The sequence below is a fragment of the Amphiura filiformis genome, chromosome 14 (assembly GCF_039555335.1).
Source record: "Amphiura filiformis chromosome 14, Afil_fr2py, whole genome shotgun sequence".
Classification (NCBI taxonomy): domain Eukaryota; kingdom Metazoa; phylum Echinodermata; class Ophiuroidea; order Amphilepidida; family Amphiuridae; genus Amphiura; species Amphiura filiformis.
In genome coordinates, this window is record NC_092641.1 from 6,450,948 (window position 1) to 6,523,036 (window position 72,089).

Below are 72,089 nucleotides of genomic sequence, written 5' to 3' on the forward strand. Positions count from 1 at the left end.
AAATTTCACGATATTTTTGCTAAACAAATTAATCTGCAAGAAATATTTTGTACATAAATATTTTGTAGCCAGAGGTTTCCAGTGGTATGGAAATCTCAACGTTTTTTTGACAAAAGTGGGAGGATGATGCTGTGGATCACGTTTTTTTCACTTGTAACTTTCATTACAGATACAGATATTTTAACTTAATCAAACAGTGTATTTTGTTGTGCATTCTGAAGTGAAATTGGGTAGGCCTAAATGGTGTTTTGGACCTTCACTCATTTACGACTCATAACAAATTCTAAAAATCGCGATTCCAGTCATATTGCTGCTTCAAAACATTCTAAAATAATGTGATTTAAATGTTGACAAAATAAATTTCAAATGTTTGCCTAAAATAATATTTTACAATAATATTATGAAAATATTTTTCAAAATGTAGTATTTTTCATTGCAAACATTTCATAACGTTTTGTGTGTTTTTATGACCTGTTTTTTTAACATTTTTGACCAAACCAGAAAAAAAAAGTGTAACAAATAAAGACCTGAGCGCAAGAAGACCTAAAGTTGCGTATAGTTTAGTATAGTTTGATAATGTTTTATACATGTTCAGGGGCCAAAACAAATCTTTCACAACCTTTCATGACGTTTTCACCCTGGAACATGTATTTAAACATTATAAAACCCTATAGACCCAGACAAACAAGTACCTAGACCTATGACTTTGGTTTGCGTAGTGAAGTCAACGCTGCTTAGCAACGATTTTGACAAGGACGCAACCCGGACGCAAACAAGCAGACATGTTCGCGTCTATGGAACATGTTGCATTTGACGCGGCGATAACGGCGCAGTAATCACGCAAACGAGCGCGTCAAACATGTATGCGATATTTCTCTGCGCCTAGTAACCCCGTCAATCCGTCAATATCACCTTGGATACGGGGCTTCACCTCCCGCTGTGGTAAAGGATGGGCAGTAATAGGTCTAGGTGGTATGTCTATGCCTATAGAGGCCGTCAGCGTGACGTCATATGCCGCCATCTTGTGGGTACACGCTGCGATGTTCGTTCGATCTCCATGCGTGAACAGCAAAATCACCGTGGTGATGCGTGATAACAGCTGCGTGGCAAGCGGCGCCCTGCGCGTAGTGTCCGACGCAGAATCAAGCGTATCATTTGTACCCACAAGATGGCGAAAGGCTGACGGCCTCTATACGTAGTTTAGTGTATACATGTTGAGGGGCCAAGTGGACTTACGGTCTTCTTGCGCTCAGGTCTTCATAATAGCATGATAATAGTTTGTAATTGCCGGTAAGTCTTGGTTAATTCTTGTCACACAGAAATACAACTAAGACACACTGTACACATTATATATCTACCCCCCCCCCCTCGGTTCAACTGCACTTGTTTACCAGTCACCTTTAGGCTATATTCAAAACATAAATATCATATTAAACTATCTTGGCTTTCCCGCCTTTTGTCCTTTACGTAGCATGCTAGCAGACGATGATTTGATTACATATTACGGACCGTATAGAAACCTAATCGCCTTTGTATGGACTTTTTATTAGGAAGAAAATATCCCGAGGAAACCCAATGTCAAATGGGGTTATGTGTGAACATCACTGATTGGATTCGAATTGGGTTGGTGTACAAATAGCATTGGAGAAGCAATCAAACAAATAAAACATTTGTCGGGACAACTGAATTTCCAATTTCGCAGTGTTTTATACCCACTGGGAATACTTAGTTTATTAGTGTCATCCCAGCAAACACAAAAACGTTTTAAAAACGTTTTAAATAAGTTATATTTTGGCTTTTGGTTTAGGTAAAACGTTTTAATAACATTAAAATGTCGGGTTATATAAAGGTCATGATAACGTTTTAAAACGTTTTGTATGAAAACACACTACAACAATATTTTTAAATGTTTTCAAAAATGTTATTGTAAACTATTTTTGCAAACATTTTGCCAAATATTGTGTCAATACTTAAATAACATTATGTTAAAATGTTTGAACCCAGCAAATACAGAAATGTTTTTAAATGTTTTTTCAAAACCTTTTAATAACATTGAAACGTCGGGTTATATAACGGTCATGAAAAGGTTTTTAAAACGTTATTGACAATATTTTGGGAAAACATTTTTCGCAAAATATTTTTTCAACCCCAAAATAACATTCTGTTTGGAATGTTTTGTATCAAGTTTTCAAGAATGTTTTTGGAATGTTATTAAAACGTTTTTATACCCTTTATATAACCCGACATTTAAACGTTTTCTGTAAAACATTTTTGTTTGCTGAGCAGTCGATTATCAAAAATGTTTTTAAGGTTATGAAAACGTTTTATACTCTTAATATACCCTTTATATAACCCGACATTTAAACGTTTTCTGACAACCTTTTATAACCTTTTGCGAATGATGTCGAAAATGTTTTGTGTTTGCTGGGATTATTATGCTCATTGGAATACCAAAAATTTATTTTCTGCCAAAACTTATTGTCAGGTTTATTTATTTATTTTTTCATTATTTTACTATTCTTATCCGGGATTCCAGTCCAGTAAATTGGCTATATTATTCACTTGCTATAGTGGCAAGTACATAGGCTTATATCCTCTTTATAATTTTCTTCCCTCCTACTGTTATAATTGGTCATTTTGAGAGAGAAAAAAGTGTTAAATTATGCATTCATTTCTTTTAACACTTTTGCAATCAACTTAATATATCTACTAACTATGATTGTAATTACATTAATAGTCCTTTTTTGGTTTTTACCCATTGGAAAAAATGGAACAAAAATCACTTGCTGAAAATTAAATCCTGCACGTACCGCACGATAACTTTCTTAATTAAGGGCACAATTACCATAACATTGCGAGGGTTACGTGCTGGAATGCTTATTATTTCTGGTTCATTAGGGAAATATAACTTAAATTTAAAAAAAAAAATTAATTTAAACTTTAAAAAAAGTTTTTATTGCTTCTTCAAAACATTAATGTGATTTTAAATGTTGTTTCATTTTTCATTCCAAAGTTTCAAAACGTTTTTATGCGTTTTGCATGACCTGTTTTAACCCGAAATTAAACATTTTGATCAAACCAAAAAAATAAAACAATTGTGATTGCCGGAAAGTCCTGGTTAATACTTGTCTTACAAAACTACTATTAGGACACACCGTACACATCATATATCTACCCCCTCATTTCAACTTAACTTGATTACAAGCCACCTTTAGGCTATGTTAAAAAATATTAAACTATCTTGGCTTGCCCGCTTTTCTTTCCTTTACATAGCATTCTAGCCGACAATGGTTTGATTACATGTTATGGAGTGCAGAAACATAATAGCCTTTGTATGGACTTTTTATTAGCATGAAAATATCCAGAGGATACGCAATGTCAAATGAGGTTATGTGTGAACATCACTGATTGGATTCGAATTGGGTTGGTGTACAAATAGCATTGGAGAAGCAATCAAACATTATAAGACATTTGTCGGGACAACTGCATTTCCTATTTCGCAGTGTTTTATACCCATTCTGGGATAATAATTTTAGTTTATTAGTGTCATCAGTATGCTCATTGGAATACCAAAACTTATTTTCTGCCACAATGTATTGTAAGATTGACCTTTAATTTCCATTTTTCCATTATTTTATTACTCTTGTCCGGGAAGACTGACAGATTTTTTTTCATACATTGTTAGTGGCAAGTGCATAGCCTTATTCTCTATATTATTTGCTTTCTTCCTATCGTTTTAATTAAATGGCCATTTTTAGAGAGAGAAAAGGGTTGAATTATGCGTTCATTTCTTTAAACACTTTTGCAATCAACTATTTTAATATATTTATTAACTCTACGATTCGAGGATGCAGGAAGATGAACCATACAGAAGATATGCACTCTACGCCCCATCACATGGTAAAAGAAGACCTGGAAGGCAAAGCACATCCTACTTGTCTTATGTACAAAAACTGTTGGGGGATTTCGACGACTTTTTACTGCCAGATGCCATTACCACATTGGCTTCAAATCGTAGTACATGGAGAAACTTTGTAGTCGCCTGCTTCGCAGCAGAATGAAATGAAATGAATGACTATCTATGATTGTAATTACATGATGAAAAGTCTTTCTGTTTTGCTCTTTTCCCCTTTTGAAAATAGGAACAAAAATTAAATCCCGCACGATAACTTTTTTAATTAATTGCGCAATTGCCATAACATTAGGAAGGTTACGTGCTGGAATGCTGAATTGTTTCTGGTTCATCAAATTAGGGAAATATATAAACTTAAAGTTCATGGCCAATTGAATAATTGTCTGAAGCTCACTCATGATTATTCGGCAAATATGCACAACTATAATCGCACGTAACAAACGATTCAATTAAGGAACTAATTGTCATTTAAACAATAATAATTACGAATCCTAAAAAATTCAAGCGAATCAGGGAACTACTTGAATAACCTGCACGTACCAAACGAAAATGTGCCAAACTACTTATCAAAAGCCTTGTAAAAGCCTGGCATGGCACGCACTTTAATAGTACTCAGTGGAAAACGTTAAAGTGCGTAAATACTTAATTTAAGTATAATAGCGCATAATATTATAATGGCTCACATCTTTCTTTCTTTCTGTACTGCACACCGTCCCTTATGGAACTAAGCGACCTCAATTCTGATTTTGGAATCTACAGTTTATTGATCGCGAAAGCCCGAGTGGGAAGCTAACAAACAGGGGGAGTACAGTGACTGAAAAGATCAAATGTGAAAATATATAAATTGCACACAAATTACCGTACTGACGCGAGTATACAAATTAGAGTTTTATACTTAAATGCAAAAACCAGAGTATGCAAAATGGGCAAGTGGGTTACGGAGAAGTATATACCCCACGCTATATTATTTCCTTTTCTATTCTATTTATATAAATTCTATGCGTTTCGCCCTATGGAGTTCACCTAGTATACAAACACAGGTCAGAGTCTATTTCAACGCAAATAGACGCAAACGCAACCAAACACCAGTAAACCTGTGTTAACCATTGTATTTGGTTTACAACATGTGCTTTCAGTGAATTGTGTGAAGACCTTAAAGGTGAATGTTGGTATATATAATTTATTATAGTAGATGTATGAAGGAATATGGCTACCTTTATAATTGTTTTTACAAATTTAATTGTATTTAATTGTATTTAACTTTATTTTATTATTTTATTTTATTTTATTTTATTTTATTTTATTTTATTTTGTTTTATTTTATTTTATTTTATTTTATTCTATTTTATTTTATTTTATTTTATTTTATTTTATTCTATTTTATTCTATTTTATTCTATTTTATTCTATTTTTAGTTCAGTTTAGCCTAGTTTTGTCTAGTTTAGTTTAGTTTTTTATTTTAATTTATTGTGGGTGATTCTATAAAATGTTGTTAGATTAATTTTAAAAAAATCACATGGGTATACCAGAAAAACCCGCATAAAACGCACCAAATAATAATTATTTATCTGCCACCTGCCCAGGTGGCACCGTTTAAGTTGATATTTGAGTAAAGTATAATACACCATGGCTCCCACAGAGAAGGTACCATGTAGGTACCGCATGGGTACATACGCCAAGGACCACTGGTTTGCTACATGTAGGCTATATGTCACATCTGCGAAATCTATGACATGCATCTAAAGGTCGTGTAGAATGATGTTCCCCACATAACATTCGCTTCACAAATTAAAGTATTGTATTCAAAACCCGGATTCAAAAGATAAAGTAACTGCCCACACCAGCAACCTCGTGTAGTAAAAATTTCACATCCAAATTGAAAATTCATATAATCTGACTGTGTATAGCAAAATCAATCTTTACGCCCGATTTTACGAGAAACAAACCATTTTTTATTATATGGCCCGTCAGGTGACAGGCAAAGCTACCATTTAATACTACGGCAATTGATAAAGGCACGCACTTGTGACAGTTCGACCATCACATACAGAACAGTCATTACCCCATGTTCAATTTCCAGCAGTGAGTCTCAATCAAAAAATGGAATTTCTCAACATGGTCGTCTCTAAAATGGATTCGAAATCAATTTTTCTACTCATTTCTGTTATCCTCATGACCCGATGGCTTTTTCGTCGACCTTGGAAGCTTCCTCCTGGACCTTATGGATGGCCAATCTTAGGGTACATCCCACGGATCATGTATGCCTGGTACAAAGGTGACAAAATCCATGAAGTTTTGCAGAGACTGGGACAAAAACATGGCAAAATAATGAGCGTCAATATATTTGGAACACCGTGTATTGTTTTAAATGATGCAACTTTGATTCGTGAGGCGTTTCAGATACCCGCTTTATGCGATAAAGGATTTAACAATTCACTACAAGTGAAACTAACTGGAAGATGCCGTAAGTATTAATTAATTTTACCCTCTCCACGCGGGTGTTGACTGCGGACGACAAATTCTAAATTTTCTTTAAAAATTAAAAAAATTCAGAATTGTGCACATTTTCATGACCATATTTGGAATCAGCATGAAATGTGCATCGAAACAAATACAAACAAGCCCAACGTTTGTTCAGTGGATAGTTAAAGTTGCTATTTTGAGAAAATATTTTAGAACTTTTATGTTGAAGCATGTGAGCTGCACGCAAAACATTAATCAATTCATTAAATTAATTAAAACGATTGTACTCGATCTATTAATATTCTTTCTTTTTCAACTGATCATTGATGGTTGTGCGTGATGCATAAATGATACCTCACAGCGTAAGAAAGAGGGACCAAAAAAATCATGATTTTGCATAAACTTAAAGAGAACGAACATAATGAGATGAACCTTTATAACCTAGATAGCTTTTGAGCTATAATTACAAAAGCCACCAGCAAATTACTCTGAATTTTAACTAAAATATATATAATTCTATCACAATCCTTGCTCTTTTGTCCAGTTTCTGCTTATATTTCTGCCGTATGTGTGCCAAAAGTCACCGTACCCCTCCGCCTTTCGAATTAAAAAATTGCTTTTGCTAATACAAAATAAGAAAGAGAAAACTGAAGTCTAAATGATATAAAGATCTCATTTCTTCAATCTTTTCTCTAGTTTTATACACGTTGGCCACATTATGTTTCCAGCAAACATAAACGTTTTTAAAACGTTTTAAACAGGTTATGTTTCGGGTTTTTGGTTTTGGTCAAAAGGTTTTAATAACATTAAATATATGGTTGTACAAAGGTCATGAAAACGTTTTAAAACGTTTTGTATGAAAACACACTACAAAAATATTTTCAAATGTTTTCAAAATGTTATTGAAAAACATTTTCTGCAAACATTTTTTACCAAATATTTTGTCAACACTTATATAATGACATGTTCGAATGTTTGCAGTAAGTTATCAAAAAATGTTTTTTAAATGTTATGAAAACGTTTTCAGTGTTGTAGTCGAGTCATCATTGTCCGAGTCCGAGTCCGAGTTAACGGTTTTATACCCTTTATACAAACGTTTTCTAGCAACCTTTTCTAACCTTTTGCGAATGAAGTGTTTGCTGGGTTAGCAATGGCCTACGTGCAGATTAATGATTACATTGCATATATGTTGTAAATGATAATCAATAGTTCAAATTCTATAATTGTAAATACTGTGTAGGCTATATAGTACAATCAACATCTGTAACATTAACTGTGCGGTATGGTTTGTTAAATAGGTAGTTTTGCTGAAGTTCAAATAATATATGAGCGACCTTGATATCATTATCACTTAGTTCAAATATAGACATTGATATTATCACTTTATATAGACCTACATCTACATGTTAATAGCCTCAAGAGAAGTTGAAAAATACTTTCATGTTTCAATCAACGTTGCAAGTTTGTGGGGTCACGTTATAAAGTGTGGAACGTTATTTCAGCACGCAACAGGGCTATGATTTCAATACTATTTGGGTATATCACAGTGAGGGTATAATAAGTCTGCACAAAAAGTAACTCAGCTGTTATAAATACGCCTATAGATTCAGAAATAATAATTGTTTTCACAACATTTCAAAATAAAAAGAAGGATGATTTATTTACGCGCATTTTGATACCCCATTTGTCCAATTTTGTTCAATATTGACAATACAGCAGTGTTTCGAAAGAAAAATACCCCAATTTAAAAGTTGCAGTTATTTGTATTGATTTGAAGAAAGCGCGAATATAATGGCGGGCTTTACGTGTTTACAGTGCTGGCATTATATAACCATTGATCGCTGTAAACTGCAACTTTTAAATTCGGGTATTTTTCTGTAAATCACTACTGTGTTATTAATATTGAACGACATTTGACGAATGGGGTATCAAAATGCGTGTAAATAAATCAGGCTTCTCTCTATGTTGAAATATTGTGAAAACAGTTATTAGTTCTGAATCTATTAGCGTATTTATAACAGCTGAGTTAGTTTTTGTGCAGACTTTAGTTCAGAAGATAATAACGATTCAATATAAATGATCTTTCGAACCTTCTGATCTCAAATGTCCAAATCTATTAGACCACAATTCTCACGCATACAATTTTTTTCATACCATCAGAAACCTCTGGCAATATAATATGGTGGTGCAATGATTATGTGTATCCCGGGGTGGTGAGTTCTCAAAATGGTCTACCAAAGATCGCTTACAACCCCCCCTTTGGACGTGCCAAAACCTTTGCCCCCCCCTTGACGTGTGAAAAAATACCCCCTTACACATGCAAAACTGCCCAAGAATGTTTGCCCCCTTCACCAACCCGGGATGCAGATTATTGTACCACCCTTTACGGTTCCATTCACGTGTCAAAAACATCGTCTAATTTGTGATAACGATCAGAAAAGAGGAGATTAGGGCCTACTGGACACTGGCCTATGGAGCATATTTAAATACACATAATCGTCCATAACTCGCAAACGCAAAATCGTAATCAACTAAAATCTTGGGAATAAGCTTTTTGTGGATGTCTACTGAAATGAAACACATGCCGTGGAAAGAATCTGCTATACTCAGGAAATACTCCTTTTAAATTTCTTTCGTACAAACACTGGTACTCTATAATCATGATAATTGGATATACAAGTCATGTAGAACTAAATTTATGTCGCTGGAATTAAGGTCGTCTTTGCTCGTAGTGTTCGATACGAGCCGTTATACGCTAAAAGTGGGTGATTAGATTCTTACAAATTATGTTTTCTTCATACATTGACACCAACAATTAAAACAATATGTTTCCAAATGTCATTTAATTTGTCATGCACTAAAGTATTTGTCATACTACATATTTGTCATTTTACACATTTGTCATTACTTCGTCATTATAAAATTTTCAATTGATCGTCGGCTTTTCACCCCACCTACATACACTTTAAGTATAAATCATCAGATTTATAAAGTTTACTTCAAGTACTGTTAAATATCAAAAAATTTTAATGATTTGCCATAAAATGTATTAAATTGCGAATTTCAAAAAATCAAAATTATTTGATATCAGAATGACATTCTTCGTATTCAGAATGCAATTCGATATGTCTGATGTGCTCTAATGTCCCACAATAAATACTGTCCAAACGTTCATACCCCAGCCCTTAATGCCAACGATCCTTTTTGAAGAGCCCACAAAATACCACTGTATAGATTTCAACAGCAATTAGAATGGACAGAAATTGTCCACCTTTTATACAGTCTGAGGTTGGAGTTCAAAAACTTGTCATGCCCGGAGCAACTACACAATGGTTAGTATTTGTCCAGGGTAACCGAACACAAATAGACTACAAAATTATAGGGCCTTCCTTAGATTTGGTTTGGGAAATGTATGTCGTGCAAACAGTTTAGTATATCGTAGCTCCCTGAATACACGGGCTGTATAACACGCCTTGAATAATATTGTTTGCTCTGCGATGTCAAAACGTTATTAAAATACGCTTAATTTGATAGATAGTCCTTAAAAACACATGGTTTGTTTTAATTGAAAAATATGCATTGATAGCATCAGCGTCAACAGAATAAATGTTTTCATTTTTATACTCAATTAAAGTCTGATCTAACACTGTCTAATCGATGTAGATATCTAGATTTTACAGAATTGTAGTAAATGTTTTCAGACTTTTTTTGAGTCAACTTAATTATTTGTTTTTGCCGGTTGGTTAGTTACTGATGTTGACAGCGTAATCATGGTAATTTGTTACTAACTTTTTATATTCGGCTTCTGAATAATTGCGTGCTATGTGCTGGTAACTTCAATGTTTGCATACGACGTTTTGAATGAGTAATTATTGCATGGTTTAAATCACAAATTGAATGACTTTACAAGTTGTGTGAACTTTAGACATCAGTGAAATGATACGTATGATTATCTTTATCAAAATAATTTGTCTAGCTACTCAACCAAATACTTGACAAACTAATGATATTGTGCTGATAATAGTCATGACTATTTCATAAAATAGAAAAATAAAGTAAAGATGTGATTAACAGATATTTTGTACAAAATATTTTTTGTCTAACAATTATTATGTAGCACTATGGACCACAAGAGCCTCATCCCAATGGCATAGTCCAATAACCTCAATTACATGATTATAGTGCAAAATTGGACCTAAAGTTGCAGAGTATGAATTGTTCTATACACAAATCTTCAAATTCAATGAATGTACAAATATATCGGGGTTTAAGAACTGTTCCCCTGATAGATGAGCAAATTGTGGATCCTAGGCCAATTTGATTATAAATATCCATTTCATAAAATATTGCAAATAAGTCGCTTTGTATTATTTTTTTATAAGGGTATAGACGCGGTATTGTTGCTTGAAGCAGCCAAAAAAAAATCGATTTTCATTATCTAAATCAATATATTATTGACAAATAACACTTTGATGTTTTACAAGAATTCATTCTACAAATCATACACTTTGAAAACTTGCTTAATTTATTGTTGTTAATGAGAGCTGTACGTTTTACAAAAGTGTTGTTGTTTCAGCCCTCTTTACAACATAACTAAGTACCACAGGACCTACAAAAGTATATCTGTGATATTTGAATTCTTCTACACACTCTCTATGAAATGATCAATTTATGCAAGTATGGTTAACCTACTATCACTAGCAGTCGACGTTGAAATGATAATTTAAGGTTAGCAGCTATTTTAAACTGTTGCGATTTGGTAGTTCACAGCATCTTGCGAATGGTAGTGACTAGATTTTCAACTATAGGAGCCAATGTCTAGCAAAATATTTGTCTTTGTACAGGGTTGGGGGTATATCACACCGTATGTATTTCAACTGGAATAGCACAATGTTGAACTTACTAAGCAATAATGGGTACAACCACCCGAAGTGAATACTCATTCTCATTAAACACCTGGCCATTTGGCTTTTCAACGCCCTACAAGTAATGTTCACACATTCCTCGACCCATCAATGCAACCTGTCAATCAAATCTAAGACGTGACAATTCGATGTAACCAAGACGCGAAATGCATTGTTACGCAGATCAAAAAACTTGAAACGGCCCATTGTATACACGTTCGGGAGAAAAGTAATTGCATTGGTAATTACTACCTATTCCAGAAAAATACAGCACTATAAAATTATGTTTTTGGAATTAAGAAAATATAAATGTATAAGTATCCTGTTTTGCCAAATGAAACATAAAATCCCAATCCTTTAGTTAGTTCTAACTGGCAATAAAAATCATATTTTGATACTTTTGCGCAATTTGAAGGAATGTGTCAAAAACATGGAATTTTGCATGTTTTCGTACAATTGTAGTCACAAAATTGTATTATCAAGACCGTGACATAAATCTGTCATCAAGCATTCAAAATTTTGATTACACTCTAAAGAAATAGCTCAAAATCCTAATAGTTTATACAGTCTTTGGGCTTGATTGTCACAGCATACGAAAAACATCCTAAAACGTATGTTTTGGGCCATAATTTCAACCAATTGACCAAATATTAATATTTGACTTTCGTTACCACTTATAACTTAGGATTTGGCTATAGTCATTTGGCAAAATGCGATAATATTTTTAATCAAAAAAAATAGTGCTGTATTTTTCTGGAATAGGAAGTAGTTCATGCAAAATTGCTGGGATCTGCGTCTCATTTCATAATAATTATATTAATAATTGCATTCCCATTATTCATACATCATAATCCTTTTAAGCGGCAATTATTGAAAAAATGGCTTAACCGATTTATTACGATCTTCGCTATAATTTTTTTTTTCTTTTAAGAGGTGTCAGAAAAGGTTCACTGAAGTGCGTGACTGCTTTTAGTGAGCTCCATAACGAACTTCATAAAGCGACCAGCTGTGTACGAATGGCGTAATATAAAGAATAATTTTACTCGAGTTTGCCACGGAGAGTTTTAGCTTTATGTTAACATGTTCTTTATTTCCATGCACGCAAGAGAGTTTATAGATTTATCAACAAGTTTATTAACATTCCTACCATTCATTTTTTCATCTACCTGGCCAAATAAAATGCGCATTTTGTGTTTGAACCTGCCCTAAGACATCATGAGGTGAACGTTTATGACTACCAATTGTGGCGTGCAAACAAAATATTATGTTAAGAGAGAAAACCCTACGATTAATAATAATCTTTTTAGCTACGAACTCTTTCATCCAGGTCTCTTGCTGCTAATCACTATAGCATTTTGCAACAAAGACTTACCAACCATGTTTGGCCTGGGTGCTAAACATTTAATACAAGTTTTATTATTTAACCCCCTGAGCACTACCTGCCGATCTAACGTTGCCACTGATTGGTCAATTACATGATATCTTCACTTTAATCACCAGTCAGAATGGAGCTTTGCAAATAATTCACCCAAATTATTTTGCATAGTGAAATTATTCTAACAATGTTGCTGATTGGTCCAATTGATAATGAAAACGTCTTTTTGGTCAATCGGCAGGTAGTTCTCATTGGGTTAACAAACACGAGATTTATCTTAAGATGCTATGAATTACATTTTATGACGATCAAATTTCAATCCATACACTGAAAAGATCAATTCGTTATAAAATGTGGTCTTATTTGACAAATTAAAATTAGTCATTGCAAATGAAATGTTTATCGTTCAAGATAAAAATGCTGAAAATGTGCCTGTGTTGTTGAGGAAACAATTTATAGCATTTCGAATTAATTTTGATCATTACAAATATTTTCATGACTTATAAATAAACACGAATAAAATAATATTTTGTAAAATGGCAAATTAATGAATGACAAATATGTAATATGACAAATATTTTCAGTGCATGACAATTTAAATGACTAGTTTTTAATTCATAAGGCCATCTTAATTAAATCCTGTGTCTTTATACATTCCTAAAATGAACCAAAGGTTAAATTTGTAGTACAAGCTGTATCAAAATGATTGGTACCCATCACTACATGTATTTTCATTTATAATTATATTGATGAGTCTGACACACCAAAATTCAACATAAGATCCGAATGATTTGTATTTAATTGTATAACAATACTGAACTATACATTTTGGACATTTCATGAGTTTACCCAATGTTGCATTTGGAAGAGACATGCTTTTCAACATTAACATCAAAATTGATGGGTACCAATAATTTCGAAGCATTTAGTGTTTTTAAAATGGAGGTTATTGACCTCTTCCAAAGTGAGCTCTTGTCGCTGGACAAATGTAAGTGTCATTTGAGTGTCACTTTGCACCCTGTGTAAACAGAACATTTACCACAATTTGTGTCATTGTGCAAAAGATTTGATTACTAGTATTTTCAATCATACTTCACTGCTTGTCAGGCTGACGATAAGGGCAAACATCTGAAGAAATATGACAAAATAAAATCACATGTTTATGACATTTTCCTGAGTGCGCTATAGAATATTTTTTAAACGATAAGCCTAATTATAGACGTATATTGTAGGCATATATCGTTATTAACTTAAATATCTCAATAAATTATTATTATAATGATTTGTCATAAAGAAATGTTCAAATTCTTCGAAAGACAGGATTAAGAAATGATTTTGATAGCATATGGTGTACTTAAACAGAAACAATTTGTGATTCTCATCAAGTGAGATTAATAAATAATTTTCACTGCTCGAATTGAATCGTTAATAATTTGACTTTTTCATTTTATATTTACGTCGTTTTCAGGAGAAGAAAGCTATGTCACCATTGCATCCGATAATATTCCATATTAAAGAGGTTTTAAAATATGCTTTAAACTGATAGAGAAGAAATGTGTGTATAACTTACTATAGCAAAAAGGGTGAAGGATCCATATTCATAGTAATGAGCATGTATTGAAAGATAGCAGTTTGAAACCATTATGAATCTAATATTTCATTCTTTTCCCAAAATATTTATAAGAAATTAATTTCAGGTAAACCTAGTGATATTACACATAGTAAAACGTGGTTCAAATTTACACGACGAGCGGTAACTGACATAAAGTTTGATCTCCATTCCCTCGACAGTGCAATTATGATGGCAATATGATATTGCTCTGAGGCGTAAGGTGCTCAATTGATTAGGAATCTGTCTCTCAACGTGAACAATTGTCAATCCTAACTAGGTTAAATTTCAATTTTAGGAATGATAGCAAAATGGGGAACTGTTAGAGAAAATATGACATATATTTTATTTTGTTATGTTTCCGGTTGCAGTTTACTTGCATTGATACAATGATTACAAAGACTGCAATGTGTACATGTGTTATGAGCTTAATTCACATAGCAACATAACATTGTTACAAATCTTTATCAACAATACCAACAACAGCCACATAACATTTGAATGAGTAACCCAGGCAAAAGAAGAAATAAAACCAACAAACAAACGAATGTGTAAGCATACAAGTTCACCCAGAAACTGGAAAACGCACGCTGTTGTGCCCCGGTGGGTTAATGTGTACGCATGATGGTTCCAATTAGGGGTACTTTTCAAGAAATATCCGCGGAATTTTCGAGGACAAAATTGTTCGCAATTGTCCAAATTAGGGGTGTTTTGGAGCAAAATTGTCCTTGAAATGAAAAATAGGGTGTATTTCTAGGACTTTCGTCCGCGTTTTACCGCTACAGTTCTCGTTATTGTCCTCATTTCCCTGTGGAATAGGGGGAAATTCAAAAGCGTCCTTGAAATGGTAAAAATAGGGGTATTTATTTTGGAAAAATTTCCTCGATTCCTCGTGATAAGGGGGTGAAATGAAAATGCGTGCAAATTTTCCTTGATTTCGCGCAAAATAGGGGGTAAAATTGCTGCAAATGTCCTCGATCCCCCGTTAAATAGGGGTCATTTTCAAATCCTGGAACGGTCATACGTCCTACCTTTAAATACAAATTGAACCCACCGGATGTTGTGCTCTCACCACGGGTAAATAGCAAAATATGGCCCAGCAAATTAAAGTATTATATTATAGCATCTTAACCAGTGGTTCATATCATGGCTTCGTCTTTTGTTATGAATTTAACATAAGGGTAGAGGCGCCTATATATTGGAGAAAAACTGATTCTTCTAGCACCTTTTCCCAGTACAGGGTGTCCCAGAAAAAATTACCGGGCAAATGAATTTGGACGTGAGTCAAGAAATAGACATCAGAATCCAAAAATCTAAAAACCAGTGTGTAGCCCATCTTACTCTGCATCCTATACGTCAATTTTACTGGAATCGGTTGACTGATTGCGAAGAAATGAGCGATTACATAACGCATGTGTCAATTCACTTCATTCCAAGTTTGAAAGAAACATCATTCAACACAAATGCTCACTAGTGGTTAACGCTCAATGGGCAATTTTGTACCGTGATATCCTTTTTGTTCTTTTTAAATAATCTCTTTCTTGCAAAACATTTAATTAGGGTTTGTTCAAATTTGAAAACCTGCACGATACTGAAAATGAAAGCTTGCATGTAATATACTCGATGCTCGATTCTTTTTTGTATGTGTTGATATAATTGTTGCATAAAGAATTATTACATAAAGAATTCCATGTGGCTTAAAATATATCACACAGATTATTGTATTGCAAAGTTTTTCTGACAAAATATTCTTCTTCTTCAGTGAAAGCATGAATAACATAACACCGTCGGATTATAAAACAGATAATGTGGATTAAATTTAAATGAGATACACAAACTTTAGGAAGCGGTGAGCAAGTATGAGAAAATCGTCTGTTGATCAAACTTGGAATGAACTGCATTGATGCGCGCATTATGTAATTATTAAGTTCTTCGCAACCACTCAAGCGAATCAAATAAAATTTTCGTATGTGATGCACAGGAAAATAGGCTATATGCTACAGTTTACATTTCTTGATTCTGATGCCTAGTTCTCGACTTACGTTCAATTTTATTTACTCGGTAATTTTTTCTGGGACACCCTGTATATACGGTACTTTTTCGCTTAATACGTATTTGATCATTTCATAACTGAAATTTCATAACAAAGTTTTTAGGATCTTGAGCTTTCGATCCTGCCTGGCATCTTCATCAAACATGTCAAAGGCAAGGTGGCTTTGATAAAGATCCAAGTTTATTTCACTATCATCATGTCAAATAGTTTCAAAAGCTCAGACCCCGAAAATCAGTTTAGAAGTGTCAAAACAAAAGTTCAGGATGTCAAAAATGTTGAAAGAAAAACTCTTTCTAGAATTTCTAAAATTAGGGTCGGTATTTATATTTGTACCCTTTTTTCAAGATTTTCCAGATTAGGGTCGGTCGGTGGAGGACAAGCAAACAATTTTTTTGTCTAACGTATAGACATTCACAATATGATACAAAAACTATATTCAGAAAATAATGCAATAAAATTTTGATACGAAAAATATAAGAATTATCCTATCATAATAAAAACTTCATTTATAATTTATGTCGCCCGCATAAAAGTCAACATATTTTATTATTTGGAAGTTTAATATAGTACATTATTGAATGAATTTAAAAAAGTCAATACTCATGAAACAGTTACGTCAGTTTTCCCCAGACATAACAATAATTTAATATTTTGTTCTAGACACGCATTCTGATTAAAGTACATCTTTGGGTTGAAGTACGGTTATGTTTACGTGCAATTAGTGGTCAACTAATCAAGCAGTCTTAACATTTCAAAACCGAGAAAAATAAAACCAACATAACTAAACAGGTGAAACGTAAAATTCTTTTCAGATTGTTTCATTGGGCATGGTTAGAAATGCTTTGCATGGATAAGAAGTCATTTTCCCACACAGTGTTGATTGTGAGGAAAAAATAATGTACAGGGTGGCCAAAAAGGCTTCCCATTTTACATTATAACTTCTACTGTTTTAGCCTTTCCTGTAGATGTGGTACATACTTCAAATCATTAGCAAATAAGCGTTTGGCAGATTTAAACATACCCAATTTGTTACATTTTAATCATCTGTGTAGTTTATTATCTGTTAATGTTATTAAGGAGTTCATTCAAAAATCATTAATTTTTTTTTTTTTAAAAAAAATATGAAAAATAATTCCATTTGGGAATTTAAGCGAATAAAACGTAGTCTTTCAATGAGCGATTATCAAAATTATTGACAAAAGGCAGTTAAAAAGGCAGTTAGAAAACGGGTTCATACTTATAGGGTGAGAGGGAGTTGATGGCGAATTCTCGTCACTCATTTTTTATTGACTTCACACACCCCGGCCCCAGGTTGCGTCAATTTTATTTTCGATACAAATCTATAATTTATATATCCTATCTCAACTTCGCATTAAAATGGGTCATTTAGCTTGAAAATAATTCAGAAATAAGTGATACTTATAATGAATTTTTCTATTGCCATTATTTACTGCTAAAAATATTAAATTTTATAGACCATATCTGGAAATATATAAAACAAGCGGGTGTTATAATGGCGTAACTTTTATTAATAATAGCCTATATTAATATGTTGGCTTAATTCGTCATTATTGTCTAATTCATTAATTTACTATATTTTTACTGAAATAAACCGATATGTATTTGCGAAAGTTTCTTCACATTTCAAAAAGATTGTCCTAGTATTGTTAAAGAACACCAACATTGGCTTTTCTAATTTGTTTAAAGGGTAAAAGCTTAATGTATTATTACAAAGAATTGCGTGCTCAAATCAATTGCGAGCAGGTTCAAATTTAGAAATAATCACCGACGAAACAAACAGACAAACAAACAAAATGCGTCAAACCTGATTGAACTATCACTGTGTACACGGTGAGTGAAAATAAAAACGCGTTTCTCGTCTGGGTTTTCGAAAAACAGGAGGGGGGCTTTTTTTATCGAAAAATAGGAAATACCTAGGGGGCCTACTGACTGAATAAAGGAGGCTTTTTTATTTTATTGTTCTGGTAGTTATGTCCCCTCTAATGATCACAAAACCTTCCAAAATGCTTTCTTTTTTTATTGGAAGGGCTACATAAACATGATAAAAGCAAAGCATATTAACTTCCTATCTCAGTCAAAAAATAAAAATAAAATTGGAGCAACCTCAAAAAAGGAAGAGGGAGGGGACAGGGGAAGAAACATGTTGTATTTTTACTCGGCTTAAGGGGGTACTACACCCCTGTGGTAAATTTGTGACTATTTTTGCATTTTTCTCAAAAAAAAATAACACACTGGTAACAAAAGTTATGTATATTATTGGTGCAAAGAACCCAATTAATATACTGAAATTTCAGTGACCCATGACAAGCGGTTCAGTATATATGATTGGAAATGAGGTACAATCTAGCGGTACCTCTTTTCTTATCATAAATACCGAACCGTTTGTCATGGGTCACTGAAATTCCAGCGTAGTAATTGGATTCCTTGCCCCTATAATATATGTAACTTTTGTTACCACTGTAGCTAGTATTAGTTTTTGAGAAAAATGTAAAAATAGACAAAATATTATCAAGGGGTGTAGTACACCCTTCAATAAAATCCGACTAGAATGTTTAAAGGGTGAACAATCCATAAAATAAATAAATTTCATTTTTTTTAAATAAATGTTAATTTTTTTACCAAATCAATACTATGATACCAGATTGCTGTTAACGACCAAACTCATAACAATTATAGGCATATAATGCGTTTCCGGACATGAATTTTTATCATCAGGTAGTTTACGATTAAGAGTAAAACTACATGTAATATTCGTAACGCGGTTATGGTTTATTATCCAAATAATAGCATTATCTGTGTGCGGTTTGTGTTTTAAAATCAAGCATGTGATGAAAAGAGCACAATATTTGCAATATTATTATTTCCCTGGTTACGCATCATAAATCCTATTATGTAGAAAATATATAACAATATCAATAAAACTATCAATCATTGAAACGGAAGAATAAACTGTGGCGTTAAAAACGTAGGTGGACAACTTCCTTTCGTGAAATATTACATTATTGAAATCACAAGTCTGGTAACGGTGAAATAATTTAAACATTACTAATTGGTTTTTTGGGGGAGGGTTGTTTGTTTTTAGGGGTTTTTTTGTGTTATTTTTTGTTTTGTTTTGTTTTTGTTTTGTTTTTGTTTGTTTTTGTTGTTGTTTTGTTTTGTTTTGGCCATTCACAATTGATTTGGAGTGTCCTGTTTCCCGCCCAAAAATTGAGAATTGCAAAATATTTATTTGATTTTTATTTGACATTTTCTCTGTTAAATGACATTAATTTAATTTGCTGCTTACTTTGATGCCCACTTTTTTAACCCAAAAAGTACCATTTGCGAGCGTAGCGAGTGAAAAATTGGGTTTTTATGCCTTTTTGGTAAAAAAAGGTTCAAATTTTGGGAAAAAAATCATTTTTTTTAAAATCAGCACAAAAAAAAAAAAAAAAACCTTGTTGCGGGCCTGATGATGCTGAGCAAAGAAAGAACACCCCTGCAATATTATCAATGTATAAAATAAAATAAAATCCGCAGTGCCAAAATGTATTGTTGATATTGGGCTGTGATCTCTCGTTTCAATGAATACTCTGTAATTGATCTGAATTACTAATTAAAAATCAAAGGTTACCTCAACCTTTTTTACAATTTCCAAAGGGAAATTCGGGATTATTTGTGATGGGCCTTTATTTGATTCCTATTTTGCTTTACCATTAACACGTGGTAGTTTTCAGGATATCTTCTACAGCATGGTGTTCACGTTGAACAAAAATAATTGAGTCGTTGAAAACATAACATAAAAAAGTAATGATATACTATAATCATACAGTGCAGATATCCATTAATATTACATATTCCTCGCCTTTTTAGTCTTTTAATTAACTGTGAAATTTGTATTGTTTCATTTTTTATACACAGTGATGGAACATTCCACCTTCAAACAATACCGGACATTCTGTGCCTCAACTCTTCGGTTCTTTGGCGTTGGCAAAAGCAAATTTGAGGAGCACGTTGGAAATGAGATCCAACATCTAGTTAAACAATTAAATAAGCACAACCGACATCCAATAGATCCTACGGAGCTGCTTTTCTTTACTAACGCTAACGTCACGTGTCCTGTACTCTTTGGAACGAGATTTGATTATGATGACGAGAAAGCGCGAGAACTTCTCTCTATAAATTGGGCTGCAATGCAGTTGTTAGGACAAGGAGCTTACGAGATCTTTCTACCATTCACCGTACCTACAAATGCTAACAAGACATTAAGGTCAGCTTCTAAGATTCTGTTTGATTTCATTGATAAGCAACACGATGAGCATCAGAAAGCGTTTGATGCGGATGATCTGTCCGATTATACTCATGTGTATCTGAATGAGATAAACCAAAAGTCGTCCGATTCACTTAACTCACATCTGCACAAAGACAACATACAAGGCATGTTGTACTTCCTATTTATGGCCGGTGCTGATCCAACAACAGCATGGGTCCACTGGGCTCTTGTGTATCTTGCCGCCTACCCAGAAGTCCAGAGACGTGTTCATAAAGAACTTGATACAGTTGTTGGACGAGACCGCATACCGAAAATGTCGGATCAACCTTCTCTTCCGTACTTAAAGGCGGTGATACATGAAATCCAGCGAATCGTGACGATGGTGCCTATCGGACACCTGCATTCGGCTAGTGCGGATGTACAGTTCCATGGGTATACCATTCCAAAGGGCAGCTGTGTTATAGCCAATTTGTGGTACGTGCATCATGATCCGGAAGTGTGGGCTGATCCGGAGCAGTTTAAACCAGAGAGATTTCTGAATAGCAAAGGGGAGTTTGTTGCTAGAGATGGATGGATTCCATTTGGAACAGGTAAGGATTTGACCTTTGACCTATCCCATAATTCATAGCGAGTATTTAAATTACTGGAAAGAAAAAGAGCAAGGTACACCAACTTGACGTGGGGAAACAAGTAAAATATAGACTAGACGGTACGCAGAGAGTGGACAAAAACAGCAAATGTAGGCATTACAAGTAGGTAAAGTTCGATAGCCACAAAATACCAGTTCCAAGGCCAACAGAAGTGCTAAACCTGTTAAAACAACATGAATCAATTGGCATACAAAAGTACACTAGAACAAGTGATGAAAATATGCGATAAATCAAACAGCCAATGTAGGCACAAAACAGGCAAAGTTTCATGGCCAAAAAAACCAATTCCAGAACCCACATGAGTGTCAGTAAAACAGTACAAAAGTACACTGGAAGTGGTGAAAATCACTGTTCACGTAGCAGACAAACAAAACCAAACAGACAAAAACTGCTCTTCTTCAGGGACAGACAACAAAATATAAAAGCAAACAACGAAAACTACATGCTGTAGTTTTAAAACAAATTCAAGTCAAAAACTGAAGGCAAGTTTAAATTGAACTCAGCAGCAAACACGACAACAGACTCAAAGCAAAATAAGCCCTGTAGTAACTCAATGAAAGCAAGTTCACTACCATTTAAATTACGTCACCTTTCGCGTCAATTTAAAATTAAGACCATAGAAAAAGCTTTATACGTCTTTGCTGAAAGAGGAAGTTGATTTAACAAACTTAGCTTCTTAATTAATTTAATTCTTTAATTACTTATTTAAACTTGTCAATTCATGTATCACACCGTGACGGAGAAAGCATAAGAATTAACACTTTCTGGAAACAAACAAATCTGCTTCTTGAACACATTTGCCGTATACAAATATATTAAATGTAACTTGGATCATTGTAGGCCTACTCTGAGGGGGTTTTGGCAAAAGTAAATTATTGTATTCGAAGTAACACAGACACTGCCTGTCATCAATAAACACGCACGGGATCCTACACGCAATAGTCCAATATAAAAGTCAGGAATAATAAAGCAACTAGTCCACGGAACAGACTGTCCATAATTAACAGCCTGCTTTATTCATGAAAAGAGCTACCCCATAAAACTTTTTGGTATAGCCTATGTGACCTTCGACACAAGAGTTCTTTTGTTGTTCTCCGCATCAGTGGTTGTAATTGATCCCATAATGCATTGGAGTATTAGGAAATGGTTAAACAGCATTGGACCTCGACCATTGTCCGAAATAGGTAACGGAATTAAGTATTATTGATCTCTTCCTAACTGCATAATCATGATAGTGTAGAATTAGTGAGCCCGTCAATTGATTAATAATACCTACACAAAAAATAGAGGTTACTCCAAACAGTTGTGGAACGTATAATAACATGATCATTATAAATACTATCTACTGATGAAAAGTACAACCAACAAAATCTTGCTGTTGTTTCACTGTCACACAGGTAGGCCTATGTTAATTTGTTTAACTTTTACTAATATTTATAAACAGTAATTTTATCTTTTAGATGATATATCTTGGTAAGATTTACACGAATTTTGGCATTATGACAAAATGTATGAAGATTAAGAATTTAAAGACAAAGATCTTATGGCATATGTTCTAATATGATCTTGCGCTAAACTTAAATGTATGATATCAGTATAAAGATAGTATCATTTTTCTTTTATATGTAAATTTATCATTTATAGATGATATAAGACAATAGTATTGTTTTAGTTTAGTCACTTTCAAACTATCTAAGTGTAATGTGTTTTATGTATACGGCGTAACTGTATCGCATATAGGCAATATAAGGTGCTATTATGTTAACGATATTGCCATAACTAGCACCCAAAAGTCCTTTCTAGTCAGAGCTCATTGTAGTACTTTTGTCCAGATTCTTTAAGAAAGTCATCCTTTGGGCTCAATAGGTGTTATTTAAGCAATATGAAAATACCCAATGCGTTATAGTGTGGGAGACCTTCACTTTCCATTGAGACTCATTTGGCCATGCTTACTGAATACGATTTGCAAATGAAAGGCTATGTATTGTTTCCTATTCCAGCGTCAGGGACACCTCATTCATTTCCCTGGAACTTTGGATGTATTGAAATAGGTAGTACCATTCTACTTTGAAAATCATTATTAGAGCGCTGAGTGCTAGTATTCGTGCCCGTCCAATGAACATTGGCCTAATCTTAACCCAGGAAAAAATGCATGAGGTGTCACTGGAGTTGGAATAGATTATAGTTATATTTCAAGATGGTTTAGAATTTACAAGTCTTTAAGGGATCTAAAATGAGCGTTTATTGCGTTTCGACAGTATTTTTTGGGGACATGAGAGCACCTCAGACCTATCGAATTGCATTCTGAATACGAAGCATGTCTTTCTGATATCAAATAATTTTCATTTTTGACAATCACAATATAATACAAATTTTATGACAAATTATAAAAATTTGATATTTTTCAAATTGTTGATATATGACAGTCCTCGAAGTAAATTATATAAATCTAATGATATATTCTTAAAGTATATGTAGCAGGAGGAAAAGCCGACAGTCAATTGAAAATTTTGACCTTTCATATTGAAGATATGGATTTTTTTCCCAAAAAGACCTAATTTTTTTTGGTGTTTTGGGGGAAAATTCCATATCTTCAATACGAAAGGTCAAAATTTTCAATTGATCGTCGGCTTTTCATCCCACCTACATACACTTTAAGTATGATCATCAGATTTATAAAGTTTACTTCAAGTACTGTTAAATATCAAAAATATAAATTTTTAATGATTTGCCATAAAATGTGTATTTCAAAAATCAAAATTATTTGATATCAGAATGACATTCTTCGTATTCAGAATGCAATTCGATATGTCTGATGTGCTCTAATGTCCCAAAATAAATACTGTCCAAACGTTCATACCCCAGCCCTTAAGGTTATTAATTATTTTAAACTGTTGTGATTTGGTAGTTCACCGCATCTTACTAATGGTAGTGAGCTTTGGCAAAAACTGCATTGCTCAATTCATAGCGAGCGTGTAGAAGAATTAAAATATCACAGATACACTTTTATAGGTGCTGCGGTTCTTGAGTTTCGTTGTAAAGAGGGCTGAAACAACAACACTTTTGTGAAACGTACATAACTTATTAACAACAATAAATTAAGCAAGTTTGCAAAGTATACGATTTGTAGAATAAACTTTTGCAAAACACCTTGATGTGTTAATTTTCAATAATATATTAGGTATTGTTGGTCGAAGCAACCTAAAAATCGATTTTCATTATCTATATCAATATATTATTGAAAATGAAACTCGTGCTAAAATACTCAAAATTCTACTGTATACATAAATAAAATATATACAGTGGATAGAGAATTTTTATTTGTGACAAAATTACCCACACTTAGAAAATCGTATTCAATTTCCATTCAACTGAAATGTCATATTCTGTCTCAATCAAAGCAGTGATATTTTATATGTTAGAAATCTAGGAGGCAATATTGTAGCGTTGCTCCAAATCGTTATTTCTAGCTTTTATATTAGCTCTTATTACAACCGTAACATCACCTTTAACCCCTTCTTTTTATTGTTATCCCATCCCCTGCAGGTCGACGTATATGCCTGGGTGAGAGTCTAGCCAAAATAGGAAACTATCTCTTCCTGACTCATCTACTACATTACTTCACATTCACGAAGCCCCGGGACCAATCCACCTTCGATTTCAAAGGGTCACCAGGTCTCATACGTAGCCCAACTGGGCAGAAGATTGTTTTCATTGAACGAGGCTAAAAAGATACGCAGCCCCGCATCGCATAGAAGATTGTATGGGCCATTGAACGCCGCTAATCTACGTAGCCCCGCGCACTGTATAGCTTTTGCACGCAAGAGAGAATTGTATTCTTCGAGCCTTTTGTTTTGTTTTATCGAACGAGGCTGGGGCTAAATTTGAGTTTATTGAACGAGACTGAGTAAGACGATACTTGTATACAAAAACACGTGTTGAAGGCTTTGTAAAATAATGGGTTTGAAGGGAAGCTCTTGTATATTCATTTTCACGGTTTGTATCTTTACACATGTTATGTTATAGGTTTTACGTTTGAGGTGTTTTAACCAGAACTGTACATGTAATTGAATAGTTAATAAATTTGTAATACCGAGGCACAGAATACCTCTTTTTATGTAGAAACATTGGGTACGAATGTTTTTGTAACTATCAATGTAGATGCATGGTTTACATTGTATGATTAATGTTATTACGTTGCTCAAATTGAAACTACTTAGGACATTTTCGAAGGTCAACAGCCGACAAAAAGTTATTCACTTTTATTTATTTAAAAGAATTTGAATCCCTCATATTTTCCCGTACTTGGTTTCTTTATGAAGGTGCAATTGGATGGAAATGTAAAATTAATCTAAAATAAGTAACCGAAGCGAATGATAACCTTTCGCAACATCCTCCCAGAGCTGTTGTTATTGACACTACGCTACTGACGCTACTACTAATCTGTTACATATGTTAAAGTCTGGTTTCACATACTATTATTATCTTCTTAAAAGCGTTCACTCGTTCACCAATATTCTGAAGATTTCACTATGTACCTAAGCTGAAGATACACGTAGAATTTCAAACACTAAGTTTACACCAACAAAAAAAATAAGTACAGGAGTGGTACCTGACGAACCGTGTACAATTTTGTTTGGAAAGTGAACAAAATTAATCATCATTAATCACGAGAACTCCTAATTACAACATGGTAAACTTGGTATGTCATTGTGCATAGACATAGGAATAATACGATGATCTGAAAATGCCTTTTTAGATTTGAATAACTCTTAATGTGTTCAATAAACAGTGAATACTCAATCTCGCGTCTTCATGTCAATATTAAGGCATAATATTAATAATCAACTTTGAAATAAGACCGTGTACATTTATCAACGTAACACCAAATTAGTGAAATCTTAAGATATTGTATTCCATGTGAACGTGGTTTCTGTCTAATTTTAGTCCTTTCAGATGGTCATTACCAGATGATTATATAGACCAAGCATTTAAATAATCTGTTGATTGCACATTCTCTCAATGCTTTTGGATAATGTTCAAGGTCAATCGGAGGTTCGAACTTTTTTTTCATAGTTCAGTCATTTCGATTTGAAGTCAACCCAAACACGTCGGATAGCCTTAAAGATGTTATCCAATATGTTACGGTTATTCAAAGGAAATAATCTTGCACGTCCACCCGATGATAGATGCATTGAGATGTAACCTGACATGAGATACTTAACGAACCGGATCTGGGGTATGATAGCAGAGAGATCCATTTACAAATTCACATTCCAATTCTGTCTCATCACTAGAAAGAGAGTAGTTTGTTACGATGGTGTAAGTCGTTTATTTGTTCGCTTATTTATTATGTAACTGTAACTTCTTTACATAAATCCATTTTTAAAGTTCCCGAAAGCCGAGTTGCTTATGATTACGCCCTGTTGAGGCACAGAAGTTCAGTTGCTTAAGCTTATGTCTTGACGAGGCACAAAAGCCAAATTGCTTTAACTTACGTACATGTAAGTCTTGTTGGAACACAAAAGCTATTTGCTTTACCTGAAGTCCTGTTTGATAATAAAGGCCAAACTCTTTATGGTGACATTCTCTTGCTGGGGCACAAAATCCAAATTGCTTTTGCTCAAGTCACGCAGTTGTGCACAATTGCATATGCTTATTTCCTGTCCTGGTGGGGCACAAAGCCAAATTGCTTGAATATAAAAGCTTAAGCTTATCTTTAATTTCGCCTCTTACTAGCGGTCCCAAAAAGGCAACATATTCGGCAGTATGTTGGATTTTATAAACGAACGCTATTTAATTGGCTGTTGGTATGTTTGGACTTTATGCCATTGTATTCTAGCGTCCGGTATGTATGGATTGAACGGGTCTATGTATTTCTGTGTTAAAGTTATGTCACGTATGTTATGCTCTCTTGTACGAAGAACTTTTAAATGTACATGCATTTGCTTTGAACCATTTAAAGTACATGTACATGTACCTGTATATGTATAATAAGGGCAACGTTTATTATGTTTATACGTTATCATGTTCATGTATATAGCCCGGCTGCAAACTATTGTTTTCCTGGGTTAATGTTGCTAGTTAAAGTGTTTTTCTTTGCTGATTATTAGTACAAAATGAGATTGCGGGGGTGTTAACAATCACCCCTAGGCAATTCAAGATTACCAAGGTCAAAGTTTATACAGGGTAAAAATTCAAAACTGTGAAAATGTTTTTAAACCCATATCAAAATGTTCCTCTGATCCCAAGGATTCAGAAAAAGGTATCGTTTGCACCACCTCCTATTTATCGTTACGGAGTTATAACCCTATAGATCAAATGTTAAATTTGTAGAGCCACTAGAAGAGATGAAATGCTCGAATTTCGATTTTTTAAATGGTTTCAAATTATTGGCATTGGCATCTCAATCTATACAGTGCACAACTTATATAAGTTCCCCCTAATGCTTTTTAAAATAAATCGAAAATTATTTAACGAAATGTAAAATTGTAAAAAGTTATGAGTAACCTTATTTGTTTTACAAATCTGAGCCAATTTGTAGTGTCACACATCATTGCGTTTGGCCACAATGGTTCATTATGTAAAAAAGAGGGAGTTTTAAAAGTTGCACCTGAGTCCATAGGAGTCAATTGTCAAACAATACAGTATGTTAGGCCTGTCCATGTGTTTGTAATGGAAATAAAACTTAAAGTCTAGATGTTTAGTAGGGGATGTGTCCTCCTGCACTGTTGACAAGTGCATTGCAACGTCGCCGCATGCTGTTTAATAAATTCCGGACCCGTTGCTGGTCCATGTTGTTCCATACATGTTGGATTGCTCGGGTTAGCTCTTGCAGTGTTGTGTTTTCATTGATAAGGTGGTCAACCTCATTTTTAACATGGTCCCAACTGAAATTTTGTTCTCAATTTTCGAATTGCATTAGGCTCAACTCCCATACGACGAGCAGTTTCTTTCACCGGTACATTTTCATCCAGCAAACCTATTGCTCTACCGCGAAGAAATTCGGGCAAACGCGGCATTATTAAAATGTGACTTTTCACATGTGATGAACTACTGGCGATGTGGTCTATTCTCACTTCAGTACATATCCCTTCCATCTCAGACATTTATCATTAAAAAGAAAAGAATAAAACACCTGCTTTGCTTTTCAAGAAGAAGAAGAAGAATACCAAAGATTAAGTTTTCTTTTACAAACACATGAATATCCCTGGCCTACTGTATTGTTTGAGAATTGAGTCCTATGGACTCAGATGCAACTTTTAACACTGTTTAAAACGGTCTCCTTTTTGGGGCGCCCTCTACGGAGGCGTCCCACAATATTGGCATGTACTTGTGAGTAGCTTCTAATTTCAGTCTTACTAGATTTACTCCGCAATTGTTGTGCTATTTTGCTAAAATTATGCCCTTGCTCAGAAATAAATCCACAATATGCTTGGATTTTATTTTATTATTGTTTTCTGTTATGCACAGGATAAAATGGTGTGCGTATATTCTTTGTTTAAAAGACAAAATTAATGGATTTGTAAAAACACCAAATAAATCGAGACCTTTGACCTTTGTAACCACTTTGACCTTTGTAACCAGTTTACCGCCTCTTAGAACCCGATAGACGGTGAATAACACTTTGGATTACAATAGCCTAATCTGAATGGCATAGTCCAATAAGCTCAAATAAACAATCATAGTGCAAAATTTGACCTAACTTGCAGAGTATGAGTTTTTGTACCCAAAGTTTCAAAGTCAGGCATCTTATCAAGATCAAGATAGTGATAGTGACATAACAATTAACACGCTTATCTTACCAAGGTCTTATCTATCTGCATGGGGTAATTGGAAATTATGGTGTAGCCTATTTGTTTTAAGGATGAAACAACTGGCTCCTTTTGCATGGAAATTAGAACAAATTACTATACAAGCTGTATCAAAAAGTTTGGTACCCAGCAGTTTTGATAGTAATTGAAAAGCCTGGTTCTTCCAAATGCAATATCGGGTCCCCTTAAAATGATAAAATGATCAGACCATAAATCTTTTGTGACTGTTTATGACATTAATCAACAAATTATGCGGATCCTAGATGTGTCGAGGATGTTATGTTTATGAACGAAACGTTACGTTTGTATTTTCAACATTGTTAATCATTGCTACGTGTATGTTAACAAATGAAAGTTCTGTAATTATTTTAATTCTTCAATGCTAAGTTAGTAAGTATTCTTTTGGATATCATCAAATTGTAAATCTCTAGTCAGATTTTCAGTGTGTTAACAACTACTAGCGGGATACCCGCGCTTCGCGCGGGTCCCCGCTAGATGAGTAAATGGAAGCGTTCACTATAACAGGAAGAATTACTGGACAGGTAGAATCATCGAAAAGATACATTTTGATTTTTCGTTTCCATGTTATTTATTTATTTAAACCCGTTCCCATTTTTTTCTAAATCTGTTATTTGTTACATTTCCCTTTTAGCTTCATTTTTTATTTGCTGCTTGTGATTTCCCGTTTCCATGTTTTTTATTTAATTCTGTTATCATTATTATAGCTTCTTTTTTCTTACATTTCCTGATTAGTTTCTTTCCTTCTTTGTTTCGTTCCCGTTTCATTTAGTTAATTTAACCCGTTGGCCTAATTACTCGTACCTCTTTTGTCATTTTAATTTCATTTTTCTTTATAGTATAGGTCTACCGCTTCATTTTGTTTATACAACACATATTTTTCCGTATACGTCCTCTCAGAGCGTGTATGCGGACGTGTTCATCTTTATCATAATCCCGTGACCCGTCCATGTACCTTTTTGTCGTTTAATTTTTATTTATTTTTCCTTCTTTCTGTATTATCATGTCCACTGGTCTCTGGCTCGCAAGTCGCGTGGCTCTGCGACGTTTACGCGCGCATTGGCGTAGTGCGAATTTAGCTCGCGCGCCGACGCGCTGCCTGCCAGCTGCAGTGACGCGCAGGCTGATAACCGATTTTCATAACAAAAACCCTGTTTTTACCCATATTTTCACTGTTTTTGCAGCCAATTCTTGACCGATTTCAACCAAATAAAGTCGAGGCAATTTCCGTATATTCCTCGATCTCCCGTATGAATTTGGCGACATATGGATCGAAACTGACGGAGCCTTTTACATAAACCACATACATACACACATACATACATACATACAACATTTCCCTATTTATAGTAAGATGTATCAAAGATGTTACGTTCATGTACAAAACATTAACGTTCTTATCTTGTAAACATTGTATACCCATATAGCTACTTTTGAAGAATGAATGTTCTGTAATTGTCTTTTATCCTTCATCTCTATTAGATTTTCAGTGTATTAGCAAGTAGATGATGTATATGTATCACAGACGTTATGATGTATATGTATCACAGACGTTATACATTCATAAAAACTTTTCTTTTGGTCAACATAGGGTAGATCCTCTTCTATACTATCCATCATATACCCCCTGCATAACGAAATTCAACAATATTCAATATCCAAAGCAATATCATCACTACAATATGCCCCAAAATTGAACTCCCCCACACCACATAATCGCAAATTGACACGACAGCTTCATTCCAATTCAATTTATTTCATCCAAAACGGTCCTGTGATACACCTTCCCCAATCAAACACATTTGTCTTGCATTTGATCATCTTCTACTCTTCCCTAGACAAAATCATTATGATACCAAATCCCCGGGACCAAATCTAAACACCATGCCATGGAATTCACCATATCACGTCCAAGCTCACATAATTTGGGCGCCCCATTCCTTTTTTAAAGGAATTTTTATTTTACATAATGAACCATTGTGACTGAACGCAATTACGTGTGACGCTCAAATTTGGTCCACATGTGTAAAACAAATAAGGCTACCCATTTCATTTAACAGGTTTGCATTTCGTCAAATAGTTTTCGATTTATTAAAAAAAATATGTAGGGGGGAACTTATAAGTTGTGCACCCTATAATAAAGAATAATTATAACCAATTGTGATAACTCGTAACTACATATTGTCATTCAGGGAATTACCAGTAGGGCAACACCAGTAGGACTCGTGGCAATGACCTAATTCTTACCTAAACAGCAAGTCATTCTAGGTTTTTCAAACTACTCTTTATTATAGAGTTGTTGTACAGACAGAACCATTTGACATGTTTGAAACCATTTTCGTCAAAATTGGAGCATTTTACTATTTTAAGCCCTCTGGAGTTCTTTATTTTCTGAATCTTTATGACTATTTTGAGGAATAGTTTGACATGGGTTTGGACAAAATCAAGCAAGTTTTTTTTTTTTTTAATTTTGGCCCCTGTATAAACTTTGGCCTTGGTCTGCGACCGGAATAATCTTCAATTGATTCAATTATGCAAGAAGTGCGTAATACATAACCAAAAAGTGGTTTCAAAATAGTGCACGAAGCTGCAAAGACGGCACATATACATATGCGTCAAATAGCATTTTCACTGTCACTGCTACAAAAAAAAGCTATACTCTCGGGAACGGACGCCTTGGTCACGCGTTCTGAGCACATGCGTTCAAATTCATATTTTGTAGCTTTTTTGTAGCACTTCTTAGTTTATTCAACGTTTCATCCAAATCATTAAAAAAAACCAGCAAATGTAGTATTGCATTGCGGCCCTCATTTGGTAAAACGATCTAACTTGAAATTTGGACATTTTGAGATAAATCCATATCTTGGATAATGTGATGACGCTCTTTCCATTGGTGACATCCTCAAATCACCACCATGCTTCATTTTGAAGATAGCAGAACCTATCTTGACACTTTTTTGTCACTTTCCGTGTATTTAATATGGTAAAATGACCTATCTCAAAGTTAGATCATTTTACCGCATTAGCTAAGACCCTCTAGAGAGCGCCAGAACACATAATGATAATACGGCAAAACAACCTATCTCAAGATAGATCATTTTACCAAATAAATGAGTCTCGCTATGTTTATTTTTGTTGCAAGGTAAAACAATGTAAAAGAATCTAACTCCCTAAAAATGGTTGTTATTTCAAAATTACTCAACCAAATTAGCCAAACTTTTCCAAAAAATAAGATTTTTATATTTTCTAAGATGTTAGATGCGTTTATTAATTTATTTTAGACAAAAAGAAAAACGTCAAGTGTTCAAACTTAAAAGCTCTTTTTCTCAAAACAGCGATTTTCAAGTTAGATCATTTTACCAAATCAGGGCCGATTGAAGTTTTTTTTCAAAACTGGTTTCAGAAAAGCATGAATTTTACCATCGTTAACACTTTTGAACGACTAACGCGTTCTTCGAAGTATTCAAGAAGTGTTGCCCATCAAAAGGCGTTACAGAACAGGTTTTGCTCACTGTATAATGTAAAATATGAATGCAGAACACATTTTGGACACTAGTGTTCATTTGTTCAATTGATGAACAACAAGTAACAAGTAACAAAAGTAACTAAATGGTGTTTCAAACATGAAGAACAATGTCACAAAAATGGTGTACCATACATGAAGGTGTTCAACAAGTGTTGCATAATCTGTGGGGCAATGCGTGTTCATTCCTTAAATTAAAACACCAGGCATCCATTTCACTTTAGCGTTCGTATAGACGAATCCAATTTCACGCATTCCTACACCTCAATGGCAGCCATAGTTGGGTCCCCGTCGGCTCCATCTCACCTAAAATGTGAAATGATGCGGCCTTGGAGGGTATTTTAAACTGCATTCTATCACCCGTGTTAAACGTAGACAAAAGAATGATGACATTTTACAACACAAAAGAATCTAACATCGAATCATAAAACGGCTTTAATCCACCCAAGGATTGGGCAGTCACAGCACCAGTTTGGTGCTGGGGTGACCCAGTCAATGGCCGACCAAATCCTGACCATGACTTGCTCGTTGGATTCGTCTATACAGTAAGCCAAACAATTAAGGTACCAGTTACGTTCACCCCCTGTATATCCTAAACAAAGGCAGATATGTCATAATTGGAACCAACAGCCAATAGCTGCATTATTTAGCTCGAATTTAAGACCTCATTCGTTGACATTGTTCAAGAAATAAAGACACGACGATCCAAAAACCCAAGGTAGATGCAAATTTAAAAGTTGCAGTTTGCAACATTGCATGCCCTATTGATTTGTACACAAAGCGTTCGCGAACAAGATATCTAGCGCTGTGCTTTCATTGATTAGCACGAAAAACTAGCGTCGTGCTTTCATTGATTAGAACACAAAAGTGCAACTTTTTATTTCGTATCTTCATCAGGTTTTGGACTACCGTTTCTTTAATTCTCAACCAATTTCAACAATTAAGGTCTTAAATCAGAGCTACAGAGTACTGACATCGGCTGTTTGTTTTAATTTTGACACACTTGTCTTTATTTAGGATATACAGGGAAGAACACAACTGCTACCTTAATTCTTTTGCTTACTGTATTGTAAAATACGTACTACATGGACTCTATGTGTAAAACCACAACAATATCTATTGACTTGCCGTATCCTATGAATGTATCGTGTATATAGAAGGTCATTATCGTGTGTTCAATTCTATTCATATTATTTAACTTTATGAATGTTTTGTGCGTAGGTCATTGACTTCTAATTATCTCAAGCTATGTTAAGGTGGCACTACATACACCTCTTGATAAATTTGTGACTATTTTTGCATTTTTCTCATAAAATAATAACACACTGGTAACAAAAGTTATGAATATTAATTATTATAGGGGCAAGGAATCCAGTTACTGCACTGGAATTTAAGTGACTCAAGACAAGCGGTACGTTATTTATGATAAGAAAAGAGGTACTGCTAGAATTTCTTAACATATATAATGAACCACATGTCTTGAATCACTGACATTTCAGTGAAGTACTTGGATTCCTTGCCCCTATAATATACATAACTTTTGTTACCAGTGTGTAGTCATTTTGTGAGAAAAAATGCAAAATTAGTCACAAAATTTATCAGCGGGGTGTAGTTCCACCATAAAGCCGCTTATTGCAAGGAATGTGTTTGCAATGATTAATTAAATTACAATACCGTGCGCAATTGCGGCTATTATGGTGTGCATAATGAGCTATCTTATTTCGAAATCTGTCATTCCCCTAGTGGAAGATTTAAGAAACATGTTCCACACTTCCACAGAGGGAGCGTGTTTATCAAATGGAATTGGTTGGCTATATATCTCCCACAATTGGAGTGAGTATTTTAAATGGAAGTTACCCAATTGACTATTCTACTAATTAAAACCTATACCCCCTCTGTGGAGTGGAATACTTCCACATGGGTAGTTTGGCTGTCAAATGGAATAGCACAATGTTTTAAAACCACTGGATATCTAAAACTTAGTTTGATTTGATGCCAAAAACAAGGTAGAAATTCATCTTTTAGACATAGGCGGGGGATGGGGACACGTCTCTCTCTCTCTCTCTTATTTTTAGCAAGGGACCACCCCCTCCTCTAAAATCATAACGAAGAAAACACAAGGCAATAATTGCACTGTACAGTTGCTCTTTAGTACGAGAAACATCCTGATTTGGGACAAATATGATAACATTGCAAATTTTGCGCGGTTCTCACACATTGGCCCACAAAATAGCAACACACTTGGGCTAGAATTATCAAAAAAGTCCTAGTAAAACCGGAACAAATTATGCTCGTCACCGACACCTCCCCCCTTTTTTTTTTTTGGTTAAAGATTTTTAGAATCATTTTGTGTAGTTGATACAAGTGCTATCAAGACATTATTATCGTAATGAATAACGATCATGTGCAGCAGAAGTAGAATGTGAATTTCAGTTTGCCAGTGTTTTTGACTTGGCGATAAGCAAGGTTTAACAAAATATCAATAACCATCGCTTAACTATTTTGCTAGCTACAATTAGCTCTCTGTATTGTTTCAAGTCTATGTTGAAAGTAAAATTCTCCCTACGAAGGATTTATAGTATACATCTGCTACATGCAATGTGATATCAATAATTGAACAGGTTGTATAGGTTTGGTCCCCCACAGTAGGCTCCTGGAGGTAGCAAAGACAATTGACTTTTCATTAATTTATTTCACTAACAGACTTAGCACCCCTTGGCCTTCGTGTTCCGGTTGGCAGACCTGTAGCCAATACCTCGAGAGAAATAATTTCTCCTATTTCCCTTTAAACCATGTAGTATTTGTATACTCTAGAGGTGGAAAGGTGTGCAAGGATATCATCAAAACACGGAGGCTAAAAATTCTTAGAATGGTTGTGTGAAAGTATGATATCCAGATATCTTTCTCTGTATCATGGGAACGAAGTTCGTGCTATGATTTTTTATGCTGCAAGAAACAAAAGAGGAACTTATTGGGTAGGACAAATTTTGGACAATTGAATTGAATTGGTTGGTAATGGGAAAATGGTCCCGATGACCTTGCTAGCACCATTGTGAAATGTATAAGGATTTATAAATTAGCCGGATGATACGATTCATAGATAGCTGATTATTTTGTGGCACAAATATTTGTTTGGTGGAGGTATGATTGGGGCATATTCAGAAATATCACTCCGGTTGTGGGGAATGGTCGCGATGACCATTACTGCGCTTTGTTAATGTGCTTGGTTGCAAGATTTTTAGTTGGGCGCGGAGGGAACAGCGGGATAGGTCTTGATTAGGTGAAGTTGTGGAAGCAAAGTATAATAACATGGTGATGGGTTGATGAAAACTATGACGTGGAACACAACACTCTTTAGCACGGATACCAAAACAAAATGAGTTGCAATTTGTAAACCAACAATTTGAATCGTACCATTGTATATAGGCTGAGCGTATGTACGTATGATACTATTTGACAGGATTAGTTTAGCGTACGTGTACGTTGTACGTGTGACGTCAATATAATGTTCTCCAAACGTAAGAACGTCAACGATAAGCGTTATTTTCGTAAGAACTGCCTGTCAGAATGAAATAGGCGTATACATAGCTCTGCAACAATTATAATGACGCCATGCTTTCACATACCACGTACGTACACGTTCGAAATACTAATTCTGTCAATTGTAGGCCTACATCCTACACCTACCAGATTCCAATATTGCTGCTGCCCCAAACGTACAATGCTGCCCAGCTACTTCATTGCAACTCTGGAGTACCTGTACTATGGGCAGTGTACCTCTGGGTATTGATACTCTAGAGTAGCCACAAAGTAGCTGGGCAGCAGTGTACCTCTGGGGTCGCATGCATAGGAATCTAGTAATATAATTTGTGCTGGTGTAAATATAGAAGTCCTGTGGAAATGATATTCTATAATATGTCTGAAAGTATTATGAATTATGTCATTAATATTATTCATGACTATGCATTATAAATTATATTGTAAATAAAATGTAAGAAAAATAATGGTTCTGGGTGATGTCATATTATCATTATATATATTTTATGGTAATGGTATTAATGCTAAAGGATATCTATGGTAATGAAGAGTGACATTCATTGGGAAAACGTGTGGTCCTGTACTTAACACTTGTTTTTAGAGAAAACACATGCGAATTTAAATTCGGTTTGGCACATTGGAGGAAGAACGTTACAACTGATTCAAACATGCAATAGAATTGCACGTAAACATTCTCAATGTCAGGGCACAGTTCTGACTGACAATCTGCGAGCAATTATTGTCAAATGGGGTCGATTTACACTGTGAGATGTGGAATGAGACCAGGTTGGTGATGTAGGCCTACATGTATTCAGAACACTGTGGTTTGAATGATTGTTTATAGAATAATAAGTATGTATAAAGCGTAATTTACATGGAGACTCTATTGCTGGAAATGTATTTCCAGCAAGGGAAAGTCCCCGTGTATATTGGTAATTTTGCCAGGCAATGCTCCTGGACCTCTGACCTTTCATAGTTTCCTCAAAATAGAACCGGGGCTATTTTTTCAGGACAGTATACACTCTCCAGAGAGTTTTCTCTGGTATGTTGATGACATATGCACACTTTTGTTATGTATTTACCTGGTTATGGTTTTATAGGTCACATAGGGGGCCCCAGATATAGTTGATTCAGATCATATTGCTGGAAACAAATGTCCCCATGTAAATTGCACCGCCAGGGCAAGTAATCCATCAAAATAAAATTTATGGTTATTATGTAGGCAAGGGTAAAGTCCCCATGTAAATTACGCTTAAGGCATAATCGTGTTTTTGGACCAATTGACACATTGAGGGATCATAAATGTATTGAGTATCTGTTCTGCAAACCAAAACGCAGTATCAGTGGGTGTGGTTTAACTTGTAAGCGCTACATGTCATTGGTTCCTGTGTGTCGACTATGACACAATACTGGATGGTGGCCGCGTTTAGGCCAAGTAAAATAAAAAACATGTTTCACGTCCGGGTTTTTGAAAAAAAGGAGGAAGAGGGGGCTTTTTATTTTTTATTTTTTATCGCAAAATCGGTGTAAATACCCATAATTAGAGCTGTTTTAGCGTATACAATAATGCCTGGAAAAAGGAGGAGGCCTCTTTTTATTTGTTGTTCTGAGAGATAGGCCCCCTCTAACTATCACAAAACCTTATAAAAATGTGTTTTTTGTATATTAGCAAGGCTATAGAAAGCATCTCTACTTCCTAGACATATTTTTTGAAAAGTTATAACTAAATTTCAAAAATAAAAATAAAATTGAAGAAACCTCAAAAAAGGAAGCGGGAGGGGACGTGAAACGTGTTTTATTTTTATTTGGCCTTATATATCGCGGAACACGCTTCGAGGCGCGCGTATGTAGCACGTTGTACAGCGTAATACGCGATCGCAATCGCAGTACTCGCCACTAAACTTCATATAATGTTCACCAAAAGAGTGAATTTCACTCAAAAAGTGAAATATTTACTCTTTAACAGCCATGAGAGGATCGAGTGGGACAAACTCTTTTTGGAGTGGTGTAAATATGGCCCCTTGGAGAGTGAAAATTTCACTCTTTTAGAGTGAATTTTACTCTTTTTGGAGTGCATACTCACTTTAATTTGGTTCACTCTTTTACAATTAGAGAGTACTAAATAGCATAGCCTATATGCTTCCCGCATTGTCCGTATGCAAATATTTTTCATTTAGTCTCATCTAAAAGTAAAACAACGTATCTACTGGTCATTAACTTTGTCACTGTTGAGGAAGCTCATCGTTTTACGATGATTTAAACATGTTGAAAGGAAGGAAACTATCTTCAAAATTGGAGTGTGTGAACTTTTAAAAGGCCTTGTGCTCATCACATACAACATGCCTATCTTTTGCGTTATTAAAGCGATATGCAAAGAATTGATCAGAGATAATTATATAAATTTATACAGGCCATATTTATATTATATAATAAGCCTATCAGTGGCGTACCGTATATAGCCGCTTCTCAACTTCTCCAATACCCCGGTCAATACTGCTGTTTTCTTCGTTTTTCATGTGTTTTGCCAAAATTTTCATTTCAAAAATACCAAATGATAATTTAAATAACTTACCGGTACCCTTCACTTTTAGCAATTTATAAACATTTTTATTTTTGCTTACACTTGCGCTGGGATCACTGAATGAGACTTTTAATAAGATTGGTCAAAAGGACTGAATTGGTAAAAAGTGTAACGTACAGTCCAAAAATTGTGCAGAGAATAGTGTCGCTTTAAATCGGTTGCAAACGAAAAAGCGGTAAGCGTGGATGGATCAAGAACACTTTTATCAAACCAGGGATCAAACTTTATAGCACATCTAAAGTTAAGCGGCTGTGCTTATATTTGCCTCGAATTTACTGTGTACATGTTTGCAGTGACACCAATTATGTGTTAGGATCTTGCAAGTAGATTTTAGACATCACACTGAAGTTCATGACTGTACTAATTTTGCAAACATGTGAATCAAATCACATCAAATAAACATGTTTCCTGTTTTATATGACATACATTAACCTTACTTCCCCTTGTAAAAAGGATAAAAGGCTAATTTAACTTGACATTTAGTATGTTTGAATGATTTTTCCATCTCAACAAGCACATGATGGTAAATTCAGATGAGACACGTTTTGGGATGTTTCAGTGGACCACAATGGCCCCATTCCAATTGCATAGTTCAGTAATCTCAATTAAACAATCATAAGTGCAAAATTTGACCTCGAGTTGCAGAGTATGAGTTTTTGTACCCACATTTTCAGAGGTCATTCAATGAATGTACAGATGTATTAGGATTAAAGAACCGTGCCCTGATGGATGAGCATGTTCTGGGTCCTATCGTTTGAGAAGCGCTATCACCTGATGATACATTTCAAGAAGCAAGTTCACTGGGGGTCAAAAGTAGAGCTCAAAATCTCATTCCTCAAAAACACTTGTTGTATCAATGATCGAAGGGTTCCCGTAAAGTTTGTTCATGTATACATAATAGATTAGGCCTAAGGCTAAAAAGTTTGTTTCCCGTAGCTTAGGTGGTCTGAAAGTTGTTTTACTTTTTCTTTTACGTTTTAGGAAATTTATCGATTGATTTTCATCTAAATAATTGATTTCATATCGCTAGTAAACATGGCATACAAAATGTATGTGGAAAATATATTTTTTCACTGTCTACCATGTCTACGAGAAACAATTTTTGTGTGTGTGTGTGGTGGTGGTGGCGGTGTGTGTGCATATGTTTCATGGTATATCTTTGTATATTGCTTAATATCCGTGGTAATGGTAATGTGTGGCCAATGGCATATTAATTATTATACTGTCTGAAATACGCTTTGGTTTGATGAGTTGATGTGATTTTGACATGTTATGTTGCAAGTTATCAATAGTAATAAATAATTGACACCCATCCTTTTTTACTTTAACCCTTCTAACAATATTAAAACCATTTTTAATGTTCAACTTTGGATTTACTTTAACATTAGCAAAATATTCTATATTGGTTTAGTATTTCTACAAGTATGCTGTCGGTTATCACAGTACATGTACAGCCGGTCCCTGTGTGAGTGGTCGAACTTTCGTCAGATGTGTCTCTGACCTCATCATAGCCTGATTAAGTCAGAGACACATCTGACGAAAACTCGACCCCACACACATGGACCGGCTGTACCTTTACTGTCATATCCGACGGCGTACTCGAAGAAATAGGAAAACTATAACTTATTATGAATTCCCGCCGAGAAAGGTTATCTACTTATTTGAAAGACTTTACATGTTTACGTTTATACATCATGAGCATAGGTCGTTCGTTCAATTAATGGGATATATTTGTTCGTACCAATTAATGGGTACCAATCATTTTGTGGTCGGTTATATATTTCTTGGTTTTTATTTACGACTGGGTCGTGAAGACTATCGTGTTTTAGATAATTGTATTAATAATGTATTTTAATAACACATGTAAAACTCAAGTTATCAAAACATGCGCCGGGAAAGAGCGCGTTAACTATAGGGAGTGTTCATAAAATAATACTTTGGCGGGGAGTTGGAAAAATTTTAGCCTTGGACACATTTTTTTATGACTATTTAGGGTCTAAAACCTTTTGGATTCCATTTTTAGGGTCAAAAACTTTTGGATCCCCTTAATATCATGTCTGTAAGACAATAAAGTCCTACGACACAAGCCATTGTTTCTTTTAACTTTACGGGTATTTAAAATGCTAATAATGTCTAGAAGTAATATTGTTCCCTAAATAAGCAACTGAATTATTTTGAACCTTTTTTAGGACCAAAATTGTTTTGACCCCCCCCCCCCTAATTTTCACACCCAATTATTTATGAATACTCCCCTAGTGTAAAAAGTTAGCATTTCAATAGAAGTAGTAGTACTACGTACTATACAATATGACTGAAATTAAAACGTATCAATGCTGAAATATCAAATGTATCGTAGATAATATAAATTATACACAAAAACTACGTGGTAATTTTTGAACCTACTGAACAGTGATATATGCACCAACTAAAACAGGGTCAAAAATTTGAACACAACAGTATACGTCTTTCTGGTCAAAATTATGACCCCATCTTTTAATTCGGTGCAAAAATTACCACGTAGTTCTTGAGAGTGTATAGTGGGCAATATATAACAGAACATGCGGGCAATGAGGATGTGTTGTTCTTGTTATATAAATAAGTACATTTCAAAACAATGGGATATAAATGTAATATATGTGTGAAATAATGTCCTATTAAAGGTGTCATTTGGTTTAACAAACGTGTCAGATGCTACCTCATTGTGGTTCTTTTCATTTCTTTGAAATTGGGGTAAAAGCACTATACTATAATTAAATTATAAAATATAATTACAAAAGATAATTGGGGCAGTATTGGTGACAAGGGTCATATGTGATGCTTGCTTACTTACTTGCTTATTTCGGGTGATTTTCCCGAACCACGACAGCTCTCCATATCCTCCTGTCCTGCATCGCCGTTCCCAGGTCAGATGCTTCCAGTCCGGTGTCTTGCTTGAGTACATCTACATATGTAAGGGGTGGTCTACCAGGGTTTCTTGTTCCATGTTTGGGTGCCCAGTTTATCAGGTTGGCGACAGGTTCACACTTGCTTCTGAAGCAGTGTGATGCGATCAAGCAAAATCAGTCGGAACTCGGAAATATTAAATTGTCAGTTTCATACAGGATGGTAAAAGGCATTTACATATTTGGATTTTGCAGAAAACCCCATTGAAATTGAATGATGAGTTCCAAAAATATGAGCAATTAAAGAGTTTCCAAAACAAGAGAAAAAAAAAGGAAATATTTCCTTTGTTGTGTGTCTATATCTCAAAATCAATATTTCCAAGTTCCGACTGATTTTGCTTGATCGCATCACATATATCTTCCATTATTTACATCCACTGAATGGTCAATTCTCTACAACCCATTCGTGTTATGCTTGTACAACACCTTCCCAGCAAACAGAAATATTATTTTCAAAACGTCATAGTGCAGTGACCTTTTCAGCCATAAACCCGCTTAGTGAAGATTAAACCGAAATATGCAGTACTAAACAATTATAGTAATCGATTGTCCAATGCACATTCCTTACCACGTGATAATATTAATCCAATGAGCGATCGAATTGTCCGCTACGGTCGACTAATCCAATCGATAATGACGCTATTGACATGTACGGGTGGGGCTCCACTGACTGAGTTTTGGGGATTTTTCACTGGTTTGCTATCATTTACTCATCAAGGCGCTCCACCGTTATTATAAGGACTATACTAATAATTTAAAATTTGACATGTAGAAAATACACCATATTTGATTGACAGAAAGTACTAAATTTGTACCTATAACGGTTTGGTGGCACTCATCTTCCAAACGCGACCAAGTCAGGACGGCCCGGTGAAGCAAAATGTGCATTGGATTAACACGGGAGTTTGGATAAGATGGTAGATTTCCTTTCTCTTACAATTGCATGCTCCCCCGTTATTAAAGCTTGTACCGGATTAAAAAGTCAGATATTTTGAAAAGAATAAGTAATTGAAACATAGAGCAAGTACTAAAATCAGAGCTTTTATACTTTTTGATATATGACGCTAACTAGTTCATCTCCAATACCCACAGCACAGCGCTACTAGTACGGGTCAATTACCTAGATGTGAGTGCCCCTGTGTTGTGTGCATACATGTAGTTAACAATAACTGCATGATGTGTTATAAACGTGTTTTGGTACTAGTCAAAACATTTTAATCAGGGGCTGGCCTTAACATTCTGAGATACTAGTCAGTCGGGCTAGAACTGGCTCACTTCCCTCTGATCGCGACACCCCGGGTGCGACACCCGATAGCGAGCGCGAGACCGAGCGGTCTTAAAACCAAAACTTTGATCCAATCGTCATTCAAAAATATTCATCAACTTTTATACATGGTAGTACATGGTATTATATATTTTGAGTGTTATTTTGCTACAATAATGAAATAATCTTTTTTGTCATATTTATACACCAAAAATGATTGGTTCATGTTTATATGCCCTCTATGGTTCTCACGAGAGGTTGAAGGTCATAATGGGGCCAAAGCGTATGTTCCCACCATGTCGTAATATATCTCAAATTGTTCATCCCATTACTCATGTTACTAGGAATAAAAAAGTCACTTCTCATATTGTTATACGATGCTTTAATAGTTCAGGGTTTATAAAGATGAATAGATCAAATGTCAAAAAATTCTTATACAGAGGTCAAAGTTTACAAATGGTCCGATTTCATCGAAACTGATCTCACATTGCCAATCTGAAACAGTTACACGTTTAGTGTAAGTTTTATTGTCTGCAGCTAAAGTCCAATAGGAATATATAGGCATACATCTTTACATAATTCAGTATTCTTTTATATCTATATAATATAATACTGCTTTGATTACCACAAGATTACTCACTTCGCTGCCGTTGGTGGCGTTTGGCTCCGCTAACTCCAATTAGGCCGGAGTTAGCGAAGCAGAAAGCTGAAAGCGAGGCGATGTAAATTACATACTCCCAATTATGCAAAGTTAAGGTTGGTCTTAACCCTGGAATTATGGAAACTTTCGGGCCTTATAACTGCTAAATTGTTGGTCTTAAGTATATAAATATTTAAAATGGCAAAGACTTGATAAATTCATCTGTGAGGTCAAATGTGGGCCAAAATGCTCATTTTTGGCCCAAAATCCCCAAAACGGGTTTTTTGACCACCTCTTTTTCGTTAAACGTAACAAAAAAAATTCTTGGGCAAATTTTTTTTTTTTAATTAATTTTTAAAAACTAGAAAAAAATATCTAGGAGCTGGTTTATTTTTTATTTATTTGATATATCTGATGTGCTCTCATGTGATCTCATGTCCCAAAATACTGCCCAAACGGTCATTCCCGAGAGCCCTTAATGTTCTTTACATTGGAAGCAGACGGATTCAAAATACCACTGTCTTTAGGTACAATGCAGTTTTGACTTTATGAACAGAGTGATTGAAGCAACAGCAAGTAAAAAAGACAGTATCTGCTTCAGAGGACACAGTTGTTAAAGAGGAAGCACCGCCAGAACAGTTCTTCTGGGGTGAACCAAACCTGCCTGGTTATCGAATTAATCAGTGACAAGTATCTCTGAATTTGACAGATGTTTTAATGTTATAGCATCAATAAGCACCTGTCAAATTCAGAGATAACCTTGTTTTTAATTAATTTGATTACCAGGTTTGGTACCCATTGGCGTGGGTGTGCGTGTAAAGGGCTAGCGCTGGTTTTAATAACATTTAAATGTCGGGTATAGAAAGGTCATGAAAACGTTTTACGTAACCCTACACCAACCCAGGGACACCAACATTTTAAAAATGTTATTATAATCTATTTTGGCAAACATTTTTGCTCAATATTTTGTCAAAACTTATAACATTGTGTTAGAATGTTTTGAAGCAAGTTTTTAAAAAAAAGATGTTGAATGTTATTTAAAGGCTAACCTGACATTTTAACGTTTTCTATCAAATGTTTTGTAGCCTATTACGAGGCTTCCATCAAATTCCCCCACTGCCATTAATTTGGGTGTAAGAGCAGAAGATCTCTCTAAGGGTCTCACTCAATTCTTCTCGTCAATCCCCAAAACAGCAAAATCAATCATATTAAGGGATGGGGTATAAATGTTTGGACAGTATTAATTGTGGGACATTAGAGCACATCAGACATATCGAATTGCATTCTGAATACTAAGAATATCCTTCTGATATCAAATAATTTAGATTTGTTTGAAATTCGCAATGTAATACACATTTTATGATATTTTATAAATTTAACAGTACTCAAAGTAAACTTTATAAATCTGATGATTTATACTTAAAGTGTGTGTAGGTGGGGTGAAAAGCCGACGATCAATTGAAAATGTTGACCTTTCGTATGGAAGATATGGATTTTTTTCCCAAAACACCAAAAAAATTAGGTCTTTTTGGGAAAAAATCCATATCTTCAATATGAAAGGTCAACATTTTTAATTGATCGTCGGATTTTCCTCCCAGCTACATACACTTTAAGAATATGTCATTAGATTCATAAAATTTACTTCGAGGATTGTTATATATCAAAAATGTGAAAAATATCAAATTTTAATAATTGGTCATACAATTTGTATTATATCGTGAATTTCAAAAAATTAAAATTATTTGATATCAGAAAGACATTCTTCATTATGTCTGATGTGCTCTCATGGCTTTCAAAAAATACTGTCAAAGCGCTCATTCCAGATCCCTTAATTAATGTGTGGAATTTTTAAACACAAAAGATATTTCCCATATGTAACCCTATGTTCTAAAAGTGCAACTAACCCCCATTTGTCGAATGTTGAACAAAATGTTTAAAAAATGAGATATATCTGACCTTTTGGCGACTCTTCAATTGTAGATGACATTCCCAAACGCAACATTAGCTCGTATGTATCAGACGCTATCAGAGGTCCTACTCCCTGTCGTTACGTTCTATTTTCGGACAATTATGTGATCGCATGGAGTGAACAAATGTAGGAAACTAATTTGTTATCATGGTGAATGTTAAACTTTCATGACATTCACGATATGATTTGGTTTTTATCTTACTTAATAAACGCTGTATGACACCCCTCACAGGTTCAAAACAATTTCCTCGCTAATTATGTATACTACACATGCATGCAAACTAGTTTTCCCCATTCCAAGGAATGTTAAGGCATAGGCAAAAAAATTATTTGTTTGTCATAATGACCTTCAAATGTTGGCAATGTGCTATATTCCATTTAAAATCCACACTCCCCCTGTGGAAGATTTAACTAACATCTTCCACAGAGGGAGTATCGATTTTGAATAGAATAGATAATTAAGGTAACTTCCATTTGTATTGCTCAAAATTATTTACTCTGACCGATTACATTTGAAAAACATACTCCCTTTATGGAAGATATTTCCAAAATCTTCCACAGGTGTAGTGTGGATTTCCACTGGAACAACCCAATGTGTTTCTTTTTTTCTCCGAATATTGAAATGGGTTATAGATGAAGGTATAAATGTAATAAAACGGTCAATTTATTTTATTTTCACAATTATTTTAAACCACTGGTCTACAGATATCAACCCTAATCAATTATCTTTCTAGAAATATTCTTGAAAATGGAATCCTTTTACAGCTTTTTACTGACCACTGATTTTGGTATGAGTGCCCCGCCCCCTTTCTCGGACGGGATAGAGCGCAGAACCACCAACTTTTCTCGCATCGAAATAGAGGGCAGATTACCTGTACATTTCTGGCGCAACAGCCCGGCGTAATGCGTAAATAATAAGGGCGCAGACCACCAAATAACTTTTCTACACCACGTGACTATATTTGGAAAATTATTCGGTTGATACTGTCCTCGTTGAATTAGAATAAATTAAACTTTTTCACGATTACGCCATTGGGAGTGAGATTGTGAAGGGTTGTTCCGGGTTAGATCACTTCACTTTATTTATTTTTTGCATGGTCAAGCTGGTTAGTATTCTTTATTGGGAGGAATTTTGGCATGGCGGGAGGGAGAATCGAACACCAGATTGGCATGGGGTGGCTAGGCTGGGGCCAATCTACGTTCTCAAATTTTCTTGTTCTTATCAATAATTCAAATAATAATAATAAAAGTTCCAAGTTTGTCGAGTTTTCGTTGCTCCCTATAGCTGCTGCGTTCGTATTCTGTGTAGTAGGCTGTCCCAATGTAATAGATTCATTTTTCCTGATCTATGTAGTAAGTTAAGACAATGGATTCATTACTAGTATGTTTAATGGTAATCATGAAGCATTACAGTAGTGCTCTGTTCAATACAGTACCGGCAATTAATGCTAATTTCTTGTGTTTTGGTCTCTTTCTTTGTTTGTGTGAGGGGGGCAGTGGGGGATCTCAGTGTCGGGAGGTATGAGTAAAGAATTTTCAATTTTTTACGTCATCCCTGTATTAATTAAGGACTGAATTTTTCGTTTAAAATTCAATTTTGGTTAACTTTATAGATTCAGTTTTTTTATTTAAAAATGTTGAAAAGTGACGCCGCTATTTCAACACCAAAACTAGCATTAAAACCTGTTCCGTTAGCAGTAATTCGGACAGGGCCTACTTTTCTTGCGAAATCATTTTGTATAATTTCATATCTATTTTATTCATAAATAGGCTAATATCTTTCATTTATATCAGAACATGTCAACCTCACGAAAAACGTAGTCCCCTGGGACACCACATTGTCTCCATGCAGTAGTCGTACTTTTAACCGGAACTCATCAACATTGCACCTTCCATGTAGTGATTTGGTGTACTGCCCCCATAAATGGTATACGCGAATGAAAATAGAGGGCGAAATCTGAAAGAGATTCATGTCCAGGCGGTGATGGAAGCGATATCGCCAATTTTGAGGTCGACATTGGATTAACACATAATCATGAAATCTTCACAAACAATTCTAAATTTGTTATGTGGTGTCAAAGCAAAATTATCTTACTCTAAAACCGTCGGGGTTCTACAAAGTACCCCACTACAAGTATGTTAATTTTCCATTTATAATCGCTAACCGTGTATTGTGAATGGGGCTGTCAGCCCTGTATCTTCGCCAGCCTCGTACGTCCGTGTTGCGTGTCCTATGCCGCCTGTTCATGTCCGAACCCCGGGTGAGAATAACCGGCAACTTGAACAAACTCAGCTGTAATATAAATACATGTCATGCAGTTGCCTGTGATGTAATAGTAATAGGCTGGATTTTTACTCGATTTTTCATCACAGAAAATTCACACGCCTTCGCTCGATGTAATTGCAGATTACGGGGCACCACTCTTGTTTATTTCTTTTATTATAATACTAACGCTAACCCTACCCTAACCTAACTCTAACCCTTACACTAATCCTAACCCTAACCATAACCCTAACCCTAATCTTAATTGGAGAGTGGTGTCCCGGCTGTAACCACGCAGAAAACACATGGAGAGAAAATGGGTCTGCATTCAATATTTTTGAAATAAATCCTAGTCGTGGGTGCGAACCCCATAGTTCCACATGTTATGCTCTGGGTCAAGGCGCTTAACTCACTTGTCTCACCCTATGCACGTGTAATGGTGACCTGTTATGGTATAGGGTTATGAAAAAGAGCGACAAATAATATATAGACAGCCCGTTTCAAAATAATTTTAACACAGATATTGAAGCTATTTATTGACTCTAAATTAGAGAAATTTCACAGAAAATACAAAACGTTGTTATTTAAATTATTTCAGAAAGAAATTCATATTAATAATATACATTTGATAATTTATATTTACAGAATGCTACAATTTAACACTTAAACACGAGAGAGTGTTATCTTTAAATCGAAATGATTTATAAACCAAAACTCAGAAAGACCACTTCTCCATGATAATAATGTTCCTACCTCTCTCCCTGGTCCACATCATCCACGCCGGGTAAAGAATTATTCTGTATAGGCATCAAAGCACGTGTCTTTTAAAACTGGCCGGCGGCTGCTGAGTGTAGCTTCTGTTAAAAATGAGCTTATACTAAACTCCGCGCTCGGTGAGCGATTGGTTAAAAAGAAATCATTGGCTAAAATAAATCGCTAATAGCTCAGCGATGTAATTAATTCAGCTATGGGTTTTCTTTTAAAATAAACAAGCTAAATCTATTGTAACTGTATTTTTGAAGGACGGGACTTTCAATGGTCTGTATAGAATAGTAAAGTCAGGTACAATAAGATCACATTCCTCCGTTGCATATTGAGATGAATTGATTTTATTCCTATAATGAAAATAAACTAAATGCAGTGATATGATGATTCTTTTGATATGATTATATTCTCAAACCCTTTAATATATACCGTTATTTTTGCTATTTGTACAAACTTTTGTAAAACTTGTAGTTGAATATATGTGTTGAAAGAATATGATAAGCGTTACTGTGTGTATTGAAAACCCAACCTGCGTTTTGAAAACAAAAACTGAAACAAAAAAAATCGAATTTTCTTGAGTTGGCAACGTTAAAGAGGATATTGAGCATGCGCAGATCGTAAACATTAGTTATTTCAGCTGGAAACGCTGCATTCGTAATGGGGAAGAAGCGTGTATTTTTATGTTAACCGGTGGTGTGCTTAGCCTGAGTCGATCGGCCTATCTCGAACCAACTCGACATGCGTGGCTGTTGAAGAACTAGTTGATTCGTCCTACTATTATGACAATTTCTAACACGAAGATATAGGGATGATGACGCTATGTGGTCTCCCGTGTATAAAGTACTTTCAGGCTACGGTATTTCTTTGTTCTTCGAATGAAAATATTTTTTCCAATGAACGAATACACACATTCAATATTTGTTTTATATATAACTCATCTTTTACTAAATTTTATAAATCAGCAGGAAAAAAAAAAATGTCTAAACTCTATTAATTTTAGAAGCAACACCTACACCTATAATTGACTATTCTTAGTCAGTGGGAGTGGTCTAGTTCGTAGACACATTTCTGATTGGACAATCGCATGATTTCGGGTGTCGTCTATCAGGCCGTAGACGACCCCACGTCATCATGCATCTTGATAATGCGTAACACGCTTGTAGAGGTGCGCATATGCCCAGACAAACAAGAATCTAGACCTATAACTTTGGTTTGCGTAGTGAAGTCAACACTGCTTAGCAACGATTTTGACAAGGACGCTACCCGGACGCAAACAAGCAGACATGTTCGCGTCTGCAGAACATGTTGCGTTTGACGCGGGCGATAACGGCGCAGCAATCATGCAAACGATCGCGTTTTTCGTTCCAGACATGAACGCTTATTTCTCCGCGTCCGACCACCCGACCAAAATCACCTTGGATACGTGGCTTCACCTACTGCCATGGTTAGGGATGGGCAGTTACAGGTCTAGGTGGTATGTCTATGCGCATATGTATCACGCTGTATGCGTAGACTAGTGCGGAATACGCGAACGCGCTAGCAGTACGCGCAACAGAATACGTGAAGTTGTAAACAAGTTTCGTTCATTTTATAATGAGGGGAGTGTTTATGACGGTAACTTAGTTTTTGCTTTAAAAAAATTGTTTACAGTTATTAAAATAATATTTAACTGACTAAGAATGAGAATAAACGATAGGAATTTTTATTTTGCCTATCCTCTACCTATGATAGACGACGAGGCAGGTCCAATATTTTTATCGTAGTGGATACCGGCTGCGCCGGCATCCACTACTCAAAATATTGGACCTGCCTGTCGACTATCACACGGTAGAGGATAGGCAAAATAAAAATTCCTATCGTTTATTCTCTAAGTCGAGGTGGTCATCGCAAGCTGACAACGTTGAGATGGTAGTTAAGTTAGGCGTGAGTGCAGTGGGAAATAGAGTATTTCTCTTGCGCGGAGTGTAATAGTCCTTTGATAAAAATAGCAAAACGAATCAATAGTAATTGACCAATCAAATGACAAGGAACTTTGGATGAGTTTTACTTATATAATATACAAAAAAGAATGTCTGAGCATGCAATGGTAAACAATATAGCACGATGTCAAACTTTTCCATTTTACGAGACAAAATTTTATGTTAAACATTCATATACTTTGTTCATATTCATGATATTCAGTTTGTGTGGTCTATGCATGTTGCATCTTTTCAAGTAATGCTGCCATCTATTGACCATGATTATATTCATTATAACCGTGGAAACTGTTTTTAAGATCATTTTTTAAAGCTTGCTCATCCGCTTTATGGAACAAATATCTTTTGAAAGGTTGTTTGTGTTTCACAATCTTGGGTTTAGCACTTATGATTATTAGAAGGATGCTGTCATGGTCACTGATTCCAGGGACGGTGGTAGATCTCACAACAAGAGTGGGATTCGTCGTGAGGAATAAGTCCAGAATATTTTTCATTCTGGTTGGCTGTTTCACAACTTGTTCAAGACCAAAATCAGCTGCAATTTCCAGAAATTGTTTGGAAATTGCCGGGTGAGAACCCCCCGGTTTAAAACAATTCTGATCCCAATCAATGTCTGGGAGATTAAAATCTCCCGCTAGCCAAATTTGCCCTTTATTAGAGCGCTTAATTTCGCTAAGTGACTCTTTCAGCTCATTCATATAATCAGAAGTGTTCCCGAACTGCTGAGATCTGTAAAAAGATCCTATAGGCTAGTTATGTCTTTAGTACCTTGGATCTTTATAGTGACCCAAACAATTTCACAACGAGAGTCCAGGTCTACCCGGTGGGTCCCTATAAGGTCATCTTTTAGGGCAATCAAAACACCACCCTTGGCATTACCAAAATCTCTGTCCTTGCGAATGATGGAGTAATTATCTGGGAAGAGCTCACTGCTATTAACATAGCTATCTAAATGGGCCTCGGTCCCAATAATCACATCAGGGTTATATGTTTCAATACACACAGCAAGATCAGCAACCTTACCTCTTAGGCTACCAAAGTTAATAACCATTGTTTTGATGGCATTTCTAGTATTGTTTTTCCTTTGAGGCTTTGCGGTATGACTACAACTACTGGACCTTTTGGGTGTTTCTGGTCTCATTTTAGTTTTACTGCTAGATTGGTTTGCATCCCATCGTGGTGATGAATCTGCTAACGGTGGGCTAAGAGGCTCACTGCAATCAGTAGCTAAACTAGAGAAGCTGTTTGAAAGCTCAAAAGAGGTGTTGGAAAACAAAGAGCTAGCAAAATTTGGCATGCCGCATTGGCAACATATCCATGACAACTGGCTATTTTGAAGCGCCTCATAATTTGGTGTACACAATACATTCCCATGCAGTCCACGTGAAACCAACCATCGCATTGATCACAGCAAGTGGCTCTTTGATTCCGCCTAGCAGCTTTTCCACAAATAACACATGGAAACTTTGGCTTATATGGGCCGGGATTTGGATGGAGATCCCCGGCTTGCATAATAATGAACATGTAATATAAAGCAGAAACATTGGTACATTTATGATTATTGTTCAGTTGTGACAATACATAGAAATTCTTTGACTTGTAACCTGAAACAATATTGAGTGTTGCAGGGAAGTATTTGTACTGGTAATCAGAAGAGAATAGCAGCACTGGGTGAGTTTGATTAACAGAGAAACCCTCGAGTTTGTCATGCACTTCATTGTTTACATTTTGATTTAGAAACTTGTCTGCCCCCCCGTATGAGTCCATAATAACACAATATAAAATACAGAATACAAATTCATCTTGCGAGCGAAACTGAATACATGGAGCGATGAATAAGTCACCTATCACAAACCAGTTGTACCAACTCACGACAGCCATCCGTAAATCCTCACGGCTCTGGATGAAGCTAGCTTTCCATTGCGTTGCGAGTGGCGGGAGACGCCATCTTTAAAATCCACAGACCCGGATGTACACGCTGAGCACACTGGAATTCTCCAATGCACGAAGATATTTTAAACACAAAAATTTGCAGGAAAAACCAAATTAGCAACCAATAACGCCAGTGTTTTTCTGATCTAGGATGTTAAATAGACCAGCTGGTGAACTTAAAGTGCCGGGAGCTGGGCCCAAAAGGTGAAATGTTGGCCCAATTTCTGCAGCGATGTTTCATACAGAACCACACTCTCCGACGACGCATGCGCAACCATTACGATCCTTGATTGGTTTACACAAGTTAATAGCGCATAAAAGGAAGACCGATCTATCTGGTGCTGATCGGATAAAAGGAATAGCAGCGAATGGCGAAAAATTACGTACTTTTACAAGGCAAAAAGCAGTTTTTATAGGCATTGTTGACATGGTGCCTTCGCGACAAAAAGTTTCCTACTATAAAGACCTAACTTTTGAGATGGTTTGCATGTTTGAAGGTGCAAAATTAACAATAAGGCGCCCGGTTATACCGCCGCCTTCAGCAAGTCATCATCACGACACTTGTAAACAAACCGTGATCGAGTTTGATTGACAGATGACGTCAGACGCGATAAATTATTTTTATCTCTGTCTTTAATTATAGCAAATCAGTACTGAAAATTAAAATAGGAGAATTGCATTGTGGGAAGCGGAAGATATCTTCTCTGCATTCTTATAGTAACTTCCAAACAATATATGACCCATTCAATTTAGGACTCTTGTCATAGCACACGGTAGATCGCACCAGCCAAATTTGCACGCTACAGAGCCTGAAAAAAAAATCCCGCGAACCACAAATTGACACACGTATGGGCGCTGCCATGGGGTCATGATGCACTTATGGTCCATGGCAAGCCCGATTCGACCTTTGTGGCATTAAACCCAGTTAACAGGATATTAATCCAGTAAATCGATTCAGTAAAGCAAATAAGCTCATGCATTCGATCACTAACGACAACCAGCTTCGGTCGATTACCCCAGCTGCAGCGTGTGTAAACTCTAATTTGCATAGAGGCTGTACGTGAAATTATTGATTGGCTCCAAACAAAGGATTTGAACCAGTGCACCGTAATCATGTCGCAGTGCAGTCCATTCAATCAAATGTTGTCATCAACCTATTTGATCGCAGTGCATTGTTATGTGTGTGAGACGAACTGTCGCGGTTGATTGCAATCAAACAAACGATGTCTTATGTATTACTTTGTTCCGTGATGAAAATCGTGATGTTTTATTTAATCACTCTCGAAAAAAGTATTTCTTTTGTAGGCCTATTACTTTGTTTTGTGATGAAAATCGTGATGTTTTATTTCATCACGCTCTAAAACAAACGATTTCTTATGTATTACTTTGTTTCGTGATGAAAATCATGATGTTTTATTTCATCACTCACGAAAAATTGATTTCTTATGTATTACTTTGTTTCGTGATGAAAACCGTGATGTTTTATTTCATCATCACGCTCTAAAACAAACGATTTCTTATGCATTATATTTGTTTTGTGATGAAAATCGTGATATTTTATTGCACCACGCTCTAAACAATATTTATAGTTAAATGCATTTTAAGAAAAAATGTAGAAAGTACGATTTGTACAGGTCACAGCTCAATGGTGAGAGCACTGTGTATTGTGTATAGGAAAACGGACAGTAACTGCAGTATGTGCTAATGGGGTGCTGGGGTGCTAATGAACGCGTCGCCAGCACAAGTCCAACGCGATGTCCAACGCGATCAATAACGCGTATAGGGCGCATACAAGCCCAGACAAACAAGTCTATGCATACAAGTGTGCCTACGCGGCCGGTAGTTCCTGGATACGCGATTACAGGGTCAACGGCCACTTCCACGCAGTAACATACTTCTGAACTGAGTGTCAGGGCCCTGGTCATAGTGCTAGTAACCAAAAAAAGACCCATTTTGTGTAGTCAACTACAAAAAGAACCCAACAACCCAAGTGGCAAAAAACAACCCATCCACATCATACATCATAAACAATGACCCATTGCTATAGTAAGAGGTGGATGTGCGGCTTATACACAGGCAACACTTACGTACCAGCCCTTTTCTGCAGAGAACCCTTCCCTACCAGGGACAACCGGAAAGCTGTAAAAGAATTGTTTTATTGGCGTAACCCGACCGACCCATACATAGGGCTAATTGGAGAATGTTTTGACTTGTTTTTTGGAAAGTTCAAATATATATATACGTGTAATGTCCATTTCACTAGTGGGAGGACCTAAAAGTTTCAATGCTACCGACTAAATACCTCCATCCAACTCATAGAAAAATTACTACTGAATGACATTCACTACAGTAATGCTCTATTTACATCTGTACAGAAAATACATGTGATAATTAATTTTTACAGAATGCAACAATTTGTCACTTTACACGAGTGAGTGTTCTCTTCAAATAGGGAATAATCATAAATCATCGTGTTTTGGGGATCCCAAAACTCACAAAGAATACTTCTCCATGATAATAATATTGCTCTCCCCGTGTATAAAGTACTTTTACACTATGGTATTTTGTTGTTCTTCCAATAAAGGAATAAACACATTCCATACTTGTTTTCCATAACTCATGTTATAAATCTTTTTCTTCCACTAAATGTTATAAATCACCAGGAAAACAAAACAAATCAAACAATATCTAAATTATATAACAGAGTGATTTATTTATACCATTTGTTTTATACAACGCATATATCGATGCAAAACAAATTCTTTTCGAGCCGTTGAATAGTATACAGATATTGGCTGTTCATGACTGGGAATCGCTGGTCTACAGTTTTTTGTAGAAATTGTACACCCACGGTCGCAAAGTGTCATGGCCAAGTGTGACATCACGATTGTAGAAGAGACTCATTTTGTTTAGGAGCCGTTAACACGTCAACACCGATCGAGTCGGAAATTGTGGCCTAAAGGACTAAATCAGTAGAGAAGAACACTTCCAATATGTTGATAATCCGGGAGAATATACTCTACAAGCTGTATTAAATATTATGTAGTGAAGTGAAAACACGAATGGAAGCTTAAACTCGATATAACTAGGCCTAGCTTAGGCCTAACTTCAAAGCCTGCCCATGATATTATGATAATATCGCAAATAATGAGGATTATTTAACGCGATCATCTGGAGGAAAAGAGTTGGTAAGAAAAAACAAACTCCCAGCCCCTAAACAATCAACACAGAGATTATAATTCGACATCATAGGCCTTGCCTTGGTCTACGTAGGGCCTAGTCGTCACTCTCTGACAAAACGTGCTTGAAGTTAAAGTAAAGGCAAGCAGCCTGGCCTAGCCTAACATATTCTTTTAACCAATCATATGACAATAATCTCTTTTATTGGGTATATAAAACAAATATGGACTGATATATATTCGGGACATGATTAAAATTATAGTCCCGCGGTGATATCAAAGCCATTACTATGCCCTGCATGGTTTTGAGATCACCGCGGGCCTATATTTTTAACCATGTCCCGAATATATAGCAGTCCATATTTGTATACTATTGACCGGATATCGCCGGTCAATGGTTCTTTTTTATTAGAACTTTTTCCCTGCCGTGAAATATCGGAGAAATGTCATGCCAGGTGTTTTATTTCAACAGCTAAAATCAATGCGATATATAATACTAATTATGTTTCCAAACGACATTTAGAATACAACAAACCGTGTCCAAGACTCAAATTAAAATTTGATTGCTGGTTTTTTTTGGGTTTTTTTTACATTTTTACATTTTTTTACACAATTTACTCCTGCCTTGGTGACGAAGTTTCGTACAGCATTTTCCTTATATCGGAAATCAAGTGTTGGTGTTGTTGGTCTTTTGGGCTTCCTTTTTGCAGACAAATGACAGCATTTGATCGCAGCTGACGTCATGCCAACTATCAGACAAAGAAACACGCACACAATCCTCGGCACCGGCTCCGTTATCTGGCTCATTTGAACCCCAATTGTTGTAGTTAACCTTTAAAAATATCAAAAATCTATCGTAAATGCAATGCACTTTTATTGCACGAATAACGCAATGTAGCACAAAAAGGTATTATTGTGTTCAAACCAATTAGGGCTAGCGTAATTAGCACACACTGGCACGATAGTTGCAGTTTTGCTATCTTTTTACAGGTATAAAGCAGTTATGGAAGAGTACAAGTATGTAGTTGGAGGGGGAAGTAATAAAGGTAATAAAGAGGGATAAAATGTGATTGGTGTGGAGAGACGTGAGATGATAGAGGGAGCCGGGATTACGTATGATCAAAAGATGATGGAGATGAAAGTTGCGATGGCATCAGAGAAATGAACGGGAGAGGATGCAAGAGAACAAAATAACGTGATATTGACAACTAAGGGCAAGAGATTGTCTGTCGTTCATACCTCGCTATTGTCAGTCCATGTAAAGTTACCCTCATTCAATGTATCATTGAATCCTATCCAATACGGATAGACGATCTTGTCCAAGTCTGAATAAATAAATAAATTTTAAAAAGATGACTATCTTCATGCAGATTGATCGATGTATTTAAAACAGAGCTATTAAATAATAATAATAATAATAATAATAATAATAATAAAAATAATAATAATAATAATAATAATAATAATAATAATAATAATAATAATAATAATAATAATAATAATAATAATAATAATAATAATAATAATATAATAATAATAATAATAAAATAATAATAATAAAAATAATAATAAAAATAATAATGATAATAATAAATAAAATAATAATATTAATAATAATAATAATAATAATAATAATAATAATAATAATAATAATAAAAAATAATAATAATAATAATAATAATTAAATAAATAAATAAATAAATAAAAAAATTAATTAATTAATTAATTAATTAATTAAATAATTAATTAACTAATTAATTAATTAATTAGTTAATTAAAATTAAAAACAGCAATAATAATAAATAGGACCTAATATTGTATTTTGAATCTACGTCATCAATATTATTCATGTTTTGATCCTTATTTTACCTGCAATGAACTTCTGCTCCCCTTGGCTATGGATACTCGCCAAATGACAACTTTGGTTTTGACATTCATATTCAGCTGTATCACAGGATGTGCTCAAATTAGTGGCTTGGTAACAATAATTTCCAAATAGCTCCCAATCACTCTCACAAGAAGCTTGTCATAAAATAATATACAAATATTACATGCCTATGAGTGGGATAGTACAAAATATATCATGAGGTCAAATTTTGACTTTTCTATTTCACGAGGCGTAGCCGAGTTAAATAGGTCAGTCAAAATTTGACCAAATGATATATTTTTACTATTACACGAATATTGGCATGTAATATTTGTTTTATATCATGATATCACATGGTTTCGTTTCATGCCATGTGATAGTAAAAACTATCACACGCCTAAAGTCACTGTAATCATGATATAATAATAATTATTTTTGGTTACTCGTTTCATTCAAAATTAATTCAGTTGTTACGCATAGCGCTTTGGGAAGTTAAGGGACTATAACCTCAGCATCCTCAGTGTATAACTAGACTAGTCCCAAATAAATGTTATTTTATAAGTGTGTGAAAGCCATCGTACCGCATATCCCTGTGCATTTGTTCCAGGGTTTTTTTAGTTATTCAAAAAATTGGACAAATCCTACTCTCTCTAACTCTTTCTCTCTGTTTGTAACTCTCTGTCTGTATGTATGTATGTCCGTCTCTCCCTTTCTCTCCCCTGTCTCTCCCCTTCTCCCTCTCCCTCTCCCTCTCTCTCTCTCTCTCTCTCTCTCTCTCTCTCTCTCTCTCTCTCTCTCTCTCTCTCTCTCTCTCTCTCTCTCTCTCTCTCTCTCTCTCTCTCTCTCCTCTCCCTCTCCCTCTCCCTCCCTCTCTCTCATATGTCGGTTTGCTTGAGCCCCCAAAACGTCATAATTATAATATGTGGAACAATTTCATAGTTGTAGTATTTATTCATTTATTTTTTGGTTTTAAATGTTAGTTCTCATGTCAGTAACTACAAAAACACCTGTTTTTGAGATCTTGATTATAATGTGTAATTGTAAGTATTCTTTTATTAATCCGGTTGAAGTGGATTTAGCGCCTTTTGGAAACAAAATATCCAATAACGTGGATTTAGCACCTTTTGGAAACAAAATATTCAATGATATTCAAAATAATTTGCAATATTAAACAAAATACACACAAATATTTTTTTATAAATCAAACTGCACTTTATTTCAACAATGTAATGATATTTATTCACGAAAAGCTTGAAAATGTGAGAAAATTTTGCAATTTTTTTTCAAAAATTTTACAACGACAATTCTGTCAAATCATTCCATTTTACGCGCAAATTGTCGTCTGTGCTTGCTAGGAGTGTAGGGGTGTGTGTACAAGTTGAAATTCTAAACTTTTGTGATTTAAATTTTGATCAATAGTTGCCTTGTCAACTGGAGAATAGTCCTATGCAATTTTAGTCTTTAACGGCCTACAGAGCACAGTGATTGGTCGGTTGGATTTAGCGCCTTTTGGAAAAAAAAACTGAAATGGAGTTAGCGCCTTTTGGAAAAAAAGTCAAATTTATGGCCCACCCTGTAATGGGATTGAGCTCCTTTTGGAAAAAATAGTTTGATTCCATGAAACTAATGCTATAACACTATACATTGGTACCAATAACTCAATTTTTTCCAAAAGTGGATTTAGCGCCTTTTGGAACCAAGCTCTATTATTTATTAATTTAATATATTATCTTACCTTCATTTGGTGTCACTGTAGCATGGATAGCATAATCACGGATACCACTAGCACTATTTATTTGATAGTATCCATTGACTACTAAAGAAGAAACATCTACAATAGAGCCCCATTGGACGAGCGCATCACCTTCGCGATCACGTGCTAGAATACCATCCTGAGAGGCCCATCCAATCATATCTCCTGCTTGTACTTGGATACCTTCACTCTCAGAGACTGAGTAAGTTAAGATCTGGTTTATCCGATCAGTCGAGATGCTGATAGTATTGATACCAATCACTTGAAAAGAATCGCCGGAATCATGCCTCCATATGATTACTATAATATGCAAAAACGAGAATTTATTGTTTTGTCTACTGTATTTCAAGAAGAAAATATTGCAAATATTTTCATTTTACTACAGTATAGAGGCAATGGGCATATTAGTGATTTTATGGGTTTCATTTCGATGAACCATTTCGGTGAAAGGTTCTACTAGCGTTGCTTGATATACACACTATGTTCTTTTAATTTGCTGTTTCTGTAAAGTGATGTGTGTTGAAATATTTAGGTTGAAAAATGACCTTTATGTCATTTGTTACCATTTTTTACCAAACATGTCAATATTTTCCTTCTTTATTTTTTTAATAAATAAATAAATAAATAAATAAATAAATAAATAAATAAATAAATAAATAAACAGGATTATCTTAAAATAAAAGGACTATCATCAATGTGAACGCTCTGCTAAAATGAATTAGTTTCAATATAATGGTCTCATTTTTCCCAAATAGATAGCAAGGTCTTATTATACATTCATAATAATCTTTCATTTGGATGCATAGTGCAGTTATGTCCACGGCAAATTCGCCGCGACCTTTCCAGCCATAAACCCGCTTACTAAACCATTATAGTAATCTATTGTCCAATGCAAATTTATTACCACGTGATAATATTAATCAAATGAGCGATCGAATTGTCCGCTACGGTCGACTAATCCAATCGATAATCATTAGAGAATGAATTTGGAGAAAACCTTCTGATAATTACAAACACTCGTTGAGCAGCAAGACCTTCCCTCTAAGCTTTTAATCCGATAAGCTGATAATCTATTGGTTTTCATGAATTGGAAGACATTCTTTGATGTATTACTGAGCCCAATCATCTGAAATTACTGGAGCGTGAGCCACCCATGCTGGTGGCTCAGCATAGTATTTTATTAACAGAAGGTGTTCTCCAAATTATTTTCCTAATGTGTCGCTATTGACATGTACGGACGGAGCTCCAATGACCGAGTTTGGGGGTATTTCACTGGTTTGCTGTCATTTACTCATCAAGGCGGTCCCCCGTTATTATAAGGACTTTGCTAATGATTTAAAGATTGACATGTAGAGAATAAACCATACTTGATTCACAGAAAGTACTGAATTTGTACCTAATACGGTTTCGTGGCATCAATCTTCCAAATACGACCAAGCCAGGGCTGCCCGGTGAAGCAAAATGTGCATTGGAATAACACGGGAGTTTGGACAGATGATAGGATTTCTTTCTCATACAAATGTATGGTCCCCCGTTATTAAAGCTTGTACCGGGTTGAAAATTTAGATATTTTGAAAAGAATAAGTAATTGAAACATAGAGAGAGAGAGCAAGTACTAAAATCATACCTTTTATACTTTTTGATATATGACGCTAACTAGTTCATCTCCTATATTTACAACACAGCGCTACCAGTAGGGGTCAATTGCCTATTGTGAGTGCCCTGTGTTGTGTGCATACATGTAGTTAACAATAACTGCATGATGGATATAAGGTAGCCTATAATACCTTTGAGAATACCAGCCGCTTTCGCCAATAGCCGCCACTCAGTAACGACACCATTACAATGGATGTACTTGTCAGGTGAGACCATAACCCAGCTGAGAGGATCGATTTGTGGATATACAATGATATCCCATCCAGTTGAACAATATGTTTCTGTGAATTACAGATTGAAAGATAGGATTTGTTTGGGTACTAGTATCTGGCATCATATGATAAAAGATATACATGGTCAATAATATTGGAAGCGGTATGAACTGGTCATAACAATGAAAGAACATGTTGAAATATTCTTGTTTTGCAGATCATTTCCAAATTATTTTTTTTAAATCAAAATTATGATTTTTATCACCGTAAAGAGCGTTTCTGCAACACATTTTTATAATATTGTAGTGCTTTGCGTTTTTATAATTTGTGCGTGGGGTGTGTGTGGTACTGTGTAAGTTACAGCAATACCTTGTGGGGTATGAATCATGGCACGAAGAGAAAGTATGAGCCCATATGGCTTGAAACGAGCAGAAATGCTATTTTATGGGTACCTCATAGAGGGTTCCCCACAATCTATTTGTGTTACGTTTTTTGTACACCACAAGAATAGTGTGATAAAAAATATACCCCAGAAAGAACACTGACCTATTGTATACACAAATAATGCTAGACCCCACAAGACTCCTGGTGTAAGTAGGGATGTGGGCAGATGTTTTTGGATTTAAATGAAGGAAATACACTACATGTACACCAGGCACAGAAGGAAACTCGTCAGCTATTTTGTTTTTTCATGTCTGCTTGGATGTACGGTAATTTTCATCACTTGTTCTAGTGCACTTTTTCTTCTAATGCCTATTTTGTCCCCCACTACGTACTGTCTAGTCTGTATTTTACTTGTTCCCCCACGTCAAGTTGCTTTTTTCTTTCCAGTTGTCCATATATTCAAGGTATCTTCTTGTATCATTTATTGATCCTTGATGTGTTTTGTGTCTTCGTCCATTACCTACTTTTTCTGATTTTGCTGGTGATCCCCTGCAGCCGTCATGGTTCCGGACCTAGGACTCCCCTTGTTTGTCTCTCGTCTATATCCCCAAATCTGTCTTGTCTTAAACATGTTGAATCCGCTTCACCTTTTCTCTTCTGAAGCGCCTCAGGGGAGGAACTGATGATGCGGTTTCTTATTATATGTTTGAGTGACACTTTTTTCCTATTTAGTCCACTTATCCTCTTTTCAATCTATTTCTCTTCTATTGATTGCGACCCCTTTTGACATTTACATCCTGTCAATAAGGACAATACCTATTGTCCTCTGGTGTTGTCTATTTGCATATTGCTTCTCAGCACTCAGTAGTGAACATGCTTTCTTACAGTAAAGACATGGCCAGATGGCCTATAGTTGCTCTGGGCTTGTCTTGTTTCCTACCTTTTAACTTGCCTTCAGTTTTTGTCTTGTATTTGTTTTTAAACTACAGCATGTAGTTTTTGTTGTTTAATTTAATATTTTGTTGTCTGTCCCTGAGTTTATCTGCTCGAAACGTCGGTTGATTTTTTGTCTCTTAGGTTTTGTTTGTCTACTATGTGCACAGTGATTTTCATCACTCCAGTGTACTTTTGTACTGTTTTACTGACACTTCCGTGGGTTCTGGAATTTTCAATCGAACTTTGTCTGTTTTTAGGCCTACATTGGCTGTTTGGTTTTTCATGTCTGCTTGTGTGCACGGTGATTTTCATCACTTGTTCTCGTGCACTTTTTCTTCTGACGCCTACTTTGTCCCCCACTACGTACTGTCTAGTCTGTATTTTACTTGTTCCCCCATGTCAAGTTGGTGTACCTTGCTTTTTTCTTTCTCGTCATTTATAGTCATCCTTACTGTTCAACAACCTGATAATTTTGGATTATTCTGAAATATAGATTTGCTCATTGGACTTTGCTTCCTCATTTGAAACCCTGTTCGTGAAGAATTGACCAAAATATGCGCCTCCAAATCCGCAAACCCCAAAATCAAATTTTAACGATTTCCAATGGGAACGCATCGTTGTATTGCACACAAGCACCACGGGCCATGATCAATAAAGCACACAATGTAACAGGCACAAAATTTATATTCCAGAATAATCTAAAATTGTCAGGTCGTTGAACAGCAAAGATGACTCTAACTGACGAGTTTCTTGTTGTGCCTGGTGTACATATCATGCTATGATGTAGACTGGATGTGATGGAAATAATGGACTTACCTTTAACGAGGACTTGAAAGTCGCATGTCTTGTTATTCTCGCCGTTGTCTCGTGCTACACACGTAACCGTTGTTTGCCCTATTACAAACTCTGATTGAGATAGTGGATCACACTCAACGCTCACCTCACCAGAATTATCTGTAGCAGTACAGTTAGCAGCCTGCACAACCGATTCTTTTGTTTGGCAAGGCTCACTCAGTCATTTAATGAGGCAATACAAACGATCGAATTTGGTGTTGAAATGAGCTAAATTTTTAGTTACACCTTTTCGATGTAAAATTAATTTTCTCGGCCAAATGAAAAGCAATCATTTTTATTTTTTCAGTAAATGTCAGGAAAAATTGTAGTGCTTGATACTGTATTTTTTTCAAATTCTAGTGTTAAACTTAGGCGTGAAATTTAGTCATTTAGTGTAAGATTTTCGATTTTGATAGGATTAAACTCTGTCCGCGAGCCTTTTTTTGGATCAACCTTTTAGCTTTTCAAAGTAAGATAGTTCGCTAATGAAGGATTTTTCCCAACTTTCTAACGCACATCACCGTGAGCGATATATCATAGTTTTGTCAGAATTTGCGTTTTCATTTCACTATTTTAACTGCCGGCTGACCATTTTTGAAAATCAACGAGTGAAATCTAAGGCTAATACTAGCATTGTGGATCGATATCCCTGGGTTTAATAGGAATACCGGCATGGCTACAGTGTTGCTAGAACTTCAATATAGCAAAGAAATTCCCAGGCCTATAGCGCTCCTACTGATCATGTTTAACCAGAACACTCAATTGGGGATTTGGGCTACCAAATCGCTGGTCGGGCAATTTGCTTTCAATGGAAAACTGACCTGGATAAACAACAAAGGAAATATCGACTATTTCTGTTGGTTGCTCTCGAGATGAAAGTAATGAGTTAGACATTTTCGGAGTATAAAGGGAAAAAGGGTAAAATAAAAACGGAAATTCTAACAAAACTATAATATATAGACCCACACGATGTGCTTTACAGAGGTGGGAAATATCTTTCTTTAGCAAACTATATTAGTTTGAGACGCTAAAAATGAATTCCGTAAAAAGCTCGCGTGCGAACTGAAGGCCTATAAAAATCAAAAATATCACACTAAAAGACACAATTTGATGCTTAATTTTAACACCAGGATTTGTAAAAAAATGTATATCCAAGCACCAAGTTTTTAACTGACATTACTGAAGAAAAAAAAATATTGCTTTATATTTGACCGAGAAAATTAATTTCATAGCAAAAAGGTGTATCTGTGAATTGTGCTGATTTTAACATGTATCGATCGACTTTCAGCGCGACTAAGCATTTCTAAAGAATCGGTTGTGCAGGCTGCTAACTGAGTAGGTATATTGTATACAAACATGGCAGTGACTTTGCCTGGGTCTGTCTCTATTTCTTGATCTGCATGACATGAAGTAATCACAGGTGCTTCTTCATCTACGATAAGAAGAATATGGTCGCAATTTAATTTAGAATGAAAATGTCTCATTAAATACATCTTGAAGTCATCCTTAAAGGTAATAACAATGTAGTTCATTTTGCTGGTATAATATAATATCACTAAGAATACTTATCAGTCGATGGCTATTGTTATATAAGACCCTCTCAGTCACTTAATTAGGCACTGAGAACGATCGCATTCGGTGTTGAATTACAAAACATTTAGTTTTTCACTTAATTTTCTCGGTCAAATGAAAAGCAATAATTTTCATTTCTTCGGTAAATGTCAGTTTATTTCATTTTCATTTTCATTTTTTTTCATTTCAGAAAAAAAAACTATAATGTTTGGTACAGTATATATTTTTTCAAACCCTGGTGTCAAACCTAGGTATGAAATTTAGGCTTCTAGTGTAAGATTTTCGATTTTCACAGGCTTCAACTTGCGGGTCAACGTGTTTGCTTTCTAAAGTAACATTATTCGCTAATAAAGGATATTTCCCAACTTTCTAAAGCACATCATAAGGAATATATCAAAGTTTGTCAGAATTTCGGTTTTGATTGCAGCATTTTTCAATTCCGACTACCAATTTTGTCAAAATCAACTCGCGAATGTACCCATGGATGGATGATTGTGCAAGCCACAATAGAAATATCGATTATTTCTGCTGGTTATAGTACTGAGTTGGATATTTTGGCAGTCGCAAGTGAAAAAAGTGAAATCAAAATGGAAATTCTGACAAAAATATAATAGGCCTATCCCATGATATAGACCCACACGATGTGCTCAATAGTGGGAAAAATCTTTCTTTAGCAAACTATATCAGATTGAAACGCTAAAAACGTCTATGTCTGAAAAGCAGTTAAATATGTTTTAAGGTTAGAATTTAAATGCTTGAGGTAATGGGATTGGCAATTTGTGGATCATACTAATATGAATTTTAATATGAGCGTGCGTGTTTTATATTGTCTTTGCATATGTGACCAGCTACAACAAAACCCGGAACAAGTCGCTGTTTTTGAGTTATAGGCCTTTAAAGATGACATCCCCCCCAAAAAAATCAAATTTTTGGAATTCTTAATTTCATGGTATTTGACCTTGGGACTAAGTGGACTTTCAAATCCTTGAAAGTGCTTATTGAACAGAAGGTTATTAATTCAATAATTGACAGTTGAACTATGATAATCCCTATTCAATCCTGTGTAAAGCAGGGAACTAATTAGCGCATTACTCGGAATATCAATTTAGGAAAAATATCAAGGTATCATTTACAAAATTATCTATATCTTGAAAAGTATTGATGGTGTTAATATAATTTTGGTATCATTTTAAAGCTTATTGTCCCGTGCTTATTTTTTCATTCAAACCATGAAATGTCAAAAATGCGACTCGTTCATCGTTTTGTCGGAACGGGTCACATATAATAAAATTGGACTTACCTTTAACGAGGACATGAAAGTCGCATGTCTGGTTATTCTCGCTGTTGTCTCGTGCTACACACGTAACCGTTGTTTGTCCTATTATAAACTTTGATTGAGATAGTGGATAACACTCAACGCTCACCTCACCAGAATTATCTGTAGCAATAGGATTATCGTATACAAACATGGCAGTGGCTTTGCCTGGGTTCGTTTCTATTTCGTGGTCTGCAGGACACAAAGTAATCACTGGTGCTTCTATGTCTGAAAAGCAATTCAACATGTTTATAGGTTAGAAATGTTTCAGGTAATGGGATTGACTGCTTGTGGATAGCATGCTTTGTGATGTATTTTGCAAGCACTGTGCGGATCGTGGAGCTAATATTTGCGACATGTTTCAATAATATTCTTCAATCGTATGGGTGCGTTAAGTGTGCCGATATTCTTAGTTTAAGGGAAATAAATATATCTATATCATGTTATGTTGTACTGGTTGCGATGAACATGATGAATAATGAATTATAAATAAAATTGGACTTACCTTTAACGAGGACTTGAAAGTCGCATGTCTTGTTATTCCCGCTGTTGTCTCGTGCTACACACGTAACCGTTGTTTTCCCCATTATAAACTCTGATTGAGATATTGGATGACACTCAACGCTCACCGCACCAGAATTATCTGTTGCAGTAGGATTATCGTATACAAACATGGCAGTGGCTTTGCCTTGGTTTGTTTCTATTTCTTGGTCTGCAGGACATGGAGCAATCTCTGGTGCTTCTGCGTCTACGATTAGAAAAACAATTGGATATGGTCGCAATTTAATTTGGAATGGTTGGAAATTTCCCATACATTTTGCAAAGTCATCGAATCATTGTTTTATACTGCAAGATGATTGTATGGGCGACTGGGTTATTATATTCATAAAAAATAAAGAAAACAAAAACACCATTAAAACCAATCAAAACATTGATATCGGGAATGTTTGTGTACATTGCATGTATAGGATGTTGAAAGCGCAACTTTCTCTGAAAGCATCAATTTTGGAAAATGTGATTATTTTTGGCCAAAAAATCAACGAAATGTATGTCAAGTTATACAAAGAAATGTTGTGTATTTTTTTTGGGGGGGAGGGGGTATTTCTTTTGTACCCCGTATGACCAGAATGACACATGGACTCGTTGTGTCCGTTCATCATATTTTTAACATCTAGTCATATTGATTTGGGACATATCGGGTCAACGGTGAGTCCATTTAGTGAATTGCCTATTTTTTTGTTGTGCGCATTATGTTAACCGATATCTATATACAGTAAGTTGAAGGTAAAAGCAAATAATAGTTCCATAACATTCAAATACTGTAGAGTTTTTAGGGATTTTATTGGATTGTTGGGATTATGGCCGCTATCTTGGATTTAAGAAAAAATTGTGGTGGCTACTAGGCTCATTTTACTTCTTTCATCAAAGGTAACACGCATGACATGTATGGGTTTGGTAGGAAAAAGCAGTAGGTTTTTCCTGAGATGGACCTGCCTATAATAATAGTGCAGTTCATTTTGTTTGTATAATATAATGTGTGTGGTGTGAGTGGGGGTGGGTTGGGGTGTGTGGGGTGACGTGTGTATTTAGGGGTGTATATGTGTGGGGGTGAGCTTGTTTATAATTATGGGCGGGTCAGAGGTATGCTGGTATGTGTCTGTATATTTCAGGTAATGGGATAGACTGTCTGCGGATAGGTTGGTTTTTGGTGGTGTGGCTTTTGCAAGCACCGATCGCGGCGCTAATCTATGTGACATGTTTCGATCAGGCGGTGGTGGAAGCGATATCGCCATTTTTGACGTCACCATTGGATTAACACATAATCATGAAATCTTCACAAACAATTCTAAATTTGTTATGTGGTGTCAAAGCAAAATTATCTTACTCTAAAACCGTTGGGGTACGACAATGTACCGCACTATAAGTATGTTGTTTTTCAATTTATAACTGCTAACCGTGTATTGTGAATGGGGCTGTCAGCCTTGTATTTTCGCCAGCCTCGAACGTCACGTATTGCGTGTCCTATGCCGCCTGCTTCGATGTGGCTTTGGAGGACATAAATAGATCTATCATGTTATGTGGACTGGTTGTGATGGAAAATATGGCGTATATAAAATTGGACTTACCTTTAACGAGGACTTGAAAGTTGCATGTCTTACTATTATTGCTGTTGTCTCGTGCTACACACGTAACCGTTGTTTTTCCTATTAAAAACTCTGATTGAGATGTTGGATAACACTCAACGCTCACCTCACCAGAATTATCTATAGCAGTAGGATTATCGTATGCAAACATGGCAGTGGCTTTACCTGAGTATGTCTCTATTTCTTGGTCTGCAGGACATGAAGCAATCACTGGTGCTTCTTTGTCTGAAAAGCAATTCAACATATTTCCAGGTTAGAGAGTTTGTGGCGTTGTGATGGCGATCGCCACATGTTCAGGGCCGTCATGGTTGGTTGCTAAAAAAGAACAGAACATCAATGAAAGGATAAGAAAAAAATATAGGATTATGGCCGTAGCTAGTGTAGGCAGGACAATTTTCGATCCGCAATGTAAATTTGAGGACGTTTTAAGTACAATCCTTGACCATCATGCACCGCTTCAAACCAGATGTGTAGCTCTACGACCACACCGTGGTATATGGACACAACTTGTGCGGCTAAACGCGAGAGAAAGAGATGTCAAAATAAATGGGCTAAAGTATGGGCTTCAGATTCAGAAAGATATGTATCAGGACAATTTCAAAGGATACGTTTTCTGGAGTCTTCCAAAGCAAGCCGACACAGGTCACGCCTGACTGATTGTTATCAACGTCAGCTTCTTTCATCTCACGGTGACGCAGATGCGACAAAATCGCTTGGTGATGGATACACTCGATAGCCTTCAGTTCAATTCCACCTCTTCCTTCTCATGTCGCCGAAGCTGTTCACAAAGAATCGATCAGGCTGGGCATGCGCAAATTCACTTTAACAACATTTTATTTTACAAGCCCCACCGTGGTCACAAGGATTGCAAGGACACTCATTATTATATAAGATTTAGATGTGAGAAACTGTGGTATCTCATATGATAGTCATATGGTGTAAATGGTATGCTTAGCCTGAGTCGCTCGGCCTATCTCGAACAAAATCGCCATGCGTAGCTGTTGAAAAACGAGAGGATTCGCTGTACTATCACGGCAATTTTTGACACGAAGATATAGGGATGCCACGTCGACTCTTCGACCTCCTGACGCGTAACCCTGACTGAGGTACCGATTCCACCAGTACACATATTAAAATTGCACTTACCACAGTATTCCTGTCGCTCAAATAGGCTGTCAAGTGCCTCTTTGTTCCAATTCATACGGTTGGTTAGTGGTGTAGGATCATCCACAAACCATAGTTTCATCTCACCGCTACCGTCATCATAGACAGGGCATGCTTGGGTAAGTTTCCGAGGGGCTACCACCCGTTGGCAATGACATCTCTTTTTATACGGCATCGACCATCGCAATGCACCCCCTCGTGACGGATCCGGTCTTTCCTCTAACACACACAACTGACAAGATACTATTGATATCAGCACTGACAAATAAAAATAATTAAGTTGAAGTTTAAAACCTATATTGCGCTTACGTTTTTTGATAAAAACAAACTGTTTCAACGAGCCGAATGAATTCATTGTTTAAGCTTATTGATCGCGGTCACACTTCAAACAAGTACAATGATAATATTTAAATTTCAGACTTCTGCGATCGGGAGCAGTGTTGGATGCCACGACTTAACACGTGTTCAATTGGATCCGGCGCTATACCAATTGATACTGTTCATGAGGAAGCATAATATTACTATATATTACTTCTTTAACTTCTTTAATGTTAAATTGATTATAGCGTTGGGTAATATTCGTCTGATGATATTAAGTTATTAAATGGTGTCAAAACTTGAGGAAGCATATAATACTGTGCCGCCTTCGGAATTTTTTACTACGTCCTCTGTTAACGAATTTTATTCCAATACATTCATGGACTGTATTATTTTACATGAAATCTTGCTTCAACTATTTTATTAATACCTTGTATGCTTAAAAGAAATAATGCCACACGAAGTAGCTGATTCATGCACCACAGAAACGACCACATGGTAAGCTGAAATGAAATACAAATACCATCTGACTGCATTATTTTTATCGATATCAAACAAACAAAATTATGTTTATGTAATAAACAATTAGCCTAATTAGAAATATAGCAATTTGATGCGGACACGACCTAAAAAGTTCCAAAACGATTTTTTAATAACTCAACAGACCAATCAAAACTTGAAAATGAGCAAATTGGCGAAAAATATCACCGAGATGTGGTATTTGTTTTATACCTAATGGTAGAAACAGTGACATTCAATCTGTCTAAAATATGACAATGTAACGATATACTGATCATTGTTGCTACTCGCTGTAGAAGTAGTGATGTAGCTGGGTTGATTTCAAAGCGATACGTGCAAAGCAAGTTTTGAGTATTGTCCTACACTAGACGTACGCTGTAATTCTGCATTGCACCATTGATTATCAAAACATATGAACTAATAGGCATAAAGACCTGGATCGTAATTCTATGGAAATTTCACATTATGATAAGGATAATGAACTGAGTGCAATGCATTCGTCAAGATAATCGCACGCGCCGTGGAGTTATTGCATTTAGCTTGAGAGCCGATAGGCTCGAAAGCTAAATGCAATAACTCCATGGCAAGTGCAATTATCTTGACGAATGCATTTGCACGAGTACATTATCCGTCATACACTTTGAGTGTAGGCCTATTAAAACAATAGGCAATATTAATTGCTGCATTCATTATATTAGTTTTAATATTAGGGAAAATATCTTACATTTTAAAAACACCGTCAGGACATTGACCAGCTACGTAGCATTTAACTGGTAAAGAAAATCAATCCCTGTAATCAATGGTATCGATTGCGCCATACGTCTATGGCAAGCTAAGCGGCTCAGAACGTGGGACTAGCTACGCGCAGCTTCTTTCTCGTTACGTGCAGCTTATTAACCAATCAGATTCGCGGTTTTAAACACGTGGAGCTGATGTAAACATCCTCTCTCACAAATATTACGTTGTTAATTTTTGTAAATGAAAATATCTGTAGTATATCAGCAAAAAATGGTATAGGTGCTATTAAAGTAATATCTGAACAGAATGATGATTGTTCTATATTTAGGGGCTATCATTTTCTTCGGAAGGGATCCCAAATATAGGGGGTCATACTTTTTGGAAAGAAAAATAAGGGGAGGGGGTCATAAATTGATGATGACAAAATGTAGGGAGTCACAAGATGACTACAGATAGTGTGTTTATTGTATTCAAAAAGACTGATTTCAATACAATTTTAGCCTGTCTAGGGGGTACGGTGTATCGGTGGTGGGTGTCGGGGGTCATAATATTTTGATGCCGAAATAGTGAGGGCCGCAATTTATTGACGCCGACTTTTTGTAAATTTAGGACCCCCCCCCGTTCCGAAAAAATTGATGACCCATTTTACTCTCTCCATATTTACACAGTGGCATGTGATATCGCTTTCCCTGCAATATCTTTACACAGCGCTTTACATCAGTAGTTGTTGTTGTTTGACCTTCATATCCCCTGCACCGCTAATACAGCCCGAGTATAAAGTTACTTGCTATTAAACACGGTGTAAACTTGGAAACACTAAATAAATATGCTTTGTGTCATTTTAGCCAGGCATTAACAACATGTTCTCTTGACACGTGCTGTGATTTGGCCTCCTTTACCCGTTCGTTATCTATGCTAATTCCGTAAATTAATTACAAGATAATAATTGTGAAAGAGGATACCTATAACTATACTACGCGCAGCTAACGACCCAACCACGTGATTAAATTTGACTATTTTGATTGGTCAAACAG

At 35.5% G+C, this 72,089-nt stretch overlaps 2 protein-coding genes and 1 long non-coding RNA gene across 3 annotated transcripts; 1 reads left to right on the top strand and 2 right to left on the bottom strand.

Annotated features, from left to right (window-relative positions):
* The first annotated feature begins 5,889 nt into the window (after positions 1-5,889).
* On the top strand, positions 5,890-27,648 carry LOC140169636 (cytochrome P450 2J5-like). The gene is made up of 3 exons (XM_072192915.1): positions 5,890-6,377; positions 20,239-21,180; positions 24,787-27,648. The coding sequence occupies exons 1-3, from the start codon at positions 6,014-6,016 to the stop codon at positions 24,966-24,968; spliced, it is 1,488 nt and encodes a 495-aa protein (XP_072049016.1). The 5' UTR covers positions 5,890-6,013; the 3' UTR covers positions 24,969-27,648.
* A 28,618-nt stretch (positions 27,649-56,266) lies between these two features.
* LOC140168906 (uncharacterized) lies at positions 56,267-57,605 on the bottom strand. The gene is made up of 3 exons (XR_011861278.1): positions 57,513-57,605; positions 56,883-56,968; positions 56,267-56,475 (listed from the first exon to the last, which is right to left on the bottom strand). It is a non-coding gene; the product is annotated as an uncharacterized lncRNA (long non-coding RNA).
* A 1,623-nt stretch (positions 57,606-59,228) lies between these two features.
* LOC140169149 (hyalin-like) lies at positions 59,229-70,297 on the bottom strand. The gene is made up of 9 exons (XM_072192407.1): positions 70,229-70,297; positions 69,463-69,738; positions 68,299-68,541; positions 66,678-66,920; positions 66,158-66,400; positions 64,568-64,717; positions 63,268-63,441; positions 61,051-61,200; positions 59,229-59,563 (listed from the first exon to the last, which is right to left on the bottom strand). The coding sequence occupies exons 1-9, from the start codon at positions 70,293-70,295 to the stop codon at positions 59,229-59,231; spliced, it is 1,881 nt and encodes a 626-aa protein (XP_072048508.1). The 5' UTR covers positions 70,296-70,297.
* Between the last annotated feature and the right edge of the window lie 1,792 nt (positions 70,298-72,089).

What these genes read in the sequence shown, in the direction of transcription:
- LOC140169149 (XM_072192407.1), bottom strand. Translation starts at nt 70,295, where the DNA reads ATGTGGTCGTTTCTGTGGTGCATGAATCAGCTACTTCGTGTGGCATTA. An exon ending in CTTTCAAGTCCTCGTTAAAG is followed by an intron (nt 61,201 to 63,267) that starts GTAAGTCCATTA and finishes TGTAATTCACAG; the next exon opens with AAACATATTGTTCAACTGGA. An exon ending in AGCGGCTGGTATTCTCAAAG is followed by an intron (nt 59,564 to 61,050) that starts GTATTATAGGCT and finishes TGCATATTATAG; the next exon opens with TAATCATATGGAGGCATGAT.
- LOC140169636 (XM_072192915.1), top strand. Translation starts at nt 6,014, where the DNA reads ATGGAATTTCTCAACATGGTCGTCTCTAAAATGGATTCGAAATCAATT. An exon ending in GAAACTAACTGGAAGATGCC is followed by an intron (nt 6,378 to 20,238) that starts GTAAGTATTAAT and finishes TTTTATACACAG; the next exon opens with TGATGGAACATTCCACCTTC. An exon ending in ATGGATTCCATTTGGAACAG is followed by an intron (nt 21,181 to 24,786) that starts GTAAGGATTTGA and finishes CATCCCCTGCAG; the next exon opens with GTCGACGTATATGCCTGGGT.